The sequence below is a fragment of the Symphalangus syndactylus genome, chromosome 4, assembly GCF_028878055.3.
Source record: "Symphalangus syndactylus isolate Jambi chromosome 4, NHGRI_mSymSyn1-v2.1_pri, whole genome shotgun sequence".
Lineage (NCBI taxonomy): Eukaryota > Metazoa > Chordata > Mammalia > Primates > Hylobatidae > Symphalangus > Symphalangus syndactylus.
This window is the reverse complement of record NC_072426.2, coordinates 160,430,382-160,502,470: the sequence shown is the minus strand read 5'-3', so window position 1 is coordinate 160,502,470 and position 72,089 is coordinate 160,430,382.

Here is a 72,089-nt window from a genome sequence, read left to right as displayed (position 1 = left end):
ATAATCATAGAGAACTTTTTAAAATATAAAACTGGTGCCAATCTGCATAACAAATAAACTTTCTCATAAACAAACATAGCTTGTATATTTATGATAAACCCAGAGAATGATGTGAAAGTCATCAAATCAGGCCATCCTCTCTTGAAATATATGACTCCTACAATACTTATCACCAACCTATGCACCATTTTGCCATATGTTGCTTTCCTACAGGTGCTTAATACCATGATACCTCTGTTCCTTAAGTTATTTGAACTCCATTTCAAGGCCAAGTTTACTCTAGCCATGAGGCCAACTCTCAGGAGGGGATAAAAAGAACAGAGTGCTCTAATTTCTTTTAATTCCCAGAGCATGATAGTAACTCCACAGCCACTGTCACAGAGTGAAATGAAATGTTCCTTTTTGTTCAGGTGGGCACTTGAACACAATTATGGAAAATCTCTGCTGTGTGGGAAAAGTTGGAAGACTGTGACCTGGTTTGTCCTAAAAATTTCCCATTTCTAACATTTACATTGTGCTTTACAAATGAAAGCTGATTTTATGAAAAACAGTGCAACTGTACTTGGGCTTGTTAAAGGGCTGCACAGTTCACAGTGGCCAAAGAAATGTTGATGCAGAAATCAGAGCCCTGGGGTTATTTGCCTGAAAGGATCTGGAGAAACACAAAACTGCTTTTATAGAAGTCTTTCTAGAGATCAGACTGCTGTGATTAGGATGTGAAAATTGAGGGGTTTCCTTTCTAATACTTCCCTTTGCACACTCCCTTCTGGGTTTTGACAATTAATTGGCCTGCTTGGGGCTAAGTGCAGCTAGCTCCACGATAATTGCTAGAAACCCATCTTGGAGTCAAAATAGCTCCTAGGGAATTTCACTTTTCCATCAATGAAAGACTCCAGGACAAACACTTAATCTCTGTCTGCCACATTCTTCCTCGTGACCTTTACGAAATGACTAAAGGATCCACAAGTTGGAAACTGCTTTTTCAAAGCTCATGCATGAAAAATTGTTGGCAGTCTGAAAGGTATATTATTAAATATTGGGTTGGCAACATCTTTTTAGAGCTACAGTATTGAGTATTACTGACTTCCATCTAGTTTATCCAGGGCTAAAGTGATCAGCGTGGATTAAGGCAATAATTCAATCTGAATGTTTGCTTTGTATTTAAAAAACAAATCAAATGTTGAACAGTTGTCAGGTGTTAGCTTGATCTTTATTGTAACTCTTTGCTAAGATTACAAAGATTATATTGAGCACTTGAGTAAGATTTGGGTAGGGACAAATACCAGGTTGCCATTATCTGGTTTCAGCATCAATCAAGGAGGTATTAAATAATCCGATAATGTCTCCAGGTTCTCAAAAAATAAATCTCTTTATGCTAATCCACACATGCTACCAATCATAAGGCAATCACAGGAACTGCACAAAAAACAGTGCATGCAGTTCCATTCACAGATTCTGTACCCAATATAAATTCAGAATTAAGGTACTCTGTTCTGACTTATCTACATGTCACATATCTTTAGGCAACAAACAATGCCTGTGGGTTGCAGTTCCTCTTCTGGCTTAGGAGATTCAATGTGGATCTCCATGCTTGCTTCTGCTGCCTCCTTCAGATTTTTTCCCTATCTTTGGACCCACTCTCCAAATTGAAATGCAATTATTTTAGAATCATGGCATTTTAGATCTCAATTAGACCTTCAAAGTGGTTTAATCTGAACCATTCTTATATCCGATCTATAGATAAGAAACTCAAGCCTACAGGAAATCATTCCTTTGTAGTAGAACTCAAAACTCCTGATTCACAGCTAAATTCTATTTTCATTATGCCCAATTTATCTTTATCTTGTCTTCTTGCTTTCTAAATTATTATGATTTATGATGAGAAAAGCTGCTAGGATGTTTTCACCTACTCCTAGAACCGGCTTTCTAACTCCATGTGATGTAAAAAGTGCCTTTATGAACACGTGCCTTGAACAGCGAGATTCTCAGTATACCAGCAAGTTTACCTGTGTACTCCAGTGTGTGCCTGTCCGGTGACAATGATTGATTGACTTTGCTTCCCCTGCCTTCTGCCATGCCATCTCTCTCCTACATATGGTGACAACATTTCTTTGAACAGATGGTTTCTTCCTACTCACTATCCACTTTCTTCTGCAATTTGGTTTCCATCTTCCCCAAATTTACTGAAACCTGTGATCTTTTCTAGATCAAACTCAACAGCATTTCTCCTGCCATCTGTACACTGCCCTAGACAGAATTTAATGACCCTCTCCCCTCCTTAAAGCTAGTCTTACTCTTTGCGATTCCTCCTTTAACTCCCTCTGTGTCTGTAGGTGTTTCCTAAGATTAGATCCTTGATCTCAAGTTTGTTGGTAAAAATTGAGGAGCTTGACAACAATTTGAAACACGGAGAGGTCTCACTATAATGGATTCAAAGGCAATGACTTTACACTTGTGAGGGCAAAATTCGGTCAAATGCCCATGAGGCTTTCACTGCCTTTCTTCACACATTTTCAGGCTGGTGGGGCCACTCTTTCTGCAGCCATCAAAATTGCATGACTGAAGTATGTTTTCTCCTCTTGATTATTCTCCTATTCTATTAAATAAGCCCTTTAATACTGGACTGGGTGTAAATCTCCCACCTTAAAAATTGTATTCACACCAAATCCTGGTCTAGCCTCTGCCTCATTTCTCTGTTTCCTTTCAGAAGCAAATGTGTCAAAATTCTTGTCCGTATCTGCTATCTACTGTCTCTCCTCTCCGTGTCCCTTCTTAGCCCATTCAAGTCAGCTTCTGCCCTCTCTATCCCATTGAAAGGACTCATATCATCATCACCTGATTTCCATGTTGCCAAATCCAATGATCTTTTCTCTGTCCTGATTTCAACTGCCCTCCAGTATTGGATGGAACGAGTTCTGCTTTTCTTTTTTTTTATTACTATTATTATTATACTTTAAGTTTTAGGGTACATGTGCACAATGTGCAGGTTTGTTACATATGTATCCATGTGCCATGTTGTTTTGCTGCACCCATTAACTCGTCATTTAGCATCAGGTATATCTCCTAATGCTGTCCCTCCCCCCTCCCCCCACCGCACAACAGTCCCCGGAGTGTGATGTTCCCCTTCCTGCGTCCATGTGTTCTCATTGTTCAATTCCCACCTATGAGTGAGAACATGCGGTGTTTGGTTTTTTGTCCTTGCGATAGTTTACTGAGAATGATGGTTTCCAGTTTCATCCATGTCCCTACAAAGGACATGAACTCATCATTTTTTATGGCTGCATAGTATTCCATGGTGTATATGTGCCACATTTTCTTAATCCAGTCTATCGTTGTTGGACATTTGGGTTGGTTCTAAGTCTTTGCTATTGTGAATAGTGCCACAATAAACATACATGCTTTTCTTTTAAAATACCTTCTCCGCTTACATTTTCTAACATAATCCTCTCCCAGGGCAAGCTCAGTCTCAGGCCCTCTTTTTTGTCTTCTGTTCTTAAGCATAACTAAGCCTAACTGTCTCCCCCGTAACTATGACTTTTAATGCCCAGATGTTTCCTTAGCCTATGATTCCTTAGCCTTACCTTCTCTCCTGATATTCCGGTGACACCTCTATTTGGTCTAAATTCAAACTTGACTTGACCACTCATCTGCCATGGCCACCTTCTTCCCGACTTTTCACCATCTCAGTAAATGGCACCACTGTCCACCCAGAAGCCCAAACCCAAATTCTAGGAGCATCACTGGCACCTCCTTTTTCTCTCCACCCACTTCCAATCCATCAGCAAGTCCTTTGCAATCTGCATCTGAAATATATCCAGAATCGGAACACTTCTTTCTTCTTTTATTTTTATTTATTTTTATTTTTTGAGGCAGAGTTTCGCTTTTGTTGCCCAGGCTGTGCAGTGGTGCAATCTGGGCTCACCGCAACCTCCGCCTCCCAGGTTCAAGCAATTCTCCTGCCTCAACCTCCCAAGTAGCTGGGATTACAGGCATGCACCACCATGCCTGGCTAATTTTTGTATTTTTAGTAGACACGTGGTTTCACTATGTTGGCCAGGCTGGTCTCGAACTCCCGACCTCAGATGATCCACCTGCCTCGGCCTCCCACAGTGCTGGGATTACAGGCGTGAGCCACCGCGCCCGGCCACTTCTCCCTTCTTTACTGCTACTTGTTAGTCCAGGTCACTGTTCTCTTCTTTGTATTAATGCATCAACCTCATGTTGGTCTCCAGGCTTTCATTTCCGCTTCCCCTCCTTCAGTGCATTCTCTCTACACAACAACTAAACACCAAGCAGATTGTCAGGGACAGATTAATAGTTTCCAATACTATTACCGTACAGGTAAATAAGAATCCATATTCTTTACCAGGGTGACATGCCCCGTGTAATCCAGGCATTGCTACTTTTCTAACCACATCTTCCATTGTCTGGCTTATTTCCTACTTTTCAGGCACAATGGGCTCCTTTCTGCCCTTCATATATGACTAAGCACTGCTATCCCAAGTGTCAATCTTATATACAGCAGGCCCTCGAATAACATTTCATTCAACGCTGTGTTCTAAAACTGCGGAGAAAAAAATGAATTCCCATTGGGGACCCTGTCTGTGTGGAGTGTGTGTTCTCCCCATGTCTGCGTGGGTTTTCTCCATGCGTTCTGGGTTCCTCCCACATCCCAAAGCTGTACCTGTGAGTTGATCCTCCATGGCCCAGTGTGAGTGTGAGTGTGAGGTGGCTGTAGGCAAGTGTGGGTGAGTGTGGGGGTGAGTGAGGGTGAGAGTGTGAGGGTGGATAAGTGTGAGCGAGTGTGGTTGAGTGGGTGAGTGTGAGCAGGTGTGGGTATGTGGATGTGAGTGTGGGTGTGAGTTTGAGTGTGGGTGTGTGGGTGAATGTGGGTGTGAGTGTGTGAGTGTGCGTGTGAATCACCAGTGATGGGAGGGTGTTCTGGCCAGGCTGGTGCCTGCTGGGAGCCCAAAGCTACAGGGATAGGCTCTGGCCACTCTAGACCCTGAACTGGAATTTAAAAATGCTTTGCAAACACACTTATTCTTTGATTTTACCCACCACCACTACGACTGCCATCACTTACTGATTCACCAAAAATTGGGTAAATAATTCTCTGTTTTTTAACTCTATCGTAATAGTACATCTAGCTCACACGTATTTCAATGTTTAATACTGGAAGTGTTTTAGTCTTTATGCAGAAGTTGGTGATGTTTTGTGACTAAACATATGCCCTAGGAACGCAGGGAAGGGAACACACACGATCTATCGGGAGGACTGGGGTAGGGAGAGCATCGGGATAAATAGCGAATGCATGCGGGGCTTAATACCTAGGTGACGGGTTGAGAGGAGCAGCAAACCACCGTGGCACATGTTTACCTACGTAACAAAGCTGCACGTTCTGCACATGTATACCGGAACTTAAAATTAAATTAAATTTAAGAAAAAAGAAAAAGAAATACGCCCTAGGAATTTAAGTCTTCTTCATATAAGCGTATGGGAAAATTGGTTTAGTTACATTTCGTTTCGCTTCAGGTCGCGGTTTCCACGAACCAGTGGCTGAGATAAAGTGAGGACTTAGTATATAGAGGATTTGAATGTGTGGTTACTGAGAGCTGCTGAGCATGAGGAACTGGACCAGATGCCATGGGGAAGGCAAAAATGGAACAAGAAAGAATTCTGTCCTCCAGCTATTTATAATGCAATATAGAGAAAATAAGACATACACGAATTAAGTATAAAGTCGTTTTTGTTTATTGTAGTGGAAGTAGTATAAATCAAGTATTAACAGAAGGAATTTGAGAAAGCTTTTAACAGAGTGCAAGACAAAAAAAAAATCGGTGTCACAAAATAACATGGAAGAAAGTGGGGTGGTGGAAATGAGAGTGGAACGTTTTAAAAACTGTAAATAATACAATTTTAGAAGCATACAGTAGGAACAGGGAGAAAAAAACTGAAAAACAAGTTGGATGTAGATTTGAGAAGATAATAAGTTAGTTTAAAGAATTTAGATTTTATTTAAGAGAAATTAAAGTTTGTGGAAGTGATCTGAGCAGGGCAATTATGCAATTGTCGAAATGCTATGGGAAGTTTTTCATGTGCTCATACAGGTTTCTAGACAAGAATCAGATTGCTGTATTTCAGCAGTGCTTAGTGGAGCCTTTTACCCTTTGATTTTTAAGTGATTTAATAATTATCTGTCAATTTGGAATCTTGGCTTTATATCTCCTGTTCAATAAATCATTCTAAATAGCTAAAACACATCATGCAATTTTTTACTATTTTCCAGTAATACATACACAATAAACAAAAATGACTTTTTACTTAATTTGTTATGCCTTATTTTCTCTATTACATTAAGAACGGCCAGAGGACAGAATTCTTTCCCTATTTATTTTTGCCTTTCCTGTCAAATCTCGTCCAGCTCTTTGTTTAGAGTAACTCTTGATAACCACACATTCAAATCCTCTACATAGTAAGTGCTCACTTAAAGTAGTAGATAGGTTCTGACTCACATGTCAAAAAACTTACTAGAACAAAAGGGTATACAGTTAAAAAAAATTATCCTATGATCTCAGTTCCCCAGTTCCTTCTTCAGAGGTACTCTGTGATACCAGTTCCTCAGGCATATGTGTGTGTGTTTTAGTACGTTTTTATTCAATGAGATACTACTATACTCATTGCTCTGCACTGTGTGTGTGTGTATGTGTTGTTTTTGTTTGTTTCATTTTTATTTTATTTTCATTTATATATATATATGAGACCTCTATATATCATCATTTATAAATTTATTACCTTTTTAGCAGTTGCATGTTTTTATCTGTGTGAATAGACTCTATTATTTAAATAACAATGCAATAAATATTCTTATATATATGTCTATTACAGAATCAATTTCTACAGTGGAATTGCTAAGTCAAAGAGTGTGAATATTTCAGATTTTGATAATTCTTACCAAAATTGTCTTGACAGATTCTAGGGCAATATTGTCTGTCACCAATAGAGTATGAATGCCTGGTTAACCACATGTTTACTTACCTAGTAGCTTATATAACTTTTTTGACAATCTGGTCAATAAAAAAGGTATCTTTATTTTGTTTTATGAAAGTAGATAAAATTTGAAAACATTTTCGATTGTCATTTATCTCAGAACTGCCTGCCCATATTCTTTACCATTTATATAATTGGTTTACATTGATTTGTAACAGGTTTAATATATTTAAAATGTGCTCACATGTCAATAAATTTGTAGCCTCAGATGAAATCTATAATTTCCTTATAAATTACTGAAAATGACTTATAAGGAAATAGAAATCTTATAAGGAAATAGAAATCATGATTCCAATAATCATGAAATATATAATGATTTAATCAAATAAATAATCAAAATCTACCTAAAAATTACTGAATCTATGTAATTTTACAGAAAGATTTATATTATTCCTAAAATAATAAACAATTTTTACATTTTAAAAATTATTCCAGAAAATGGAAATGGAGAAAGTACACTCCAACTCTGTTCAGGCTGGTATAAACTGGTTATCCAAACAGGGAATTTCAAATTCTGGTCATGACTCGGTAACTAGTACTGTATTTGTCCCTCCACTGTAAACAATTTGTAAAGCTGGGGGAAAAAAATGAAGCAACTCTTTCAAGCATTGGACAGCAGGCAGTGTAAGCTTTTTTGTTGAGTAAAGGGAAACATAAAAGTTAGTCCACTGCTTACCCAAGCTTTTAGTGAGTAGACACCTTCTAAACCAGAGTGCAAGGAGAACAAACAGAGCACAGTGGATTTGCTGAGCAGAGTAAGCACAAACTGGAGTTCAGAGATACAGGAATGACTGGAGCTTATCAGGACGCAGAGAGGAGGCAGCTGGACACAGAGGAGTCAGACTTCCGAATGAGGCTTTACATAGGTTCTTGTCTGAGAACTAGGTGATTAATCACAGGTAAATCTCTGTGAGGCCAGCAAAGAGTGCTCTATGGGACCAAGATTTGAATGAGTACAGCACAGTGCTGGGAGATAAGAAGTCCTATCCAGTCAGAGGGGAGAAACCTCACTGAGACCCTTGGCCATTCAGTTAAGACCTCAGAAATGCCACAGTTTCAGAGAAAGGGCTACATACAGGCCCAGAGTAAGGCTGTGTGCTTAGGCTATGATTTAGGACAAAAGAGGACAAGCTTTAAGAAATAATTAAGCTAAGCCCAACAGTATTAAGAGGATCTACCAGTAATTAACTGCCTAAGAGAGAAATTTTAATACTCTTTAAAGAAGACAACAGTAGCCAGACTCTTTACAATGTCATCAAAAATGTGTAATGTACAAAATCAACAATAATTAGATAATTTAAAAAGCCTAAAATTATGCCCATGGTCTTAGTCTACTTTGCATCACTATAAAGGAATACCTGGGGCTGGCTAATTTATACAGAAAAGAGGTTTGTTCAGCTCACAGTTCTGCAAGACATACAAAAAGCATGGCACCAGCATGTGCTTTCAGTGAGGATCTCAGGAAGCTTCCAACCATGGAGGAAGGTGAATGGGGAGCAGACACGCCACAAGGCGAGAGAGGGAGCAAGAGAGAGGTAGGAGGGGGCACCAGGCTCCTTTAAACAACCAGCGCTAGTGTGAAGTAATAGAGCAATAACTCACTCATTACTGCAGGGAAGGCACAGAGCCGTTCATGATCCACCTCCATCACCCAACGGCTCCCACTAGGTCCCACCTCCAACATTGGGAATCATATTTCAACATGAGACTTGGAGGGGACAAACATCCAAACCATATCACCCATGATCAGAAGACACAAATAAGTAGTAGAAACAGATTTTAATATAACCTAGATATTGGAATTAGCAGACAGTGATTTTAAAACAGCTATAAGAACGTTCAAGAAAGTAAAAGTCAACAAGTAAACAGATGAGAAATCTTAGCATAGTAATTAAATATATTATAAAATATCAAATGAATGTCTAGAACTTGGTAAGACCATTTTTTTCCATTGTGCATTCTTATGTCTTATTCATTCCACTGTACCTTCTTAGTCTACTGCTGAGATTGTTTCATTTATTGCATGTCATAAGTTGGAGCAGTTTCTGACTTTTGTTTTTTCTTGCTGTTCTACAAAACAACTCCTACCCTTAGAAATGGACTATTGCTTATTTATAGAACAACATACACTTACAATTAATACTGCTCCCTATTTACCACCTTATTTACAACTTTAGTTTGCATGAGTATCAACTGTCTTTTGATGATTTTCTAACAATTTATACTTAGGCTAGATTCTAAAATGACAAAAATATGTAGAAATTGATACAGAATGAATATGAACATAAATCTGAATATGTATATAAATATCATTAGTTACAATGTGCTGCTGCTACACCATGCATCAGAATAACCTAAATGAAAAGACTGACAATAACAAGTGTTAGCAAGGACATGAGGCATATGTAACTGTCACACATTTTTGGTGAGAGTGCAAACTGATAAAGGAGAGTGTAAATTGATATAAACCCTTTAGGGAGGCATTTGGTAGTACCTATTAAAGCCATACATGCATACATGAACACAGTTTTTTAAGGACACTGTCCAAAATAAAAATCCATCAGAACTTTATAGCAGAATGGAGATTATATAAGGACAATGAAAATTAAAGATAAAATATTAAAAATTTCCCAGTCTGGAGAATCTGATACCCCAAAACAAACAAACAAACAAACGAACAAACAACCAAACTGCAGTCACCTGAAGGACATCAAGCACTCTAACATACATAACGTTTGTTGTGCCAGCACCAATGATCCAAAAACTAATTGAAAAGATGATCCAATTATCAACCCATATCCAAAAATTGCAGCAAACCCAGAGCCAGATAAATGTAAAGGTAGCCATATTTAGGCACAGCATAAGCAAATTACTGAAATTCAAAGATAAGCAAAATATCTTAATAGCAGCCAGAAATCAAGATATAGACAGGGGAACAATGGTTTGAATGAGTGATGACTTCTAATAAAAAACAACGATGTCCAGAAGACAGTGGAATGGCATTTCTAAAGTGCTTAAGAACTACCGCTCAGAATTTCTATTTTCCATAAAAATAGTATTATTTTTTAAGCAAAAATATTGTTTGAAATGTGAATAAAATAATGAGTTTCAGATAAACAAAATCTGAGAGTATCCATTGCCAGTCTACCAGCACTAAGAGAAATATAAAAAGAATTTTTTAGAATGAAGGGAAATGATATCAAAGAAAAAATTAGAAGTAATGACAAACACCTGCAATGATAAATGATATGGTTGGGCTTTGTGTCCCCACACAAATCTCATCTTGAATTGTAATCCCCATAATTCCCACATGTCAAGGAGAGAGCAGATGGAGGTAATTGAATCATGGGGCAGTTTCCCCAAGATGTTCTTTTGATAGTGAGTTCACATGAGATCCGATGGTTTTATAGCAAGCTCTTCCTCCTTCTCTAGGCACCTCTTTCTCCTGCTGCCCTGTGAAGAGGCTCATTCCATGACGATTGTAAGTTTCCTGAGGCCTCCCCAGCCATGTGGAACTGTGAGTCAATTAAACCTCTTTTATTAGAAATTGCCCATTGGGTATTTCTTTATAGCAGTGTGAGAATGGACTAATATAATAAATAAGTGGGAAAATACGAAAGATATAAAGAATATTTGTATGCATGTTTGGAGGCTCACTTCTGAGTTTTCCTCTGTTTTTGCCCCTCGGATTTCAATAATTTTGGCTACCTACCTTTGCTTCCACAGCTTGGAATAACTCTTAATGTCTCCTGGGGCTATTTCCCCATACACGGAATTGAGAAACGCTTTGAGGAAATAAACCAAGGTTATTCTGTGATTTTTTTTCTTTAGTACTCTCTGTGTTGGTTGCTGTGCATTACATTCAAGGAGTTATTTTCTTACTATTTTGTCAAGATTTTCCTACTATTGTCAGCAGGAGGGTTAATGTTTTATAAGCGACTCCTTGGTGCCTGAAACAGTAAGTCAGCCAAGCATTCTTTAAGGAGAAAATTCAAAGCTGAGGAACTCAACTCTGGATTTCAAGACTTATTATAAAGTTATAGCAATAAAGACCATCTGGCTTGGTGTAAGGAAGAAAAACGCACAAATAGAATAGAAGAGAGTCAAGAATAGACACACGTAGATGGCTATATTTAAGGAAAAGATGGTACTGCAAATCAGAGGAAAAAGGACACTCCTTTCAAAAACTGGCACAGGGCTATTGGAAATACATATTTTGAAAAAAAAATCTCTACACCTACCTCATATTATGCAAAAAGTCAATTTCAGATGAATCATAGATCTAAATGTAACTTATAGAATGATAAAGCTTCTAGAAGTTAACATAAGAAAATATCTTAATTATCTTGGTCTAGGCAAAGACTTCTTAAACAACTTGAAAAGCACTAAAGATAAGAAAAAATATTTTAAAATTAAACTTCATTAAAATTACAAACCTCTGTTTAGCAAGCTAAGACCAGTAAGGGAGTGAAAAGGCAAGCTACAGTGTGAAAATTGTGGGTGAGGGGTGTTCCTTTTTGTTTCTTTGGAGGGAGTTGCCCACATTAAGGATAGAATACCACTAAATATCTATCAGAATGGCAAAAGTTAAAAAGAACCACAATACCAAATGTTGGCAAGGTTATGTAGTAATTGGAACTCTCACACATTTTTTGGTAGGAGGGTAAGTTGGTAACAACACCTTGAGGAACAGTGTAGTAGAATTTATTAAAATTGACATTAGCAAAACATCAAGAACTCATCAATTCCATTTCTAATATATTCCTAACAAAAGTTTATACCTGTGTTTATTAAAGGACATATACAAGAATGTTTACATGAGCATTGTTTGCCATAGCCAACAATGTAAACAATATAAATGTACTTAAATAGCATAATAGATACGTAAATTGACAGTCATAAAAAGGAGTACCATACAATAGTGAAAATGAATAAAATAATGCCATGCACTATAACATTGATGAGTCTCATAAACATAATATTGAACAGAATGTGACAGATACAATAAAGCAGATAAAGACTTTATTCATATTAAATGTATGTAAGAATTTGAAAAGGCAAAAGTAATCAATGATGTTAGAAGTCAGGATAGCAATTACTTTGGGAGAAGAGCAGAGACTGGGAAGGAGCATGAAGGAAACTTCTAAGGTTACACTATTCTTTACTCAAATGAAGATTACATGGGAGTGTTTAGCTTGTGAAAATCCTTCTAGCCCTGCCTCATGGTATGTATATTTTCTACATGCATACTGTACTTTGATAGAAGAAAAAGCTCATTAAACCATGTAGTTTGGAGGAACACAGGACATTGGTAGAATGATGACAGACAAGAGAGAGCAGTAACAGCCAAGTCAGAAGAGATTTCCTAAAACATTCAAATAAATGAGTGTGTGGAAGTCAAATATATAAAGTGTTCAGTAGCATTACTTGTCCTGGCGTAGGAGCGGAATCGTACACGCACACGTACATGTATGCCCCTTAGGATGCCTCTTCTTTGTGTCTCATAATCTGCAGACATAAAGAACATCTGAGGTTTTTCAAGGACTCCTTAGGCCCCCAGGAAATATCCACACAAATCAACTAGATGACCTTCGTCCGGTCCTTCCATTCTAATGTCATCTGAGTTTAGAGAGAGAAGCCTTGGTTTCTATTCTCAGATTAGGAAACTGAGGCCCAGAGAGTAAATTGCCTAAAGTCACAGGACTACAAAGTGACAGAGCCAATTTTCTAATGGAGGCAGCTCATCGCTAGGGTTATGCACTGAATCCCTACACTACACTGCTTCTTCCTGAATCACAATTTGGGAGGGCTCCACTTTAGGTGATACTGAGCCATCCCACAGACGTGCAATTCAGTGGGGGCATGGTATTTGTAAACATGAAATACATATTACATGTGGAGACTAAAGGCAATGAAATGGATACGTGTCTCAGAAAAATACATACTGTATTATTTGTGTGTTTAAAAGTTTACTTAAAGTGTTTTATAGTTATTTTATATCAACAGAATTCTCTTGTAGTCATTCTTTTGAAATTTGTCAGTGTTGAAACATGGCTCTCAGTCACTTTAACTGCTGCACAGAATTTCTCTGTGATTGAATATTCCACCGTCCAGTTGTCTACTCCCTTATTAATGAGAATTTAAAGCTGTTCTTGCTTTTTTTTTTTTTTTTTTTTTTTTTTTTACTGTGAAACAGTGCTCTAATAAACAGCCTTATGCCTCTCACCTTGGACACGTGATAAATCAAGAGTCGGCCAACTGTTTTTCTAAAGGTCCGGACTGTAAATATTTTTGCCTTGATGGACTATAGGGTCTCTATAAGCAACTACTCAACCTGCCATAATAACTCAAAAGCAGCCATAGATGATACATACATGAATGAGTATGGCCGTGCTCCACTGAAACGTTACTTACAGGCTACAGGCTGGGTGTGGTGGCTCATGCCTGTAATCCCAGCACTTTAGGAAGCCGAGACAAGAGGGTCTCTTGAGCCCGCGAGTTTGAGACCAGCCTGGGCATTGACAAAAACAAACTCTGGATAACATCATATTTATTGTAGAAAATCTGAATGCTTTCTCCATGAGTTTGGAAATAAGAGTAAGATGTCCGCTAACACCACAGCCATTCAGCATTGTAGCAGAGGTTAAGTCATGCAGTTCACCTAAGCAACAAAAATGAATGGAAGTTACGAAGTTTGAAAAGGAGGTAAGTTTCAGTTATGACAGGATTGTGAATGGAGAGAAGCCAGAAGAATTACAAAGAATCTGTTACAATGATTAAGTGACTATAACAATAAGTTCCTGGATACAAAGTCAATATTAAAAAATCAATTATATTTCTAGACACTAGCAATTGACGAAAAGAAAATAAATTAATATACTATCATTTGCAATAATTTAAAAACAATAAAATATTGAGAATAATCTAATGAAAAGTATATGATATCTCTAGAAATCGGTAGCATGAAGATGACCTAAATAAAAGGAGAGACTAGAAGAGTCAATATTGATAAAATGTCGGTGTTCTATATATTCGGTGCAATTCTGATTAAAATCTCAGCAGGCTTTTTTTAAAAGAAATGTATAATATGATTCTGATATGTATGTAGAAATACAATGCCCAATTAAATACTGAAATAAAATTGAATAGCACACACATTAGTAAATGTTAAGATTTACTATAAAAGGGCTGTAAGTTTAAAATGGTGTGGTATTGGTACAAGGATAGACAAATACACTATTGGAAAGTATTTAGAAACAGATCCTCACATAAATCACCACCTGATTTGCAATAAACATATGAGTGAAATACAGTTGGGGAAGCAAAGATGATTCTTTTTAATAGATACTGTTGCATTAATATCTTGCTGGAAAAAAGAACTCTACCTCTCACCATACACAAAAATTAATTTGACATGAATCATAGACCTTAATATGCAAGATAATACGGTAAAGTTTCTGGAAGAAAATATAGGAGAATATTTTTATAAGCTTAGGACTGTGCAGGACATAAAAAGTACTAACCACAAAAATGAAAGACTGATGAAATAAACCTTATTAAAATTTAGAACTCCTGGCCTGGGTGCAGTGGCTCATGCCTATAATTCCATCACTTTGTGAGGCCGAGGCGGGTAGATCACTTGAGGACAGTTCAAGTCCAGCCTGGTCAACATGGTGAAACTGTGTTTCTACTAAAAAATATAAAAATTAGCCAAGCATGGTAGCAGGTGCCTGTAATTCCAGCTACTTGGGAGGCTGAGGGGAGAGAATTGCTTCAACTCGGGAGGCAGAGGCTGCAGTGAGCCGAGATTGTGCAACTGCACTCCAGCCTAGGTGACAGAGGCAGACCCTGTCTAAAAATAAATAAATAAAATAAAATAAAATTTAGAACTTCTGTTTATCAAAGCAGGACTGTTAAGAAAGTGACAAAGATAAGCCATATACTGGGAGAAGATATTTGCAACATATAAATTTGACAAAGTACTTTTCCCCAGAATAGAAAAGAACTTCTTCAAATCAATGAGAATTTTTTTTAATGAGCAAAAGACTTGAACAGGAACTTTACAAAAGAGTATATTCCAATGGTCAATAAGCATATGCAAAAGCGCTCAACATCATTAGTTATCAGAGAAAAGCAAATTCACATCATAACGATATGCCGTTTTACACCCATGATATGGCTACAGTTATAAAGACCAATTAACAAGTACTGGCAAGCATTTGGGGTGAATCTTACATATTTCTAGTGGGAGAGTAGATTGGTACAACCTCTTCAAAAACTGACAAATTCTGAAAAATGTTAACATATGCTTACTCTATCACCTAGCAATTCTGCTCCTAGGTATGTATTGGAGATAATTACAATGTTTATTAACAGTGCAGCACATATATTAAATGTAATAAACTCTACAACGGAATACCACACAACAATATAAATCAATGTAACTGCTCTATACAACAACATATACTGCTATACACAATGCAACAATACAACTGCTATATACAACAACATGAATAAATCTCAAACACCATGTTGAGTAAATATATCCAGACCCAAAAGAGTAAATTCTACTTGATTCCATTCATATGAAGTCCAACAGCAAATGAAAGTATGCTATGGTGATAGGCATTGGAAGAGCAGGCATTGGAAAGGGGATTTTGACTGGGACACGGCAGCATGAGGGAGCCATCCTGACCTCTGAAAAGACTCTACATCTTGAACTTCATAGTGCTTATATATGAGTAAAAATTCATGAAGGTTTGGAAAATTTACACAATTTTAACTTAAAATTTTTAATTGCATGTTTAATCAATTTTTATAATATTTGCAATTAAAATTTTTAATGAACAATTTTTTAATTTTTAAATAATCATTTTAAGTAGTTTTTAAAACTAACATTATCTTGGTTATGTGTAGTCTTTTGTACTTCCATGTAAATTTTGGAATCATTTTTTCAATTTCTACAAATTCTCCCATGATTTTGACTGAGATTACATTCAGTGAATACAATCAATTTCATCAGAATTGCCATCTTTATCATCTTCAATCTAGGAACGATGTTCAGAATCATTTTTAAATTTTTCAATGTTACATAATATTTAGCATACAAACTCTTCATATCTCTCATTTAATTTATTCTTAGGTATTTGGTGGGTTTGACAGCATTCCTTTTAAATGCTGTCATTTAAGTATTTATGTCATTAAAAATGTGTTTTTTAATTTTTGAATTTTTTTTGTAGAGATAGAGTCCTCCTATGTTGCCCAGGCTAGACTCAAAACTCCTGGCCTCAAGGTGTCCTCCTGCCTCAGCCTCCCAGAATGCTGAGATTACGGGTGTGAGCCACCATATCTGGCTATACATACATACGTTCATGAGACACCCAAAACTCCTTATTTTATGGTAGGTGAGGTTGTTTTTACTATTAATACTGAAGAAAGATCTGCTAAATCTCATTTAAGTTCACCCATTAGCTTAAGAAAAATGTCAAGTATAGATTCCAATAAGGTGGTACCCAATTATGTGTGGAAATTATCAGTGATCACAAAGAATGTGATGGAATAAATGGGAGACAGAGGAAATAACGTAAGTCATTATCAATAAGGCGAGGTTAAAATGCAAGCTTTTACCTCTGTATAGATTATAGTCACAGGAAATATCTACATTGCCTAGCTTCATCTTCCTACGTATTCATATTTGGGATAAATCAAATCTGTTTCAGAATTCTTAACTATGACTCAGTACAAAATTATCCATATGCAGACGGAATAGGTTAGCTCTACAAACAACCATTGACATTGTTGACATTAATATTTATTGATGTTTGTTATGTGCAAGGCACTATTTTAGGTGCTTTTACATATTCATTTTCACTATCATCTATGTTTTATTATTCTCATTTTTTACAAGAAGAAATTAGAACTTAGAAGAATTAACTAAATTTCTCAATATAACAAAGCTATAAGGGATGAAGAGATGCTTCAAAAGCAGGGTTGTCAAATTCCCCAGCCTATCATTCCCCAACCTATCATGTCTCTATTTTTAATCAAAGAATATAGTATTGGTTCATTGCATACATTTTTTGAGAGAGATACACACACACTGATTTAGAGCAAGATGCGAAGATGTAAATGTAGGTAAGTTCTGAAGCAGAATTGGAAATATTTACAACATGTCTGAAATCATTACAATTTCAAATCTCTTTGTCAGATTTTCGTACAGACTGTCTCTTTGAATGAATAAATTTCTCAGCATAGAAACAATAATACCACTACAGAACTACTACCCAGTGAGTATCTAACAAAATTAGCTTGCCTGTGGTACAAATGAGTATTTAAGTTATCAAATGCTAAGTACAGACTCAAGTCCTTGGAATTTACTTAGGTGGTTACTTTCTAAAGCTTGACTTTTCCTTTTTAGTTATACTCTGGCTCTTATTCTCACATTATCAAGTAATAGAAATTAGGTGTGCATGTGTGTTTGTAAGTGCAGTGATTGTGAAGGTGTCTGTGCATGCGGTGAACGTGTCCATGCCTCCTGCATGAGGCTGACAATGCCCCCAGGCTCCACCAGCCACGACATTTCTAGGGCAGGGGAGTTGGAACTTTAGCACCTGGTGGCCACTGGAAGAACTACCTTGGATACAGGAATGGATCCAATGTGCTTTTTGGCTAAAGTCCAACTCCTTGGGAGGTCACATGTTTCAAATGTGAGTGTTTAGTTTTACATGTTTACTGATTTTTAGAGGGAACATCACTGGGGCTTTTGGGGGCTTAAACTCTTACTTTTTCTTAAACATATTTCTTAAACTAAGGATATTTAGGTATTGTCTTCCATGTACAACTTCAAATTCGGTTCAGAAACCCCAGGCAAGGGTATTCTGTGTGTCCTAACCCTTGAAGTTAATGACTCCTAATTAACTCAGCAAGAAACTAATGACTTGTAAGCACTTGCCAATTGATTCGGAGTATTTTCTTTGTAAGATGAGTCTGGGCGGGCAAACTGGGAAGCCTCTGGCAGAGAGAAGGCACAGGAGGGTTGGGGATGGGGAAGTCATTCAAGATGAGTTCTGGGAGATATTTAGGGCAATGGAAAGTATAGTTGCAGCCTTTTTACCAAGTATTTTTAAACTTATGAATGGTATTGTAGATAAAGCTGCATGTTTTGGAGATTGTATAACCAAAACACCGTGAAAATCATTACCTAATGTCCGTTCAGCGACCTTAGTGTTTGTCATTTGCATCAATTCAGCTACTGAAAGAGGAATGAGCACACAAAATTCTATACGAGATGATTGATCTGACTAGATACTTCACTTACACAGCTATATTTCCTTTGCTTGATTAAAGGTGTTCCTTTAGAAGAGAGATAGAACATACATGATTATGAATCAAACACACATTCATTGAGAATCTGCACTGGGGCCAGCCTCCAGGCTGTGCCTTGGGTATAGAAAGACCAGTGATCTCCAGCCCCTCTCCAGGAGTTGATAGTTTATGGCTGAGTTTACACTGTCCCAGATTAACAAAGGGTCACTAGAGGAAGGAGCTCTATGACAAAGAAATCCTCCACAAGGACAGTACATTTAAAAATACTTGGCCGGGCACGGTGGCTCACGCCTGTAATCCAGCACTTTGGGAGGCTGAGGCGGGCAGATCACCTGAGGTCAGGAGTTCGAGACCAGCCTGGCTAACATGATGAAGCCCTGTTTCTGCTAAAAATACAAAAAACTAGTCAGGCGTGGAGGCACGCGCCTGTCATCCCAGCTACTCGGGAAGCTGAGGCAGGAGAATTGCTTGAACCCAGGAGGTGGAAGTTGCAGTGAGCCAAGATTGTACCACTGCACTCCAGCTTGGGCAACAAGAGCAAAACTCTGTCCCCCAAAAAAAAAAACAACAAACAAACAAACAAACAAAAAACTTACACAGACCTCTGGTGCCTTCCTACAAAGCACACATACACTTATTTACCCCTTACAATTTGCCATTTACACTGAAGTCCGGAAGGCTGATAAGGTACTCTCACTCTAAGGAAGACTTGGTGAAACTATAGTGGTGGCTGAACTCATTTGAACCACAGGAAATGGTTCAAAGAATGTTCAAAAACAGCCTACAGTCTTCAACTATGGAATAAGATACCTAGTTTAAGACTAACATTATTCAATAGCCTTATGCATTAAAAAGAGTAACTTATGATTATTATTGGTTACAGCAGAGTGATAAGCAACTGGAAAAATTGTCATTGTTAGTTACTGCACTTGAAGATAAGAAGACATAAAACAATTTACACATCCATGTTTCAATGTGCCGTTAAAGAAGAATTTTGAAAAATAAATTAAATAAAGCAAAAAAAATCAATGCAATAAACACAATCCCTTTTTTCTCCTTAGAAAATAGTTAAGGAGCAATTCAACCCTATAATTTTTTTCCAACAGAGGAATAAGAAGATGAGAGTTATCAGCAACACCGGGTACTCAGTAAGCCATGGGCCTCTCTCTCTGCCTTTAAACATCATCGATAACTTATTTCTCCCTGGTCTTGCAGCAGAATCGCCCATGGATTCTTTCATTGTGCCTGGCACTCCTCTTTTTAGGTGCCTGCCAAAATGTCTTACTTCACTCCTACGTCAAGAAAAAAATAATCAAATTAGAAGAGTAAAGAAAGAATAAGGCCACTGTCTGTGCAGGTACCATCTGAGCTGGTCTGTAATTTTCCCCAGGAGGAAGCACTGGACTGAATTGGCAGCCCAGAGTCGTGGCTGTTATCAGACTACCCACCGCCCTTCTGTGTGACCTTAGGCAAGCCTCTTTATCTCACTGGTTTTCTCACTTCGGCTGGTTGTGCACTAGTGCTTGTGCTTGAGTGCATGTGCAAGCTTCTGGCCATGGCTTATCAGACACGTCATAGCCTCAAGTTTTATGGGGGCACTATCTCCTTAGTTTGGTTTGGTGGTCTTAGTTGATTTCAGTAATTCTGATGAAAAGTATGTATGTATATAACTATGTATATATGAGTGTGTTCCTATAAAGATATATATAATAGATTTATACAGTTATAAGATATATCCTAATAAGCCTTATAAGGCGATGAACAATTACTTACAGGAAGCACCTTTTTGTACACACAAGTCAGTTTGAGAACCGCTGGAACAATAGTCAGGATTATTGTTTTTTTTTTTTTTTTGAGACGGAGTCTCACTCTGTCGCCCAAGCTGGAATGCAGTAGTGGGATCTCGGCTCACTGCAAGCTCCGCCTCCCAGGTTCACGCCATTCTCCTGCCTCAGCCTCCCAAGTAGCTGGGACTACAGGTGCCCACCACCACGCCCAGCTAATTTTTTGTATTTTTAGTAGAGATGAGGTTTCACCGTGTTAGCCAGGATGGTCTCGATCTCATGACCTCATGATACGTCCGCTTCAGCCTCCCAAAGTGCTGGGATTACAGGCGTGAGCCACCGCGCCCGGCCCAGGATTATTCTTTTTTAAGGATCCATGCATCTGATTGCCTCTAAGAACAGAAATTAAGATGACAACTCAGCATGATAACACCAACATGTCAGAAAATAAGATAAACTCATTGATTTTTCTTACAAAACAAACCTAAGATATAACAGGTTTTTGTTCTTGCTTTAGACCAGAGGCCAGCATTTCTCCTGTTTTCTCTTACCCACAACAGCCACTTTTTTTTCTCTATTGCTTTCCATATGATGACTCTCAGTGCCACTATCCCAAGAGGGGAACCAGTTTTGAAAACACAAGAAAGTCCAACCTAAACTTTTTACACCAGTAAAACAAAGTATGTTATCCTTACAGTAGAGAGATGGGTCACCAATTGATTCTTCCTCTAAACCACACAGTCCTCTGAGTAAAATTAACAAGAACAGATGCTATTATGCCCTATTGGTGTGGATAAATGTTTATGTAAAGAACCCCTAACAAAGCAGAAAATGCAAATGGTAGGGAATCACAGGCACAGAATCTTTGCCTTGCTACTTCCTCTGTCTGGAGGTAATTTTCCAAGATCGTTGCACAGTTTCTTGTTTCTCATTATTGAGGGTTCAGCTCCAATGTCACCTACGGAGATGGCCACTGTTAACTAGCCCGTCTGATGAAGTGCCCCAGACTCCCCATTTCCACATTCCCTTGTGTAGTTTTTATAGCACTTTGATCTTTATTTATTGTTGTCTTGTTAATTGGCTGTCTCTCCCGTTAGCCCGTAAGCTTCCCAAGAGCTGAGAACTTGCCTGCCTGATTCACCACAGTTATTTTCGGTGCTGGAATCATGCTTGGCCTACAGTAAGCTCTCATGAATATCTGATCAGTGAATGAATGAATAAATGATATGCTCATTTTCTCATTGTAAAGAAAAGGATTGCATGGAAGTAAAAGGGTGACCAATTACGAACCAAGCCCAAGACTAATTTCACATGGAAGGGCTTATAGTTTACCAGACAATGCTTATTGCACACTTGAATTTTCAGACCTCAGTATATTAATCTCCGGAAATTCTGAGTATAATAGCCATCTTAGATAAGCGTGGAGAATATGCAAAAATAATAAATAAATACCAATGGCAAATGGAAGCTATTACTGTGAAGTAAAATCAACAAATCCAGGCCACTTTAAGTACCAACTGGCTCAATGTTGAATTCCTAAGTAATTGAATTAGAATCAAGTTACCTTCCTTTATGAATCTGAGATATACTAACTCTATCCGCATTATAAAATCATGAAACATAGCAATTATGAATTAATCAAAGTAGATCGTAGCAATAAAAATAATCCAGTTCTCACATAGGTCTCTTATGGACAACCAACCAAGCAATACAGTACGAAACAATAGGAATTGTTTATTCCAATATATGTTCTAATTGTGTTAAACACTTTTACATTATTTGATTTTGAATTTTCACTAAAGGAAAAACCTTAAGTAACAAATGGCATTTTCTTGGCCAGAAAGTAAAAATTTGAGTTATATGACTCTTTTATGTCATATATGTTATATGTTATGACTCATATGTCATATATATTATATGAATTTGAAAATATAATCAAGGGAAATGAGCGAAATGATTTTGATCAAATCATGTTTCAATAATACTCGTCCAAAACATTTTCTTTTTTCCCCTATTTTAATTGTCTAAAGGTAAGGTAAAATTTTAGGTAGTAGCTTCAAGTGAGAAAAATTCAATTGCAGACTCACAGTAGGCATTCTTGCTATATTTCGGATAGAACAAAACCCAATTTATTCTGTACTGTATTAATATAGATATAGAATAAAAGTTATGTTTAAGTTTTATAACTTTTCTTGGTTTTGCCATTTGGGAACATTTTTGTTTTATGCTTAAACCCCAGTGACGAAGATAAGTGTAATTCATTCCATTTTCTGTGCCCTCAAAATGAAAATTAGATAAAAATATCATAAGGAAATTTCAGAACAGGATTTGTTTTACTGTGGAAGGTAGATCTATATGGGGAAATGTAGATTTGCTAAACTTAATCATCTTTGTTCTTTAAGAACAATCCAGGGTCTCTTTCTTTAATGTAATATTTTTTATGACAGACCTCCAAGAAAAAGTCATTCTGAAAATGAGACATACTTGTGCTGGAATTCCATACAAAACACTGAAGATTTACCATCAAAAGCATGTCTCTGCATAGCTGAAGGTTTGGGGAAATATTAAACTTGCTCAGAGAATAAATGTCAATTTTTTAAAATCAATGACACAAATTGTGATCTCATAAAAAGACTCGTTATACGGCATGGAGACTTGATGTGTACCCAGCACAGGTGGACTGAAGGCTCCTCATGAGTATTCAGTAATCACCATGCACAAGTCATTCTAAAACATTTCTACATCATCAGAATAATCTCTGAGCCTCTTCCTCACTGCCTCAAAAAATGTTTACTCATTAACCCACAGATACTTGCAAAGCACTCATATCCTGGAAGATGATCAATAAATGCTGACAGTTGATTCACTGACATCTGAGATATGTCAGGTAAATACCTCAGTCCTGGACAGAAGAGCTTCTAAGTCACATGTGCCTTCTTGCAAGGTGAAGATGAAAGCATGGAAATGTATGTACTCTTGCCACCCCCTGAATTTTTGTGTAATTAACACAATCTATGTCCATTCTGAAAAACATACGTGAAACAAAAAAGGTTGTAGCCAAATTCAATATGTAATGTGCAAGAGAATATTATTTAATGGCTTTTTTAACTTATAAAAAGTCTCATTAATTGTGCAGTTTTATTTTTACTTCAAGTGGTGCTTTTTTTTTTTTAACTTTGAAGTTCAGGAGTACAAGTGCAGGTTTGTTACACAGGTAAACTTGTGTCATGGGGATCTGTTGTACCAATTCTTTCATCAGCCAGGTATTAAGCCTACTACCCATTAGTAATTTTTCCTGATTCTCTCCCTTCTCCCACCCATTAACCTCTACTCTCCGAAAGGCCCCGGTGTGTGTTTTTCCCTCTATGTGACCAGTGTTCTCATCATTTAACTTCCACTTATAAGTGAGAACATGCAGTATTTGGTTTTCTGTTCCTGCATTAGTTTGCTAAGGATAATGGTTTCCAGCTGCACCCAGGTCCCTGTAAAGGTTATGATCTTGTTCTTTTGTATGGCTGTATAGTATTCCATAGTGTATATGTACCACATTTTCTTTATCCAATCTGTCATTGATGGGCATTTGTGTTGATTCTGTGTCTTTGCTTTTGTGAATAGTGCTGCAGTGAACATACATGTGCATATGTCTTCATAACAGAATGATTTATATTCCTTTGGGTATATATCCAGTAATGGGATTGCTGGGTCAAATAATATTTCTGTCTTTAGGTCTCTGAGGAATCACCACACTGTTTTCTACAGTGGCTGAACTAACTTAAACTATTCATATTTCCTGAGTTCTCCTGTTTTTCTTTCTCATTGTTGAACATAAATTTGCTATTCTTTTCATGGAACCACTGTTAAGGGCATTGTCATTTGAATATGATTTCCTTCTTTAAAATTAAGTCCAGAGACGATATTGTAATATTACATTCTCATGGCACCCTGGTCATAATCCTGAGGAAATATTGACAAAGTTGTTATTTTTAGATTTGAGTACTCGTAATAATATGTGTGAAAGTCAGCCGAAATAGCACATTAGAGCCTGTCCCATTGAGAAGATCAGGAAAAATTAGGTCAAGAAAAACAATGTTAAAATCTTAGATTAAGTTTTTAAATTTCCTCTCTGTTAAGTTATATACACACTCAGCCTTCCGTCCCTCTTCTATTTTTTACATATTTTAGAGATTCTTGATAATATGAAAATGAATGAAAAATAGCTCAAAATAGAGTTCAATCTTCAGTTTATTGGGGGAGAGAGATATGGAAATAATAACTAAAACACAAGCTAAGATGTGTAGAAATTATAATCTTCATGCCTTGCTGGTAGGAATGTAAAATAGTGCAGCAAGTTTGGAAAACAATGTGGTAATTCCTCAAAATGTTGAGCACAGAATTATTACATCTTCCAACAATTTCACCCCTAGGTATTTACCCAAGAGAAATAAGAACATATGTCTACACAAAAACTCACACAGGAATATTCATAGCAATTTTGTTCATAAAAGCTAAAGCTGGAAACCATCCAACTACATCCACTGATGAGCAGATAAACCAAGTGAGGTCTATCCATATAATGGAATACCACTCAGCGATAAAGAGGAATGAAGTGCTGACACATGCTACAACATTCTAAGTAAATGAAACCAGTGGCAAAAGACTTTGTATTATATTTATCCATTCATATGAAATGTCCAGAGGAGGCATCTATAGAGAAAGAAGATAGATTAGTGGTTCCTGAGAGTTGAGGACAGAGAGGTTGGTAGAGATGGGGAGAAGGTATGGGGAGCCGCTTCTAATAAGTACAATAGTTTTGGAGTGACAAAATGGTCTAAAATTAGATGATATGGTTGTACAACTTTGTGAATATACTTATTTGATACACTGGAGTTGATCAATCATCTGATAACTATGATCTCTGGTTTAGCAGGAACCCAGATATTCAGCTCAGAAGCAAGAATACACTGTAGGTGCTGCCGAAGGGAGAACTAGAAAGACAAGAAATGAAAATGTGCCATTAATTTTTGATATCAGCTCCTGGCTACTAGATGACAGGATATCGGAAATGGACACATTTACTTTTAGTAAGCCATTTGCAGCTAACAATGTGGGAACCAAATATCTAGCACATGTGCAACAACTTTCCCTCGATGCTCCTGGCAACCATGGCTCACTGACAACAGAGCGGTCTCAGTGAAACTGGACATGCCCTAGAATTCTTGAGCAGCCGTCTAGGAAACCACTGACAATCAAGTCGAGTTTGCATGCATGATAAAAATCTGCTTGTCGGCACCAGATATGGGTAATGAGAATTATCTTAATTAACAAAATTATTATGACCCTATTTCTCCCTTTCATATAAAGTCCTACCACCACCAGTTTAAGACCGAAGACCAGCTATTAGGAAATCTATTATTCTTGTACACCAAGGTTCCAGCTTAAGCAAGCATACCTTTCCCTGTGTATGGGCATTGTAATCCTTTACTGTAAACATTGGATGAAAGGATTTCCTTTTGGTGATAAAGAATTCCAGGCATCTGAGAGCAAATGGAAGAGTTTATTTCAGGGAGTCTTTTTCCCAGAATCCCTGTGAAAGCCCACCACGGGTTTGGGGCGAATACACCTTTTGCAGAAGTCACACCACCTGCATTTCACTCACCAGGCCTGCTCTAGACAAAAAGAATTTGAGAGAAAGTCTGATCTGATCCATTAAAGTATAATACATAAAGGCAAAGACTGCACACAGTTCATTTTATAGATCAGGTCAGAAGTCTATCAAATCTTAACTATCCCTCAATATTCTATAGACCTAAAGTTAAAAGTGATATATATATATCATATATATATATATATACATTTTATATGTATACAAAATCACCTAGTATATTCTTTCATTTCTCCTAGCCAAAGTGATGGAGAAAAATCAACCAGCTGTTTCCACAATCTAAGCTCCTGAATCCTTTTAACAACTGTCAGAAGCCTCTTCTCTTAAATGCACTCACACACACTTAGGAGATTATGACAATCTAAGGAAATCATATTAACTTAATTTAATGCATACACACACTTTCATGCCAAGGGCAGAAATTCACAGTGTCTGAAGGGAAAACCTTGTCTCCTTCTCTTTTCTCTCCTCTTAAAGTGCTCCCATTGTTCTTTGTTTCGTGTCACGATACTGCCAAGAACAATGAAGAGTCCGAGATTTTTATCCTACTGGGAAGCTAATAAGTTAGCCTGGCACAGTCTCATGGGTTCTGTCAAAAGTCATGGGACTCACAGGTCAGAGGCAAAGGACTTTATTACTCAAGAACCATCAGTAGCCAGAGTATCAGCATTTTCTTGTCTCACTTCTGCAAGCTTAAATTCCTAAAGGGCAACTTAAAGAGAAGTGGAGGACACCTGTACCTGCAGTGGCAATAAATTGTATTACAGGAGAGGAACCCTGCCTTTAGGTTCCCCAATATTTTATATTGTAGGCAGTAAGCCTACAATAGAGCTTCTAAAGGAAGATATTGTTATTGTTATTTCAGCAAACCTGCTCTTTCCCTGGAGAGAGACACTTATCTTTACCTTCCAAGGCATCTGCTACTAAACAAATCCTTGAAAAAAATAGCACGAAGGAGCAGCAGTTAGCACCTCTGCTCCCAAGACATGCCAAAATGCAAAAGACACAAAGAGGATTGTCTCCCAACAGCGATCTACAATGAATTCTTATTTGCTAGTAAATATACTTTAGTTCCTACTAAGAGCAACATAAGCCCAATTAAACTAATAGTGATCAATAGTTTTCAACATAATGTTTATGAATTGATTGACAGTATTTTTCCCACAGTTACATGATAGTAATTTGATCATTCAATTACTATCATGTAACTGTGGGAAAAAAAACTGTCAATATATAAATTCAGAAAATATAACGTTTCTTTTTTTCTTTTTTCTTTTTTATTATTATACTTTAGGTTTTAGGGTACATGTGCACAATGTGCATGTTTGTTACATATGTATCCATGTGCCATGTTAGTTTGCTGCACCCATTAACTCGTCATTTAGCATTAGGTATATCTCCTAATGCTGTCCCTCCCCACTCCCCGCAACCCACAACAGTCCCCAGAGTGTGATGTTCCCCTTCCTGTGTCCATGAGTTCTCATTGTTCAATTCCCACCTATGAGTGAGAACATGCGGTGTTTGGTTTTTTGTCCTTGCGATAGTTTACTGAGAATGATGGTTTCCAGTTTCATCCGTGTCCCTACAAAGGACATGAACTCATCATTTTTTATGGCTGCATAGTATTCCATGGTGTATATGTGCCACATTTTCTTAATCCAGCCTATTGTCGTTGGACATTTGGGTTGGTTCCAAGTCTTTGCTATTGTGAATAGTGCTGCAATAAACATACATGTGCATGTGTCTTTACAGCAGCATGATTTATAGTCCTTTGGGTATATACCCAGTAATGGGATGGCTGGGTCAAATGGTATTTCTAGTTCTAGATCCCTGAGGAATTGCCACACTGACTTCCACAATGGTTGAACTAGTTTACAGTCCCACCAACAGTGTAAAAAATACAACATTTCAAAAGAAAATTGTTGCCATTTATCCCTTTCTTACTCCAACAGGGTAAACACATTGAAAGCAGTCAGGGGAAAGTTTTATAATTAGAGAAGTAGCTTCACCCATATACAATCAATCATTTAAACATAATGCAGTACATATTAGTCATTGATTTGTCTTTGTGACAAATTTGTAAAAAATATGAAAATTAATTTTGTGTGACCCAGAAAATCAGTTTTTTAAATAAACTATGTAATTGACTAAAATACACATGATATAGTTATGCTACAAAATGACAACTCACTTCAGATTTTATGATCAAAATCTGTAATCAAGTAATAGTATTGCTAACTAGAAATAAAATTTGACATATTTAATAAGGTGACTGAAGTGACACCAATATTTTGGCTGTAAATTTGACAGATCTGTAAAGTGCCATCACCCATTCACATGGCTTACCTAGAAGCTTTGCTCACTGTTCAGCACAAGCTATGATTCCACTTCCAAGCATATTTCTGCTTATGAAGGATGCTCGTCTCTCACTTTGGGCAGGTGAGCCCTGCCTGCACTCGTAGCTGCAGGGTTGGCACCTCATATAGAAGACCCTAAACAGGTAGGGCATGTTTAGGAGTTGCCACAGAATGAATATAAATCTTTTGAGTCGTATATCCGTCATCGTTCCAGCACCAACTTGATCCAAGACTACACCTAGTGAGCTCTAGACAGAGCTGAGTATCTTGAGCCACCTGAGTTTCACACTGTTGTCTGTGGAAGCATCAATGATTTGAAATCTTTAAATATATCACATTCTAATACTTTGGCTCTTGTGCTCTCAAATTGTCTATCTCTCTCTAAACATAAGTTTAAGGGACCACATATCAAGTTATCATAGTTCATTCAAAGACCTTTGAAGAGGCAACGTTGCTCTCCTTTAGAGTAAGCCTACATACGCAGATATTCAAATATTTTCTCTCTGTCATGCTCCTTGTTTGTATATTGCACTGAATTTCAGCTCACGTTAATGGTTCGCTTACCATCGGGCTGACTTGTGTCTTGTGCTAGCACTTTCCTCATTCTTCCATCACAGCACATAAATCTTCACTCTGTCCACATTAGCCCATTTCAAGTCATTCTCTCGAGGTGTGGCTTCCTGATCAGCATGTTGCTGCCTGTGCCCTAGCGTGGAAGAAAACCAGCATCCCTTCCATCCTTTAGTGACAGTTGGCTCCAGGGGATTTTTAACCTTTTAAGCACACTGCCACAACATGCAGAATAATGACCACTTCTGCTTTTTCTCTACTTTATGCCTGTCTGAGCAGCAGAGGTATATGACTAAATGAACCCAGCAAACAAGGCTTATATTTGTCTTCTGTGTAGAGTCATAATTAGTTTGTTCTTTCTTATAAAATGTAAAATGAACAAGATGGATTCGAGTGGTTGCTTCAAGTAATTATGTAAGTAAGATATGTGTGCACACTGCTAAGTGAGTCCAAAATCTTTAGTGAATTCTCTTCAACTATGACTAGTAAGTAGTAAGCAATGTTTTCACTTTTAAAATCTCAATGAGTGTTTCTATTTTTTCTTTATCATGCTTAGATTTTATTAACATATTGGCATACAAATTTTTCTGTTTATATTTAAAGTTTAGTTGGCATAGAAATGCTCTAGAAAGGTTTACGATGAAGTCTAAAATCTGAATTACCTAAAGAGCACTTGTTAAAAATTGCTTCAATGCACTCACTGAAACTAATAATCAACAGCTTGGATTTTATGTACTTCTTCTGCCTAAGAGCTTGCTATGAATTAAGTCTGTATGGCCTGACAATAACATTATCTGAACACTCAAAATTAATTATTTCTGTGAATATTCTTCAGGAAACTACATAAATCAATGTGAAATTCTAAACGGAACAAAAGGCTTATTTACTTCATAATACACCTATTTATTTTCTAAAAATTATACCATTGAGAGTTTTGAAATTAGCCATCATTCCATCCAAATTTGCCTTACGCTGCTACCTAACTATAATCAATCGGGAATGAATAGAGAATGTGTTCAACATTTATAACCACCACTCAATAATTCATATCTAATGAACCAGAAAATATTCTAACTTGTATTATAATTATTTGCATACATGTTTATATTACCTCTGGACTCTACCTTATTGTTGTCAGCCAAAGCACCTAGTGCAGCACGTTGAACATGGATGTATACACATTTGTAGGAGAACAGAGAGAGAGAGCGAGAGAGAGAGAGAGCGAGAGAGCTGTTGGATTGCTTTATTAATTATTTTGACATTTGCAGAAGTTAAATATAAGCTTAATTGTAGTTAGACAAGGCAACCATAAAAAGATTCCAATAAACACAACTCTTAATGATTAACAGCATTTTTAAACTTCGGAGTAAAATTTACTTTTAGAATAAGTTGGAACTATGAAGAAAAATATGTTAATCTCTGGGATAAGTTAAGTTCGCAGATCTGTTTTCTGGTTTTAATTTTCTAATATTTTGCAAGGGCATTTGATGTACTCTAAATTAAAAATATTTAAATATACTTACATTTTATAAACCATATTTTCCCCCAATATGAAATCCTTCCATCTTTATTTTCAAACACTTTTATTTAACTATGACTTTTAAAAAGTGGTATTTTTACTAATGGTAATCAAGTTATTTAATAATTATAAATTTTTACAATACTTTTTTTTTTTAACTTTTGACTCCTAAGATTTTGGATCAACAAAATAAGGAACATTTTCTTTCTTTCTCTTACCTTTGAGGCTTTTCATTTTTCTCTTGTAACTCCAACATCATGCAGTGTCAAATCAGCGTTTTTCTAATAGCCTCAACCCGAATTGCCTTTCCGTTGACCATTTCTAAATATTGATATCAAACACTGTGGTCCATGCTCTAAATATCTTCTATTGCCTAATCACCATTACAATTCATAAGTAGTGTTATTTTTACTTAAAGTTAAACTTAAACCCTGTCATACTTTTTCTTCCTCACTTTCCTGTTTGCATCAGTGGCATCTGTATCCCCAGTGACACATGCCTGAATAATTCTTCACACTCCTTATCCTTCCCAAGGTGATAACCATCTTGTTCTCTCAATTATGCTAGCATTTGACTTTTGTTGGGAAAGGATTGGAATCACAGAATGGCAGGCTTCTGATGCTTGAAGGTGTGGAAGTATTCACCAGAGTCCTATTTTAAGGTTGTTAGACACTGTTTCAGCAAGAAGCAGCACGCTACTTAAAAACACAGCTCAAGAGAGAACAACATCAGCAAGATAGTAGATAGGAGTTTCCAGCCCTCATCCCTTCCCAGAAACATTTATTTGAAAAATTATCCACAAATAAAAATACCTTCACAAGAGCCAAGGCACCCAGATGCGAGGTTACAGCACCTGGGTAGAGCACAGGAATAAGAAAACACACATTGAAGAGGGTAGGAGAGTGTCATATTACTTTTGACACTCCTCCCCTAAGCCCAGGAAGCACTGTGCCGAGAGATACCTTCCACAAAGGTAAAAGAGAGGAAAATGAGAAGCTGACTTTGCCACAGACCCTACTACCAAGCCCACCCCATTAAACCCTGGTGTCGGGTCAGCCCCTGCAGACATGGGCTCCAGGTCAAAGGCAGCAAACTTGAACAACAATAAAGATCATATGGACCTAACAGACATATATTCGACATTCCATCCAACAGCAGCAGAATACACATTCTTTTCAAGTACACAGGGAACATTCTCCAGGATAGATTATATGTTAGGTCACAAAACAAGCCTTAACAAATTTAAGAAGATTAAAATCATATCAGGTATCTTTTCTAACCACAATACTATAAAAGTAGAAATCAATGACAGGAGGAATTTTGGAAAATTCCCAAATATGTAGAAATTAAACATGCTCCTGAACAATCAATGTGTCAAAGAAAAAAATTAAAAGAAAATTTAAAAATATTTCGAGACATAAAAATGAACATGCAATATACCAAAACATATGGGATACAACAAAAACATTTCTAATAGATTTACAGCAATAAACACCCACATCAAAAAAGGGAGAAATCTCAAACAACTTAATGTTACACCTCCAAGAATTAGAATATGAACAAAGTAAGCCCAAATTTTGTAGAAGCAAGAAAATAATAAAGATCAGAGCAAAAATAAATAGACATCAGAAAAAACAATAAAAATATTAACCAAATTGAGTTGATTTTTTGAAAAGATAAACAAAATTCAGAAACCTTTAGCTAGACTAAGAAAAATATAAGATATAAAAATAAAATCATAAATGAAAGAGATGACATTACAACTGACACCACAGAAGTGCAAAATGTATACCAAAAATATGGATAACCTAGAAGAAACAGATACATTCCTGGAGACATACAACCTACCAAGATTAACTGATGAAGGAGTAGAAAACATGAATAGACCAATAAAGATTAAGGACATTGAATTAGAAATGATAAAAAAAACCCTCAAAAACATCAAAGAAAACCTCATGACTTGATAGCTTCACTGCTGAATTCTACCAAACATTTAAAGAAATTATACAAGTTCTTCTCTAACTCTTCCAAAAAATTGAAGAAAAGGGAACACTTTCAAGCTCATTTTACAAGGCCAGCCTTATCTTGATGCTAAAATCAGACAAGAAGGCTACAAGAAAAGAAAACTACAGGAAAATGTCACTGATGAATACAGATGTAAAAATCCTCAACAAAATACTGGCAAACTGAATTCAACACCACATTCAAAGGATCACTCACCGTGATTGAGTGGGACTTATGCCTGGAATACAAGGATGGTTCATCATACACAAATCAACAAATGTGATACATCAAATTAACATAATGAAGGACAAAAAGCATATAATCATTTCAGTAGATGCAAAAAAAAAGGATTTGACAAAATTCAACATTCTTTCATGATGAAAACTCAACAAATTAGGTATTGAAAAAATGTACCAGACCACAGTAAAGACCACACATGGACAAGCCCATGGAAAACATCACACTCAATGGAGAAAAGCTAAAACCTTTTCCTCTAAGGCCAGAAACAAGAGAAAGATGCCCACTGTCACCACTTGTCAATGTAGTACTGGAAGTTCTAGCCAATTATGTAAGAGAAAGAAACAAAAAACCTCCAAATTGAAAAGGAAGAAGTTAAATTGTCTCTGTTAGTAAATGACATGAATTTTTTATATAAAAAAACTAAAAGCTCCACAAAACCTGTCAGAACTAACAAATAAATTCAGTAAAGTTGCAGGATACAAAATCAACATACAAAAATTAGTAGAATTCCTATACACTAACAATGAACTATTCCAAAAAAGAAATGAAGAAAACAATCCCATTTACAGTAGCATCAAAAAAAAAAAAATAAAAATACTTAGAAATAAATTTAAGGAGATAAAAGATTTGTACACTCAAAAGTATAAAACATTGATGACAAAAATTGAAAAATATAAATAAATGGAAAGATATCATGTGTTCATGAATTGGAAGAATTAATATTGTTAAAATGTACATACGACCCAGGGACATCTTCAGATTTAATGGAATCTCTATCAAAATTTTAATGGCATTTTTCACAGACATAGAAAAAGAAATTCTAATATTTGTTTGGCATCACAAAAGACCCCAAGTAAACAAAATAACCTGGAGCAAGAACAAAGCCAGAAACATCCCACTGCCTGGTTTCAAAATATACTGCAAAGCTATAATAAACAAAACAGCATGGTGCTGTTATATAAACAGACATATTAACCAAAGGAACAGAATACACAAACGAGCAACTCATACACTGTTGGTGGGAATGTAAATTAGTACAGCCATTATGGAAAAGAGTATGGTGGTTCCTCAAAAAACTACAAATAGAATTACTATATAGTCCAGCAATCTCACTACTGGTTATGTATTCAAAGGAAAAAAAATCAGTATGCTGAAGAGATATCTACACTTTTATGTTTATTGCAGTACAATTCATGATATCCAAGATATGAAACCAACCTAAGTGTCCAACAACAGATGAGCGGATAAAGAAAATGTGGTGTATGTGCATGATGGAACACTAATCAGCCATAAAAATGAATGAAATTTTGTCATTCACATAAACATAGATAAGTGTGGAAGACATTATGTGCAATAAAATAGTCCAGGCACAGAAAGATGAATATTCCATGTTCTCACTCATATGTGAAAGCTAAAAAAGTCGATCTTACAGAAGTAGAGAGCAGAATAAAGAGATTAGGAAGTGTAGTCAGGAGAGGAGGCTGGGGAGAGGTCAATTAACAGATACAAAATCATAGCTATCTAGGAGGAATTAGTTCCACTGTTCTATAGCATTGTAGCATGACTATAGTCAACAATTTTTGTATATTTTAAAATAGCTAGAAGAGAAGATTTTGAATGTTCCCAGCACAAAGAAATAAGTGTTCAAGGTAATGAATTTACTAATTATCCTGATTTGATTATTACACATTGTACACATATATCAAAATGCCACACCATACTCCATAAATATGTACAATTATTATGTGTCAATTAAAAATAGTAATAATAAAGAATTGTCAGTTCAGAAATAAATGCAACCATTTACAGTCAATTGCTCTCTCACAAAGGCACCAATAACATGCACGAATAAAAGACAGTCTCTTCAGTAAATGGCATTAGGAAAACTGAATGTCTACATGCAGAAGAATGAAATTGTACCCTTATCTCACACCATATATAAAAATCAACTCAAAATGGGTTAGTCTTAAATGTAAGACCTGAAACTCAAAACAACCAGAAGAATACGTGGAGCTATTTGACGTAGATTTGGAGAATGATTTTTTTGATATAATAGCAAAAGCACATGCAAGAAAAGCAAAAATAGACTGCATCAAACTAAAAAGCTTCTACAAAGCTAAGAAAATCAATAAAATAAAGAGACAACCCATGGAATGCGAGAAAATATTTGCAAGTAAATATATAAGAGATTAATATTCAAAATATATCAAGGACTCTAATAACTCGAGAGCAAGCAAATATCAGGATTAACAAATAGGCAATGGACCTGAATAGACATTTCTCAAAAGAAGACATGCAAATGACCAACAGGTATATGGAGAAATGCTCAACATTGCTAATTCTCAGGGAAATGCAAATTAAAACCACAAGGATATATCACCTCATAACTTTTAGAATGGCTATTGTCACCATGTGAGTTGGTGGATATGTTAGCTTGATTGTGGTAATCATTTCACATTGTGTATGTATAAGACACCACATTGTATGCATTAGATATATAAAATTATATGTCAATTATATTTCAATAAATCTGGGAAAAAACAATCCTATTGATATTTTCATCAAAAATAATAAAGCAAATGTGCATAGGAGTACACAACAAAAAAGCACAAAGTTTATATTTTGAAAATTACTTTTGAAAACACTTGTACAAAATGTTAAGAACATCTCTGTTAATGGTAGTTAAAAACTGGAAACAACCAATGTAGAACAGGAGAAAGGATAAGCAAGTTGTTGTAGATTCATACAACAGAAATGAATTAACTACTGATACTCTCAACAACATGGTTGAGTCTCAGGCATTATACCAAGTGAAGGAACCTGGAAAGAGAAGAGTATATATTATATAATTTCATTTACATGAAGTTCTAGACTAGGTGAACTAATTTATCATTATAGAAATCAGAATAGTGGTTTCCTGTGGCTATGCAGATTAACTGAAAGGGGCTAAAAGAAAATTTTCAGGCATGATAAAAAAATCCTATATCTTTATTTTATTATACTTTAAGTTTTAGGGTACATGTGCACAATGTGCAGGTTTGTTACATATGTATACCTGTACCATGTTGGTGCGCTACACCCATCAACTCATCATTTAGCATTAGGTATATCTCCTCATGCCATCCCTCCCCCCTACCCCCACCCCACAACAGTCCCCAGAGTGTGATGTTCCCCTTCCTGTGTCCATGTGTTCTCATTGTTCAATTCCCACCTATGAGTGAGAACATGCAGTGTTTGGTTTTTTGGCCCTGCGATAGTTTACTGAGAATGATGATTTCCAGTTTCATCCATGTCCCTACAAAGGGCATGAACTCCTCATTTTTTATGGCTGCATAGTATTCCATGGTGTATATGTGCCACAATTTCTTACTCCAGTCTATCATTGTTGGACATTTGGGTTGGTTCCAAGTCTTTGCTATTGTGAATAGTGCCGCAATAAACATACGTGTGCATGTGTCTTTATAGCAGCATGATTTATAGTCCTTTGGGTATATACCCAGTAATGGGATGGCTGGGTCAAATGGTATTTCTAGTTCTAGATCCCTGAGGAATCGCCACACTGACTTCCACAATGGTTGAACTAGTTTACAGTCCCACCAACAGTGTAAAAGTGTTCCTATTTCTCCACATCCTCTCCAGCACCTGTTGTTTCCTGACTTTTTTTTTTTTTTTTGAGACGGAGTCTCGCTCTGTCGACCAGGCTGGAGTGCAGTGGCACAATGTCGGCTCACTGCAAGCTCCGCCTCCCGGGTTCACGCCATTCTCTTGCCTCAGCCTCTCTGAGTAGCTGGGACTACAGGCACCCGCCACCATGCCTGGATAATTTTTTTTGTATTTTTAGTAGAGATGGGGTTTCACCGTGGTCTCGATCTCCTGACCTTGTGATCCGCCTGCCTCGGCCTCCCAAAGTGCTGGGATTACAGGCGTGAGCCACCGCGCCCGGCCTGTTTCCTGACTTTTTAATGATGGCCATTCTAACTGGTGTGAGATGGTATGTCATTGTGGTTTTGATTTGCATTTCTCTGATGGCCAGTGATGATGAGCATTTTTTCATGTGTTTTTTGGCTGCATAAATGTCTTCTTTTGAGAAGTGTCTGTTCATGTCCTTTGCCCACTTTTTGATGGGTTTGTTTGTTTTTTCTTGTAAATTTGTTTGAGTTCCTTGTAGATTCTGGATATTAGCCCTTTGTCAGATGAATAGGTTGCGAAAACTCTCCCATTTTGTAGGTTGCCTGTTCACTCTAATGGCAGATTCTTTTGCTGTGCAGAAGCTCTTTACTTTAATTAGATCCTATTTGTCAATTTTGGCTTTTGTTGCCATTGTTTTTGGTGTTTCAGACATGAAGTCCTTGCTCACGCCTATGTCCTGAATGGTAATGCCTAGGTTTTCTTCTAGGGTTTTTATGGTTTTAGGTATAACACGTAAGTCTTTAATCCATCCTGAATTAATTTTTGTATAAGGTGTAAGGAAGGGATCCAGTTTCAGCTTTCTACATATGGCTAGCCAGTTTTCCCAGCACCATTTATTAAATAGGGAATCCTTTCCACATTGCTTGTTTTTGTCAGGTTTGTCAAAAATCAGATAGTTGTAGATATGCGGCATTATTTCTGAGGGCTCTGTTCTGTTTCATTGATCTATATCTCTGTTTTGGTACCAGTACTATGCTGTTTTGGTTACTGTAGCCTTGTAGTATAGTTTGAAGTCAGGTAGCTGAGGCCTCCAGCTTTGTTGTTTTGGCTTAGGATTGACTTGGCGATGCGGGTTCTTTTTTGGTTCCATATGAACTTGAAAGTAGTTTTTTCCAATTCTGTGAAGAAAGTCATTGGTAGCTTGATGGGGTTGGCATTGAATCTATAAATTACCTTGGGCAGTATGGCTATTTTCACGATATTGATTCTTCCAACCCATGAGCATGGAAGGTTCTTCCATTTGTTTGTATCCTCTTTTATTTCATTGAGCAGTGGTTTGTAGTTCTCCTTGAAGAGGTCCTTCACATCCCTTGTAAGTTGGATTCCTAGGTATTTTATTCTCTTTGAAGCAATTGTGAATGGGAGTTCACTCATGATTTGGCTCTGTTTGTCTGTTATTGGTGTATAAGAATGCTTATGATTTTTGTACATTGATCTTGTATCCTGAGACTTTGCTGAAGTTGCTTATCAGCTTAAGGACATTTTGGGCTGAGACAATGGGGTTTTCTAGATATACAATCATATCATCTGCAAACAATGACAATATGACTTCCTCTTTTCCTAATTGAATACCCTTTATTTCCTTCTCCTGCCTGATTGCCCTGGCCAGAACTTCCAGCACTATGTTGAATAGGAGTGGTGAGAGAGGGCATCCCTGTCTTGTGCCAGTTTTCAAAGGGAATGCTTCCAGTTTTTGCCCATTCAGCATGATATTGGCTGTGGGTTTGTCATAGATAGCTCTTATTATTTTGAGATACGTCCCATCAGTACCTAATTTATTGAGAGTTTTTAGCATGAAGGGTTGTTGAATTTTGTCAAAGGCCTTTTCTGCATCTATTGAGATAATCATGTGGTTTTTGTCTTTGGTTCTGTTTATATGCTGGATTCCATTTATTGATTTGCATATGTTGAACCAGCCTTGCATCCCAGAGATGAAGCCCACTTGATCATGTTGGGTAAGCTTTTTGATGTGCTGCTGGATTCGGTTTGCCAGTATTTTATTGAGGATTTTTGCATCAATGTTCATCAAGGATATTGGTCTGAAATTCTCTTTTTTGGTTGTGTCTCTGCCAGGCTTTGGTATCAGGACGATGCTGGCCTCATAAAATGTATTAGGGAGGATTCCCTCTTTTTCTATCGATTTTAATAGTTTCAGAAGGAATGGTACCAGTTCCTCCTTGTACCTCTGGTAGAATTCGGCTGTGCATCCATCAGGTCCTGGACTCTTTTTGATTGGTAGCTACTGATTATTGCCACAATTTCAGATCCTGTCATTGGTCTATTCAGAGATTCAACTTCTTCCTGGTTTTGTCTTGGGAGGGTGTATGTGTCAAGGAATTTATCCATTTCTTCTAGATTTTCTAGTTTATTTGCGTAGAGGTGGTTGTAGTATTCTCTGATGGTAATTTATATTTCTGTAGGATCAGTGGTGATATCCCGTTTATCATTTTTTATTGCATCTATTTGATTCTTCTCTCTTTTCTTCTTTATTAGTCTTGCTAGCGATCTATCAGTTTTGTTGATCTTTTCAAAAAACCAGCTCCTGGATTCATTAATTTTTTGAAGGGTTATTCGTGTCTCTATTTCCTTCAGTTCTGTTTTGATTTTAGTTATTTCTTGCCTTCTGCTAGCTTTTGAATGTGTTTGCTCTTGCTTTTCTAGGTCTTTTAATTGTGATGTTAGGGTGTCAATTTTGGATCTTTCCTGCTTTCTCTTGTGGGCCTTTAGTGCCATAAATTTCCCTCTACACACTGCTTTGAATGTGTCCCAGAGATTCTGGTATGTTGTGTCTTTGTTCTTGTTGGTTTCAAAGAACATCTTTATTTCTGCCTTCATTTCGTTATGTACCCAGTAGTCATTCAGGAGCAGGTTGTTCAGTTTCCATGTAGTTGAGCAGTTTTAAGTGAGTTTCTTAATCCTGAGTTCTAGTTTGATTGCACTGCGGTCTGAGAGACAGTTTGTTATAATTTCTTTTCTTTTACATTTGCTGAGGAGAGCTTTACTTCCAACTATGTGGTCAATTTTGGAATAGTTGTGGTGTGGTGCTGAAAAAAACGTATATTCTGTTGATTTGGAGTGGAGAGTTGTGTAGATGTCTATTTGATAGATCCACTTGGTGCAGAGCTGAGTTCAATTCCTGGGTATCCTTGTTAACTTCTTGTCTCACTGATCTGTCTAATGTTGACAGTGGGGTGTTATAGTCTCCTATTATTATTGTGTGTGTGTCTAAGTCTGTTTGTAGGTCACTCAGGACTTGCTTTATGAATCTGGGTGCTCCTGTATTGGGTGCATATATATTTAGGATAGTTAGCTCTTCCTGTTGAATTGATCCCTATACCATTATGTAATGGCCTTCTTTGTCTCTTTTGATCTTTGTTGGTTTAAAGTCTGTTTTATCAGAGACTAGGATTGCAACCCCTGCCTTTTTTTGTTTTCCATTTGCTTAGTAGATCTTCCTCCATCCTTTTATTTTGAGCCTATGTGTGTCTCTGCACATGAGATGGGTTTCCTGAATACAGCACACTGATGGGTCTTGACTCTTTATCCAATTTGCCAGTCTGTGTCTTTTAATTGGAGCATTTAGTCCATTTACATTTAATGTTAATATTGTTATGTGTGAATTTGATCCTGTCATTATGATGTTAGCTGGTTATTTTGCTCATTAGTTGATGCAGTTTCTTCCTAGCCTGGATGGTCTTTACAATTTGGCATGTTTTTGCAGTGGCTGGTACCAGTTGTTCCTTTCCATGTTTAGTGCTTCCTTCAGGAGCTCTTTTAGGGCAGGCCTGGTGGTGACAAATTCTCTCAGCATTTGCCTGTCTGTGATGTATTTTATTTCTCCTTGACTTATAAAGCTTAGTTTGGCTGGATATGAAATTCTGGGTTGAAAATTCTTTTCATTAAGAATGTTGAATATCGGCCCCCACTCTCTTCTGGCTTGTAGAGTTTCTGCCAAGAGATCAGCTGTTAGTCTGATGGGCTTCCCTTTGTGGGTAACCCAACCTTTCTCTCTGGCTGCTCTTAACATTTTTTCCTTCATTTCAACTTTGGTGAATCTGACAATTATGTGTCTTGGAGTTGCTCTTCTCGAGGAGTATCTTTATGGCGTTCTCTGTATTTCCTGAATCTGAATGTTGGCCTGCCTTGCTAGATTGGGGAAGTTCTCCTGGATGATATCTTGCAGAGTGTTTTCCAACTTGGTTCCATTCTTTCCGTCACTTTCAGGTACAGCAATCAGATGTAGCTTTGGTCTTTTCACATAGTCCCATATCTCCTGGAGGCTTCGTTCATTTCTTTTTATTCTTTTTTCTCTAAACTTCTCTTCTTGCTTCATTTCATTCATTTCGTCTTCCATCGCTGATACCCTTTCTTCCAGTTGATCTCATCGGCTACTGAGGCTTCTGCATTCATCATGTAGCTCTCATGCCTTGGTTTTCAGCTCCATCAGGTCCTTTAAGGACTTCTCTGCATTGGTTATTCTAGTTATCCATTCATCTATTTTTTTTCTGAAGCTTTTAACTTCTTTGCCATTGGTTCGAATTTCCTCCTGTAGCTCGGAGTAATTTGATTGTTTGAAGCCTTCTTCTCTCAACTCGTCAAAGTCATTCTCTGTCCAGCTTTGTTCCATTGCTGGTAAGGAGCTGAGTTCCTTTGGAGGGGGAGACGTGCTATGATTTTTAGAGTTTCCATTTTTTCTGCTCTGTTTTTTTCCCATCTTTGTGGTTTTATCTACTTTTGGTCTTTGATGATGGTGACGTACAGATGGGTTTTTGGTGTGGATGTCCTTTCTGTTTGTTAGTTTTCTTTCTAACAGACAGGACCCTCAGCTGCAGGTCTGTTGAAGTTTGCTAGAGGTCCACTCCAGACCCTGTTTCCCTGGGTATCAGCAGCGGTGGCTGCAGAACAGCGGATTTTCATGAACCACGAATGCTGCTGCCTGATCGTTCCTCTGGAAGTTTTGTCTCAGAGGAGTACCTGGCCGTGTGAGGTGTCAGTCTGCCCCTACTGGGGGATGCCTCCCAGTTAGGCTGCTCGGGAGTCAGGGACCCACTTGAGGAGGCAGTCTGCCCGTTCTCCGATCTCCAGCTGCGTGCTGGGAGAACCACTACTCTCTTCAAAGCTGTCAGACACGGACATTTAAGTCTGCAGAGGTTACTGATGTCTTTTTGTTTGCCTGTGCCCTGCCCCCAGAAGTGGAGCCTACAGAGGCAGGCAGGCCTCCTTGAGCTGTGGTGGGCTCCACCCAGTTCGAGCTTCCCGGCTGCTTTGTTTACCTAAGCAAGCCTGAGCAATGGCGGGCGCCCCTCCCCCAGCCTCGCTGCCACCTTGCAGTTTGATCTCAGACTGCTGTGCTAGCAATCAGCGAGACTCTGTGGGTGTAGGACCCTCCGAGCCAGGTGTGGGATATAATCTCCTGGTGTGCCATTTTTTAAGCCCATCAGAAAAGGGCAGTATTAGTGTGGGAGTGACCTGATTTTCCAGGTGCCGTCTGTCACCCCTGTCTTTGACTAGGAAAGGGAACTCCCTGACCCCTTGCGCTTCCTGAGTGAGGCAATGCCTCACCCTGCTTCGGCTTGTGCACGGTGCGCTGCACCCACTGTCCTGTGCCCACTGTCTGGCACTCCCTAGTGAGATGAACCCAGTACCTCAGATGGAAATGCAGAAATCACCCGTCTTCTGCGTAGCTCACACTGGGAGCTATAGACCAGAGCTCTTCATATTGGGCTATCTTGGCTGTGCCCTCAAAAATAACCTATATCTTGATGTGGACAGTGGTTTCATGAGTGGTTGCATTTATCACAACTCAGCAAGTGGCACAAATAAGATCAGTGCATTTTTTCTTTGTAAGTTTCTAAAGTTTACGTTTATAATGCTTTTTAAAAACCCAAGAACTGTAGTATGCCCTATGCCCTCGTGTATCAAATCATCTTGACTGTTCAGGTAAATACAACATGGAGAAGTTGGATTACATTCAAGATGCAACAGCAAGATCCCTCAAAGTCCTTGTATATCTCTATCAGGATTTAGGAATGTTCATGACCAAAGATGGAATCTGATATCATTCGAGGTAGACCAAAAATTAGTAAAGATGTCATTCATAATATTACACTTTTTTCAAGCTCTTTTGCAAGCCTAGCTGCTGCTGTTGACGAAGGTATTATAGATTATCAAATATTTATCCATGAACATGAACTATTCCAAATAGTGTGGATTTTCTATGCTTTTTCTGGTATGTCATAGAGAGATTAGATTTTTTTTTTTTTGAGACAGAGTCTTGCTCTGTCGCCCAGGCTGGAGTGCAGTGGCGTGATCTCGGCTCACTGCAAGCCCCGCCTCCCAGGTTCATGCCATTCTCCTGCCTCAGCCTCCCGAGTAGCTGGGACTACAGGTGCCTGCCACCACGCCCGGCTAATTTTTTGTATTTTTAGTAGAGACAGGGTTTCACCGTGTTAGCCAGGATGGTCTTGATCTCCTGACCTCGTGGTCCACCCGCCTTGGCCTCCCAAAGTGCTGGGATTACAGGTGTGAGCCACTGCGCCTAGCCAGATTTTTATTTTTTAATCCAAAAGTAGGGCAAATTATCCTGGAAAACTTAAATTGAGAATTCAGATAAGGTTGCTTTGTGATAAGTATCTCACAAGTCAGGTTTTTTTCACTGTACTAGTTATAGAGGACCTCATGGAATTTGGTCCTATCGTGACATTCAGGACACAAAATACACACGAATTTAAAAAAATATAAAATGTTTAGTTCTGTGAAACAACACCTTGATCTTCACCTGAAGATTCTCTTTCATGTAGCTAAGGAAAGGAGTGACCAGCATCTCTCTCCTTTTCTATCTTTTTCAATAGCTATTACTTCTATTCTTCCAGGCTGGGGCATGAGCAAATGAGGGTGGAAAAGGGGATCAGGAAAATCCTCCTTGAACAGGTACAGTGGTAAACAGGTTTCATTCTCCAAGTCTGGAGGTTGTTTGACGGGAACTCTCTAGTACATGGGTGTTACTAGGTTTTCCACAACCTTCCTCCTGCCTTTCTGCACCCACCCTGCGCTCATCAGAGGAATATCTATCTGACTTCTCTATTCTGGCCACTTACTTTTTCTGTACCTTTTCAGAATTCAGCAGTCAAGGTCCAGCACTTCTCTTTATGCTTAGCCACATTGGGCTGTGGATGTGAGGACAGGCAGGAGGAAAGTGGTTAAATTATCTACACTAGGATTCCTTTTCCCACCTTGATCTGGCCATTAGCCACCTGTGTTCTATCCATCTCTCTTTGGGTAAAATTGTAAAAAAGATACGCTGAGAAAAGATATTGACGGACTGAGCTATATGAAGGAAGGGTAGATTCACCCATCAGAAGAGCTCCTTCCATTCAGCATATACAAAAGGAAATAATGTGGTTTAAGCTTTAAGTTCATAAATTAATTAAACACCCATTGTATTTTTATAAAAATTCAGAGGTTTATAAATCTATTAAAAAAACCATAGAACAATTTTTCCCTCTAGCAATAAAAAGATAGATTCTATTTGGTGGGGCAGAGGGAGAGCTTGACTTAGTAATAAAGTGAAAACCTGAATGTTTTGGTTTTATACATATTCAGCCATGGCTGTGTAGAGCTGACCTAACTTGATTACCGGTAAAATTCAGTCTCAACCTCCATTCTATCTGTCACATGGCATTTGTAAGCAGAAATTGCCTAAGATCTTAAGTTTGACTTTCAAGTAACAGTGTAGAAAATCCCACAATGGCTAAACATGTTGGCACAGGGAACGGAAAAGTGAGCTTTATCAAAACAAAAGGACATACTTCTGAAAACAATTAGACATTCTTCAAAGAACTTCTCTCAAAATTAAAGCGTGTGCTGGCTGGATAGAAACCCCACACCAGCCATTTCTATTAGAAGGTTAAAATTACACCAATTCAATGCCAGAGCTTTTAGTGCAGTATTGATATTGAAGTGCAATTTTTAATTCAATGGGATAGAATTCTCCAGTATAGTTGAACCCAAAGCTATGGTTAATAAAAAGGACACTTGGTGATTTAAGTATTGTGACTACGAGCATATGTTTGTGCATTTCAAGTTTTGAGATATTCAGAAATAAATTGATGATAACTAATTTGTCCACTATAAACAAAAAAAAAGGAAAGGAAGGCAGGGACAAAGGAAGGAGGAAGAAGGAATGGAAGGAAGAAAGAAAGGAGAAAGGAGACTGCCAACAGGCAAGAAGATTAGAAGAAACCTCTAATGTCTTTCTATAACTTGTATTTTGCTTTGTTATTTACAATAAAAAGCTTGAAAACATGCTCATTCAGAGACTTACCAGAAACGATTACATGAAAAGAAAAATCAACCAAATGTATCTTGCCTAGACCAGAAATCCAGTGAATTTCTAATTGTCTAATACCAAATTATCCATTCAGAAACAACTTCTAGGAGAAAAACAAAATTAGTTGGACTCTAATGCCGCCAGGTCCAACTTCTGAGACTGGCCCTCGCCAGGTGAGTGCATGGTAACCATGGCCAGCATCTAGCCCACCAAGGCTATTGGGAAGCGTGAAGAAGGGCTAGAGAACCACAGGTCTGCACGGGGACTTCTTATGCTTCTGGTGATGGGAGGTATTATTTGACTACTGCTGTGAAATTCAAAGTGAAATTCAAATGCATATGTCCTTTCCTCTATCTTCACAGTATCCACTTGTGTGTATCTATGCTGTACACATAGTTAGTCTGTTAGAGCTCATACTTGCCTACAGTCAGTCTGGTTATGAACAGTTTCACTACTTGTTCAATAATTATTATTAATATCTATTTCATAATACAACAGAAACTAAAATCCCTGTTTTTTTAGATAAAAAATATGAGGCTTAGCTTGTTGCATTAACTTGCCCAAGGCCATTTACACAGCTAGTAAGTGTCAACATTAGAAACTGAACATATGTCTTACTTAATTCAGGGCCCATGCTCAAAAACACCATTGCTCTTCATCTTTCCCCCGTGGAATTGGTCTCCCGTTCTCCATGCTTCCCTAGCACCCCCTGTCAGAAGAAAAGTGCTCTCATAAATCAGTACTTACTATGATAGGTTCCTGAATATTTTGGTCAACTTTCACTGCCCATCTAATGAATTGTATTTTTAAAGAAGCTACCTAAATGTCTACAAGGGCAATGCATAATTCTATCAAACGGCTTTCTATCTGGATGAATGGAGGGTGTAGGGGCAGGTGAAATAATGAGAACTAAATTCCCTCTCTTATCACCTTATGTAAACAACTTCTAACTCCATCAAAGTGGAAGCAAAGGCCTTGTGGGTTCTTTCCTGCCTTTGGACTGCAACTTGCACAAAAATATATACCCTTGGAAGAGTATGATGACAATGACAGACAACAAGACTGAATACAAAACCGTTTCTGCATAATTGTCAAACAGTTATTTTTTATTTAAAATTCCTATTAGGATGTAAAACACAACTCAGTTCTTTAAAAATTAATATAAAATAGCATATATGCCTTAGGCCTGGTAATCTCTTCTATTAATAAATTTGATTTCCAGGAATCAAGCCATCTTCCTTAGAATATCATCAAAAATCCAGTGGTTTTGCCCCAGCCAGTTCATTAGCTTATGTCCACACATGAACTGGCATCCTTAAAATTTTTTTTTTTTTTTTTTTTTGAGACGGAGTCTTGCTCTGTCACCCAGGCTGGAGTGCAGTGGCGCGATCTCGGCTCACTGCAAGCTCCGCCTCCCGGGTTCACGCCATTCTCCTGCCTCAGCCTCTCCGAGTAGCTGGGACTACAGGCGCCCGCCACCACGCCTGGCTAATTTTTTGTATTTTTAGTAGAGATGGGGTTTCACCGTGTTAGCCAGGATGGTCTCGATCTCCTGACCTCGTGATCCACCCGCCTCGGCCTCCCAAAGTGCTGGGATTACAAGCGTGAGCCACCGCGCCCAGCTCCTTAAAATTTTTATAAATTTTCTCTACAATGTGTATTTTAATCAAGTCATCTTTTTTCTTGTGACCTGAAATAACCTAAGGGCTCGACTGTCTTTCTTTACATAACATTGACTGCTCTTCTGTCAAAATCAGAAGTCCTTTTACCCTGTCATTTTTTTTTGTGTGTAGCTTTTCCTTGATGACCAAGATCCCCAGGCTCCAGGAACATCAGTGAGACTTCTACCTGAAGTTGCCCTTTGTGATAATGCACACTCTGGAGTTCTCTGTTATTCAATGTCCCCCACTTTGCTAGTTTCAGTAAAATATCACCTGCCATTCATCTGGTATCCCCAAGGTTGCGACATTACAGATACCATCTTAAGAGGTTCCATATTCTGAACCTCCCCTGTGGATTACCTCTCCTCTCTGGGAAACCCTATGGGCCCCTGGTGTGGCTCTGCATGTCACTTGCTGCTGACACCCCAGTCGAAGGAGTTGGGGCTGACAAAGAAAGTGATTTTATTCAGGGTGGAACACAGTCACGGTAGTGATGTATGGTGTTGATGACTACACATAACACTTATTGAACACCTATTGCATGCTAGTGTGCTGAGCTCTGTTCTCCCTCACAGTAACTGAATGGGAATGTATTATTACTCTTCGGTAAATTTCAGAAGCGAGGAAATAAAGCACAGAGAACCTAAGTTATTTGCCCAACATTCCACACAGCAAGCTGGGAGTAGATATGTTAACCTAGGCAGCGTGGTTCAAGAGCCTGCTCTGCTAGCGATCTTACAAATTGCCCATGGCAGTGTGTGGTGAACATACTGAGATGGCAAAGTGGTGGGCAGCCAGGTAAATGAGGATGGATGAGGCATTTGGAATGAACAGAGTTCCAGGCATCCCAGATCCTACAGGTGTTTGAAAAGAATAAAAATCAGCATGAAAGGGCCATCAGGGATGAACACTTTCAAAATTATAAATTCATTTTACTCAGTCTTGGTGCAGAAAAATACAAACGGCTGCATAGTTTATGCTGGTCTACGTACATAACCAGCAAAATAACTAAAGCCCTTGGCCTTTGGGAAGATTGCCAGTGTGATTCCAGATGCTTAGATGTGCTCTGTGGACTAAGCCAGGCAGAGGCCCTTAGGTGAATTAGTACCATTCTGTGAATCATGTCTCAAACATGTAGACTATGTCCTGTATTTTTATTTATTAAGCCATCATGAAAGATAAAGCTGCAGAGAATTCCCAAAGCACCAATAAACAATGGAAAAAAGCCCAACTGTTGTTTTGTTCACATTTCAGTTTTCCCACATACCCCTCTTCTTCTCAAACTGCAAAATTGCTATTCATTCCCATGTTGACTTCAACAGAATGGGGCAATCTGCAGAGATCATTGTTCTAGGAGCAAATAGTAATGAAGCTTGCTATTTAAATCTTTTTTTCCATGGATACACTTGAGTATTTAAATTGCACAGTTAAAAGTAATGAGCACTTAGTGCCGTTTCCGTCTGCATCTAACTGCTCTCTCTCATTATCTAAGCGAAAGCATTGAATTCCGAGCTCCTCAGATGAAATGGAAGAGAGTTTTTACCTGTTTTTCTTTTTTATTCTCATAATTCCTCGGTTCTTCCAAGCCTTGGCCCAACTGCTTTTTGTTGCTTTTAAAATGACAAACAGCTCCTCAAAGCTGCCTCAGCAATAATGCCTTCTGCCTGCTTTTAAAAGAGCTGTCACAATTAGTACACTCACTACATATGGGTTTCCCCTACATGCTTCCTCCAAATCAATGACATTAACTTTTTCTGCTGTGAAATTCTTTACAAAACAGTCAAGCTACGATTAGCGTATTTCACTTGTCGCTTAATGTGTGACTTGCTATTCTGCCAAGTCTATGATTTCCAGTTGGCAGTGTCATCGTAAAAAAAAAAAAAAAAAAAAAAAAAGATGATTTAAAAATAAACTTGCTGATGCTCAGGGACCCAGGCTTTGCAGCGCAGCCTGCACCTAACCATGAGTTCTCCTTTTTAACAAGGATTCACCCTTGGAAATCTCAATTTAGATACAATGCCTGTTTCTCAGTTAGATGGTCCTTTTTCCTCCCTCCTTGGGCTGGAGTAATTGAAACACAAGGCTGTCAAACGGCCTGTCCAGACTGTGCCCTGAGTCAACAAGTTTGTACCGAACAGTGTCCATCTGGCTGGCAGTGTGCTTGCCATTCTGCTGTGCTCCCCGGGCCTCCCTGAGCTGGTTTTCCTCACTGCTGCCAGGAGCAATGGGTGGCAGCGCACGTCACAGACTTCCTCTGTGCAGAACGATGATCTCCGCAAGGACACGGATCTGCGCTCCCAAGGAAGTCCAGCCACCCCCTCACCGCCCACCCCCACCTGTCCTAATGACTCTATATTAAACTACGATTTTTTTCTTAATTAGAAGGTATTTTTAAAAGGCAAATCAAGTGTAAATGCCAGAGTAACTCACTGTTTTTTAAACTAAACTGGTTTATAAAAATAAGACATCCGAGAAAATTGGTTATTTTTTTAACAACAAGCAATTAAGGGAGCATGAAACCCTGTTGAAAGCCATTTTTAAAGAGTTAAACCAAAACTGCATGAGTCTATATTTGACGTCTTAAATATAGATGAGATGGTACTTTTAGATACAGAGAGGAGAAACTCTCCCAGATCTTTTTACAACTTGCTCAAAAAGGGATTCACGTTGTAGCTTTATTAATTTTTCATCACATTATTTCATATTGTTATTTTAAAATATATGCCAACTATATATAACAGATAATATGTAAGAATGATAAAAAAACTACTACCCATTTAGCCACCATTGTACATTATCAATAGCTTTGGTATTTTATTATGTTGACTTTATCAATACTTATATGAAAATATTAATATTCCTGAAAAATATTTAGTTTTGCCTAATTTTAGCTTTTATAATAATAAATCTTACCAAATATAAATGTGTATCTGTGCACATGTGATTTTCTTTTACTGCTCAGTATTATGTTTTTGAGATGCATACATGTTTAAATATGTGACTTTCATTTGTTTATTCTGGTTTCAGAAGACACCAAATGGTTTCCAAGTTTTGCTTTTGTGAAAATGCAGCTACAAACGTTATATATATATATATATCTTGGTGCATATAGGCAGGAGTTTCTTTAGCTTATATACCAAGGAGTGGAATTTCTGTGTTTATAGGTAACGTACATGTTTACCATAACTAGGTAAAGCCCCAAAGACCACTGATTAATGGGAGTCCCAATCTTCTGAACATTTGTACTGTCAGATTTAAATTTATTTTCCCAGTCTGTTGGTGTCAAATGGCAGCTAACTGTGATTTTTACCTTCATCCCCATGATTTCTAGTGAGATTTAACAACATTTTTTTTCACAGATATATTAGTAATTCATGATTTCACTTTTGTAAGCTGCCTATTCATATTTTTGCACATTTTTATGTCGAGCTGTTTGTTTCTATATATATTCAACTTTATATATTCTGGACACTGACTTTTATCACTGGTGTGTGTTGCTGGTCTTGTGTCTTAGTTTGTTTCTCACTCTCTTTTTGTGTTTTATGATGAACATAAAGTCCTAATTTTAATGTGATAAAATTTAACCATATTTCCTTTACGGCTAGTGCATTTTGTTCTTATTTGACAATCATGTTGCCACCACCAAGTCATAAATATATTATCGTATGTGGTCTTTAACATTTGTTAGTGTTTCTTATCATATAATTTTTTGATCAATCTGGAATGGATTTTTGGCTAACGGCTCCAAAACCAATCCACTAATTTGCAATTTCATTTCTGTCATGCATCTATATTTTTATACACATATGTCTTTGTTTCTAGATTGTTTATTCATTGCATTCAACTATTTGGCTTTTCTTGAATTAATACCCACTATATCATAACTACAGCTTTTTAATAAGCATTGTCTTTCGTAGGGGACGTCTTCCTGACCTAATCTCCTTCTTCAGGTGTGACTGGACATTCATGCCCTTTGCTTTTCTATATCTATATTTTAATCTGCTCATTTAGTTTGATGAGAATCTGTTTTAGAATTTTTCTTGGAAATGTCAATAATCTCTGGATCAATTTTGGGAAAACTGACAAATGTATGATACTGAGTTCTCCCTGCCAATGAAATGGTATAACTTTCTATTTATTTAAGTCTTCTTTGATATTTTTCAGCTAATATTTTATAATATTCCAAAATAGAAATTACATACAAAATATACTATTAACAGTGGCAGCAAAAATATGTGACATCACTTTTAGATTTATTCCTGTGCCACATATTTTTGCTGCCACTGTAAATAGTATATTTTGTATGGAATTTCTAAGCATTATACAGCAGACTTGTTAAACCACATTGCTAATCCCTGTGTTAGTCTGTTTTCACGCAGCTGATAAAGACATACCCAAGACTGGGAAGGAAAAGAGGTTTAATTGGACTTACAGTACCACATGGCTGGGGAGGCCTCAGAATCATGGCAGGGGGTGAAAGGCACTCCTTACATGGCAGCAGCAAGAGAAAATGAGTAAAAGTGGAAACGCCTGATAAACCCATCAAATCTTGCGAGACTTATTCACTATCAGGAGAATAGCACGGGAAAGATCGGCCCCCATGATTCAAATACCTCCCTCTGGGTCCCTGTCACAACATGGGGAATTTCTGGGAGATACAATTCAAGTTGAGATTTGGGTGGGGATACAGCCAAACCATATCAATCCCAATGCTGTGTAGATTGTTTTGGGTTTTCTCATTGCTTTAAGGTAAAGAGAGTGTAGAAACGCTTTGGAAAAGGCTAGAGGAAGTGCCCAAGCACTTTAGAGCTGAGAAGCACATGATAACCTGTTTAACACTGATAAAGAGAAGAATGAGAGCAGTGAGAAAGCCACCAGGGTACCTTCATGTGTGGAAGATGTCTGGGTGAATTTCTTCTAAATTGTCTATTTATCACTCAAGTTTGAACTAAACTATTCAAGAGCTTTTACCATCAGTTTCTTAATTTCTGCTTTCTTCTGATTCAAAAATTAACATGTTGAATAATTTATTAATAACTTATTTTTTAGCTTTTAAAAGAGTAAATATTATACAGCATTAAACGAAAACCAAAATATTATAAAGTAGGCAAAACAACAGAGTTTTAAATGAATACGTAGTGTTTTGAAAGCATTCTTACATTTAAATTCAATTTCTTATGACAAATATTCATTGAGAACCTTGTATATGCAAGATACTGACCCAGTAGGAAAAGTGTTTGATTGGTCACTAGTATTCTAGCAAAATAAAGAACACAGTAAGTTTAGCTAATTTAAGCAATCAATCTTAGACACAGAAACAGCCCTCACCCCTATCTTTGCTTTGTAATAGGTTTTTCACCCTGATTTATTGTGTATCCATCTTGCATATGTAGACAAGCCTTTGTCAACCTGAGATACTTAAATACCTTTGAAATGAAACTCCAACTAGCTAACCATTATGTCGTAATTTATTACCTTCGGTCATCACTTAACACTTTCTAGGGAAAAGTTATATGAAGAAAATACTTATGAGACTTATTTTCCTTATTAAAAATTCTATTTTTTAAACTTGTATTGAAAGCACTATAATATTTATCCAGACCTGACCCAAATAGTTTTAGAGATACAATTCCTGGCTCTACCCTTACGAAAAGCAAATCTTTACAACTATATAACTAACTCCTGAACATGTAGATCTTCAATAATTTTTATCTTCTCACTTGCCCTCTTCTTTCCTCCATGTGGAGGAAAAATATCTTTCTGAGGAGGAAACACACTTGAAGACTCATTTAAATGTTAGCTACTTTAAAAATTTAAATTTCAGATGCTCTTCCATTTAGTTCTTTATTTACTTCTTTTGAGTTACTCAAGCGTTTCATATTTGCCACACCTGCTAGTAACATGGGAACATATTTTTATGTAACAAATGCACACGATACTAATGTATTTTGGGTAAAAGTACAGCTTGTCCACTGTCGTCGCCTATTCTCATCTCATTCTCAGGAATAAGAACAATGTGCTTTGTTACTTTTGAACGTTTTTCTATGCATTTACATACAGATATACATAAATGAATAAAAAGTTAGGCCATATACAATGTTTTAGTATAAATGAGGTCATGTGATATAAAAATTCTTGCAAAATTATTTTCTAGTAATAATATCATAAAAATATTTCCATGTTAATATATTCAGATCTTTTCATTCAACTGCCACACAGTAGTTCTTTATGTGGTTTGGGATATCATCTAACTATTCGATTATCAATGAAAATGTATAATATTTATACCAATCTATGTTTCTATTTTGACCCTCCTGGAGTGAATACTCTTATACATGACACTTTTTACATGAGTGAACAAGTATCAGTGAAGGTACTTGGAGATTCTATTTTCCCAAAGGAAAATTAAAATCCACCAAGACTTCCTCACCTACACATTCTTGCATTAGCAGAAGTGGGGACTCATGGTCCCAGAAGTCACGCACCTTCTCCCTCAACCCACAGCACACATCCAGAAGACTCCTTTAAATTCATTTATGTGTTTTGCAATATGTCTCCCACCAAATTCTCATGCCCAAGTATTCCATATTTTCCATATTCAATCACCTCTATCAGATCCTGCAAGATTCTTTCTTCAGGTTAGCCATAATTTCTAGTAGCCCTGGGTTGCCTAATATATGATACAATTCAAGATACATGGTAGAAAAAAAAATTGCTTAAATTTGACTGAACATAGTTCAGCCGAAACCTGCTATTCAACCCAACAATTTGCTCAAAATTAGTATGTATAAGAATTGTGTCAAAAATGAATGTCAATAGGAACTGATTATTCAAGTATTCTTTTGTTGTATATTGTGCAACCTCACATTAACCTTTTTAATATTCATACAGACTCATTTCTAAAATGCAAAATGTGCATATTATGCATTATATAAATAATTGTGTCTTATTTAGGAAGAGAAATGAGATCATGACACAATTTTGTAATCTGTCATTATTTATTTAGACTATTTTGATGCATATTGTAGAAAGTTTGCATTTTCCACCCATTAGAATTTTTTAGATAGATTGTCTAATTTTTTTTTTTTTTTTGGAGACAGTCTTGTTCTGTCACCCAGGCTGGAGTGCAGTGGCACGACCTTAGCTCACTGCAACCTCTGCCTCCCAGGTTCAAACGATTCTCCTGCCTCAGCCTCCCAAGTAGCTGGGATTACAGGTGCATGCCACCACGCCTGACTAATTTTCGCATTTTTTTTAGTAGAGATGGGGTTTCGCCATGTTGGTCAGGCTAGTCTTGAACTCCTGACCTCAGGTTATCTGCCCACCTTGGCTTCCCAAAGTGCTGAGATTATAGGCATGAGCCACTGTACCCAGCCAGATTGTCTAATTTTTAATGCCAATTATCTGCCAATTATTCCCACATTACCTGTTTATTTCTCCATATTTTACCAGTATTTCTAATTCACTCTTATCTAATTATGCCTACTCTTTCACATTTTCAATAGGGAAACATTAGAATGACCTAAAACTCTAACAAAGGTGGATAAGTTTTTATAAAAAGCTGTTTATGTTATCTCCTTGTACAAAGTTGGAAACACAGACAAATAAATAGAATAGGCATGATTCTTTCAAAATTAATATTATTAAAGTACAAAAACCTCATTCTTCAAAATTTTACATCTCTTAAATTAATAATCCAATTTATGATTTGTTTCTCTTTCTATTTTTCCATATTAAAAGTCAAATGTATTTTTTAATAGAAAAATAAAATTAGAAAAAATGAGAGCATAAAAAATAATGGGATTTGCCAGGCATGGTGGCTCATGCTTGTAATCCTGACACTTTAGGAGGCCAAAGTGGGAGGCGTGCCTAAAGCTAGGAGTACAAGATCTGCCTGGGAAAAAAAGTGAGACCCTCATCTCTACAAAAATAAAAATAAAAATTAGCCAGGCTTAGTGTGTGCACCTGCAGTCCCAGCTACTCAGGAGGCTGAGCTGGGAGGATCACTTCAGCCCACGAGTTTGAGGCTGCATTGAGCTGTGATTGTGCCACTGCACTTCAGCCTTGGTCACAGAGTGAGACCCCCATCTCTGGAATAAATAAATAAATAATGAAATTTTACTCATCCAAGTCATCCATTAACCTTTTTATTATCCATACAAATCTATTTCTAAAATACAAAGTTAGTTTATTATTTATTATACAAATATTTATGTTAGCCAAAATAGGATCATATTTTGTAACCTACCATAATTTATTTAGGCAATTTCCCAAATGTTTTATTCCAACATCCTCTTATGGTAAGCAGAGTAGTGTGGAAATCATTTTAATTTGAATTATTAATGTAAAAACAAAAAGGTAGCAAAATAATGAGGAATTATTGGTTAAACACAACTAAGTCTGAAACCATATTAGATATCAAAATGAAGAAAGTAGAAAAATACCCCAAAATTGGGGGAAAAACAGCTAATCATGTATGAAGTTCTATCAAGTGTCCCCATGGTGCACCAAAGATGACTAGGATTAAAAAAAAAAACTAGTGTGTAGGTATTTTCATTGAGAACGCATCATATTTCTGCCAAAGTAACCTGCTGACCAACTTGCTTTTAACTAAATTGCTTTCAACAAGATTATGCTCTGTAAAGTTTCACCTGTCCAAATGGTTTTTCCTACTTTTTTCTCCCTTAATAATCACATTATATGCCACTATTAAGGGCTGAATTAGGGATCTAGAATCCATTTGAACTTTGTCTTTAGTTCTTGTCTCTTTCTCCCTCTCTGTCTGATCATCTTTATTTTTACATTTCATCATGGATCAATCCCTATCCCAGTTCTGTGACATTCTTTCTGTGAATGCCGATACCCTTTCAAAGATGGCCTCCTTCAGACCATAACTTCAGAAATAATCTAGAGTGATCGTTTTTTGGGTTACGTAATATCTAACTTCAACACTTAGTTTATCTCCTAGTTTCAGGATGTTACCTTCAGTAGTTTTCAAACTAAAGTTCATGTATCATCATTTTACCTCTTCTTATCAGATGAATACTAAACATTTAAAGTGAACTTTTAAATAAAACTTCTGGCACTATATAACTAATGAACAAACAAACTAAGCTATTCCATTGCTCATGGCAAAATTTTATAAGAGTACAGTCTACATCTACCAAGAAAACTCTCCTCTTTATGGCTTCGTCCTCTAATTCTCAAAACTATCTGCCCAATGTTATCTTCACAATAGCAATGTAATAGGAAAAACAAGTTATACAAACATTCACAGCTTTCCTCCCCTGAATCCCAAAGATTCTTGTTTGAAAAGTCATCTATAGGCCTCTCAGTTGCGCAGCCCTAAATCCAAGTAAGCAGGCTGCCTGTGAGGCTATGCTTGTCTAACAGCTGCACCAGGGCACAGAAATGGTGCAGTAAGCTAAGCTAGAGGGCTCGGGTGAGTAGCATGGGGTGGACATTGTGCCTGAGAGTGTGTTTAGTGAGGGTGGAGACAGAGGTAGGAGGCAGTAGAATAAAGGAGCAGAATGACATCAACAAACAGAAATATTTTTATTTATTTTGCATATGTGTGGCTTTCACGAATGTATAATTACAGAAAGCGGAAACTGTACCTAAACAGCACGTATGGTAAATTTCCTGTTTGAGGAGCAGAGTAAAATGCCTAGGCTGGACTTGTTAAAAGCAATGGGAATACCTCAAAGCTTCTGCAGTCGTAGTTATATTTCTTTTCAATGTGACTTGCAAAGCCTGAGTCACGTGGAGATACAGCTTATGTATATATAATCTCCCAGCCAAGAACTGAATAATTTGTGCTGACCACCTTCTCACAGGTAAAATTAGAATAGAAACCATCTTCCACCTGATGAGCGAATCCCAGGTAATGCTCCAATACCAAAGGGCAAGCCTGGCTTCCATGCCAAAATTACTGTTTCATCTACCTAACAGCAATTGGCACAGCAATCATCAGCAACCCAACTACATTCCATCTCAAATTTCTCTCGGCTTTACAATTAACTCATCTCTTATTTTGCATTAATCTCTCAGCCTAACCACATCACACCCAGCATCTCACTTGAGACAAATCTGTCATCTGAGCATATTGAAGCCTTATTATGACACCACTGGTTGAAGGACTTGCGAAATTGCACGGTTCTGAAGAGACAACCCGAGGAACCAGGATCCAGCAAGAAATCCCCCCAAACTTGATGGAATTCTTTCTCCACCACTGCTGCAAGAAGACCAGATCTCCCTCTGCCAACAGATGGGCTGGGGTAACACTGGAAATACATCACAGGCCAGGTTCAGATGCCACAACAGTGGCCTCAAGATTTTGCACATAACTTCGGAAGAAACTCCAGCATAATAGAAGGCTCTTCTCAAGAACTTTTCTGGATTTACTGTGCAACTTCCCTGGTCCCCCACTTCTCTTGCCACTTTTGTTATTACCCCTCACAAGTGTAGCCTCGTGTTTGCTTTTATTTGATTTGCAATTCTCTGTCTTATAAAGATTGTCCTGGTTCTTAATTTTGTGTTTCCCAACAATCTACCTATTGGGTCCATTGTGGCATTCCTGGCACCTAGAACAATATTTGCCTCATAGGACATGCATCTATTTGAACCTGCCTTACTTACATCCTGTTCTCTTCTTCACTTTTGTCTCAGGTCCAACAGTTGAAACTATGCATTCCAAGTAGAATCTGGTTGGAATAAAAGGTTCTGAACCAGCTTTAATCATCAAAGGAAAAATATGCTGTTTATAATAGTGAAATACAAATAGGGAAGATTTCAATTCTTTGGGATCATTACCCAGAAGTGGGATTGCTGGATCATATGGTAGTTGTATTTTTAATTGAGAAACCTCCATTCTGTTTTCCGCAGCATTATACTATATTGCACTCCCATCGACTGTGTGCAAAGATTCTAATTTCTCCATATCTGCATTAACACTTGTCTTTTTTTTAAATCACTGTTGTTTTGATTTGTAGTTCTTTGATGACTAGGGGCATTGGGCATTTTTTCATATACCTGACGGTCATGTGTATGTCTTCATTGGAAAAATGTCTGTTCAAGTCCTTAATCCAGTTTTTAATCAGGTCATTCGTTTTTTTTCTTTTTCTGTTGCCTTGTAGGAGAGCCTTATAAATATTGCAGATGACCCCTTATCAGATATATGTGTTTCAAATATTTTTCCCATTTCTTGGTTGTCTTTTCACTCTGTCAATTGTTTCCTTTGCTATGCATAAGCTTTTCAGTTTGATATAGTACCATTTGTTTATTTTGTTTTTGTTCCCAGAATTAAAATCAGGATCTAAAGAGATATTGATATTCTCATGTCTGTTGCAGCACTATTATTAACCAAGATGTAGAAACACCTAGAGGTCCATCCACAAATGAACAGATAGAGAAAATGTGGTGTACACATACAATGGAATGCTAGTCAGCCTTTACAAAGGAGTAAATTCTGCAATATGTCACAACATGAGTGAACTTTGAGCACATCATGTTAAATGGAATAAGCCAGTCACAGAAAGATGAATACTGCAGGGTTCCAATTACATGAGGTAGCTCGAACAGCCACATTTATAGGATCAAACAGTGGAATGGTGGTTGTCAGGGAGGGGGAAAGGGAAAATGGAGTGTTAAGCAAGATGAATAAGCTTCAGAGATCAGCTACACAACACTGTCTTTATAATCAACAATCGTATGTTATACACTTAAAATTTGTTAACAGGGTAGAAATTATTTATGTTTAGTGTTCTTACCACAAGAAAATAAAACTTCTTTTTTTCTTTTGAGACGGAGTCTCACTCAGTCGCCCAGGCTGGAGTGCAGTGGTGCAATCTTGGCTCACTGCAACCTCTACCTCCCAGGTTCAAGTGATTCTCGTGCCTCAGCCTCCTGAGTAGCTGGGACTACAGGCATGTGCCACCACACCTGGCTAATTTTTTGCATTTTTAGTAGAAGTGGGGTTTCACCGTGTCAGCCAGGATGGTCTCAATCTTCTGACTTTGTGACCCACCCGCCTCAGCCTCCCAAAGTGCTGGGATTACAGGCGTAAGCCATCGTGCCTGGCCAAAACTTTTTAGAAAGTAAGAAAAATCACAGTTTTGTAAAGTGTGGGAAAATCTTTTGTTAAGAAAATATGGCCAAGGGGATAAATGATGTTTTCAATTGTGTACAATGCTCTAGGAGCTGAAGTTTGCGAAGAAACCAATTTTTTCGAATAAGCATTTAATTTATTCATTCAGTAATTCTAATTATGTACCTTGCCATGTTTTAAGTTTAAATCTAATAGATGTTTAAATCTAATAGATGCAGGAATGAAATGACAGATTAAGTATCTTTATTGCATCATATATTTAAAAGGTGGGAGACAGAAAATAAAGATGTAAACAAATACATATGGCCATTTCTCATGTTAGTAATTGCTAGGATGTGATTAAAGCTCGGTAGTTGGATAGAGCGTTTCTAAGGGAGGGTGGTCAGGAAAGGCTTCTCTGAGGACCGAATGAAGAGAAGCAGAGAGTCACGTGCAAACCGAGGGGAGATTATTCCAGGCGCAGAAATGAGTAAGTGCAAAGGCACAGTGAGCTCGGCAGGTCCTCAGGACAGGAGCCGGGATGAAGTGATGGGGGCAGACAGAGGCAGAAAGCAGGCCAAGGCCTGGCAGATGGCACAGGGAATGTTTTTATTCTAACTTCACAAAGAAGTCGTTAGAAGGTCAAAACCTTTCTCCACTCTAAGTGGAGGGTGAAGCTGTAACCTGTGCTTTGAAAGATCAGGGAAGTTGCTGTTGAAAAGATTTAGTGGGCTCTATCGGTAACACAAAGTCTAGGCTTGATACTCTGAGATTCCGAAACAGATACCAGTTGTGTAAGAGTTATGATGAAGAAGAGAGAAACTTATTTATGTTGCATTTTAAAAATTCACACCAAAATAAAAGACAACTTAGAAAACATGGACAGTAGACCTAACAGGCACGCCACATAATGAATATTTAAATAGCCAATGAATATATTAAAAAATGCTGCTAATATAAATATGCTGACTAATGTCATTGGTCAACAAGGGAATGCCAATTAAAAATCACAGTCAATTCCACTTCATCCCTTGCGAAAATCCCAGAATTGCTAAAAGCAAACTAATCCACAGCAGTAAAAATCCTGTTTAAGTATGTGGAGCAACTGGAATTGCCACACACTGCTAGGGGGGCTGACGCCTCTCGAGGAATCTGCTTGGTACTATCTGCCAAAGGGGTGCTGGGCCTGCTGACCAGCTTGTGAGATGCACTACTGGTTGTCTGACATTGGCAAAGGTGAAAAGATTTGCACCTCAGAAATTGGCAAGTGCTATAAATCAGAGCGCTTTTTCTTCTTTTTTCTCAGACTCTGGTTGTTAAACGCCATCAGCATCCAGCATCTTCATACTCCTAGCTGGGTCATCTATGATCCAGGCATTTCTATCTTTGGTAAAGTATGGAATATTCATAAAATGGAATATCATACAGCAATGAGAATAAAGTAAGAACAGGCAGCAGCATGGCTGGGTCTCAGGAATGTAATGCTGGGGGACAATAAGCCAGAAATGAAGGGCTTATAATTGTATGAAGTTCAAAGTTAGCCTAAACAAACCTGTAGTCTAGGCTAACCACGGAAGTGTGGTATTATAAATCAGAATAGGTGAAATGCTCCCTGGGGAGATGGTAGTGACTGGTAGGAGGGATGGGTTCTGACAGCGTTCTCTTCCTGGATATGTGTGCTGGTTGCATGGGTGTGCTCAATTCGTAAAAATTTACAAAACTGTACTCTTAGGCTTTGGACAGTCTTTCTATGTATGTATGTTACACTTTAATAAAATAGTAAATATTCACCAATCAACAGATAGTAAATTTTATTCATTCAGAAGAGAATAATTTAAAGAAATTCAAGTAACGCATGTCTAGAAAATGGTCACTTGTATATTTTTACAGGTAAAGGTACTAATTTTCTTTATTTAAAATCTCTTGGAGAGATATTTAACAATTTCATATGATTGATGTGGAAAAAATAATTTATATTTCATCCTTAAATATTGTTTATTTTTAAATGTTCTTTAACTTGGGTAATAAAACTTACATTATATTTGCTTGTACTTAGATGAGTCTAGAAAAGGAAAACTCCTAGAGCTCTAGTTTTTGCATTTAGTGTGTGTAAGAATCAACTGGAGAATTTCCTACAAATTCAGACACCTGCAGCTCCACCACAGAAACAAATCCAATAGATTGGTCGTAACCTAGGAATCAACTCTGAAATAATCACCTCATATGACCTAAAGCAAGAGAATGCATGGGGAATAACTGTGAAAAACTGATCTAGGTGCTAAAAATTTACCCCAGGGCTAGGATAGATAGATGATTAGATAGATAAATAGATAGATCAGTAGATCGATAGATCAGTAGATAGATCTAGTGGATAATTTCCAGTGGATAATGGTCCCAGTTAAGACAGTATAGAGTCACCGTATAGATTTAGTTCATACTTAGAATCTTAAATATTTAGATAATAATGAAAAATGATCAATTCTCAGACTTTAAAAACTGTGCGTTTAAATGTCTACACAATTGAAATGATCCCAGTATAAAAAGAATTATTAAAATAATATATTGCTGTGTAAATTTGGAAAGATATGATGGAAGCAAAAATAAAACAATTACCAGAATATTAGTAGATACACATGGAGATGTGTACATTGTTAGGGATATACATTTTGGGTTAAATAACTCATTTTCAGCTGGCAAAATACTCCCTTAAAAATGGTAAATTACAGCTAGAGACACGTGGAGTTTTTGCAACTATGGTGGGGCAATCTGTTCCCTCAGTTTACTTTTGCTATATGACTGCTTTCTTAAGGCACCATGGAGCTGTAGGCAATTCTGTTTAAATAAAGCCTGGGTTGGTAGGGGAACAAGTGCAATACTAAGAACACGCATCATCAAAGGAAAAACAGCCAATGAATATTTATATATATTAAAATTAAAATAATTTCTATAAATGATAGTGATGACACACATAAATGACAAGATATATAACAATATAACTGATAAAAGCTTGATCTCACACGTGCATACAAGTATACAAAGTTACAGGCCTTCTCCTGCTGAGCAAATCATCATTATAAATTAAAAGCTCACCTATAAGGAAATAGAAATCACAAGCCATATGCTGAAAAAAATCTACAGAAACACAAATAAAAACAATTTTGTTTTTGTTACATTTTGCAATTAAAACTTCAAAAATAAATTTCAGTACCACACAATGCTGCCTAAGCCCATAGCAGTATGAACTGGCTCATTTCAACTTCAGAGCAACCTGGTCAAGTGCAACATCGTTGGTCAGAATCAGACTACATGGATAATATTATAATAATATAATATTTATAATAAAATCCTATATATAATTGTCAATTCTGTTAGTAGATGGAAGCATAAATATTACCGTGAATTGCAAAAGTCAAAATAAAAATGTATGTTTCAACACATTAAAAGTATGCAATATACAAACATGAATACTAGCAAAAATTAAAATAGAAATTTATAGGATGCAAATACCTTTTCTTTTCATGTGCACAAGTATTTTGTTTTTCTACAAAGTTTCATAAGTATCTAATGCAATAGATAATTAAAATTCCCTGACACACTCTTTATCAATAGAAGAGACTTACGTTATGCGGGGAAGGGTTATCTTTACTTGCTGGTGTTGAGGAGCCCAGAATCAGCTCCCCATCACCTTCGTGTCTCCACTTCCCTGTGGATGACAGTTGCTCAGAGTAATATTGACCTCTTGTCTTCCTGAGATCCCAATCTAAAATCTAGGGGAATAAGATCATAAGACACATTTCAGCATTTCCCCAAGGAGGGATTTTTCATTAATCATGACAATTGTTATTAAAACAACTAATGACACTGAATATGGAAAACTGTCCACTATGGGCCAGATTTGGGGTCACACCCTGCTAACTTCTCCGGATGCCGTTCCCTTGCCTCGGCCCTTCCCAACTCACCTCCACACTTAGCTGTTGGTTATTCTTAAGTTCTAAAGGATGGGATGCAGGCTATACTCTAACAAATAAAACTATTTGTTACTGGTTGGGCTTCTGCCCCCAAATCCTATCTGGTCACCAAATGTTGGTTGAACTGGTTGACTGTGAAAGCCTCAAGCATTGCACTTGTTCTTTCTGTTAAGGCCTAAACCAGAACTGAAGAGACCAGGCCCTTACATCACAGGACCTGATCCCAATCTGACTGTTCTAAATTCTCTGTTAAGAAAAAGGGGTCTCAAAGGCAAAGGAAAGGGGAAAAGAATGAATCATTTCAGACATCCTTTTTGAATAATTTCATTGCCGAAGACCCGGCACCTCCTGGAGGCGGAGCTAAAATGGAGCACCGTGCAGTAAACTTGCAAGCTATGTTGTCAGCATAGGATTCTCCCTGCAGCTGGATCTGTTGGGGGCAAAATATAGTCAACATTTGTCAGTCTGAAAATTATTTTCCAATAATTGTATAATAATATCTCGTGAGTAGTCTAGCAGCATCTCTAAGTTTTTTTCCTAAGTATCTTACCTTCACTCTTTTTTTTTTTTTTCTTTTTTGAGACAGGGTCTCACCCTGTCACCCAGGCTGCAGTCCGGTGGCATCATCTCGGCTCACTGCAGCCTCCACCTCCTGGGTTCAAGCAATTCTCCTGCCTCAGCCTCCTGAGTAGCTGGGATTACAGATGCCCACCACCATGCCCAGCTAATTTTTTGTATTTTTAGTAGAGATGGGTTTCACCATGTTGGCCAGGCTGGTCTTGAACTCCTGACCTCAAGTGATCCACCTGCCTTGGCCTCCCAAACTGCTGGGATACCAGGCGTGAGCCACCACATCTGGCCCACCCTTTTCTTGAACACAACAATTTTAAAGAGACTCTCACAGTGTCTTAACATACTTCAATTTATTAAGACATTTCTATACTTAAATAGGAGAGGAAGGTAAAAATCAATTTGTGGAATATCTGATTGGGGACTACACTAAGAGGAAAACTTTAAAATTCTTGTGCAAATAACATTTGCATAAAAATTTTAAAAATATTGTCACTTTTTTCAGACCATTATATTGTTCGCTGCATAATTTTTGTTACAACATAAGAATTAGTAAAAGCGGAGAGAAAGCTTAGAACTTGGAATATAAGTTAGGACTTTGTACCGAGAGTTTCTAAGAGAAATTAATTATGTCTCTCTTAATAGAGGGATAATAAGTCTACAGAAGATAGAGAGAAAGGGCTGTAAAATTTTTGATACTTGAATAAGGTACCTTAATTCCCAAATGAGGAGCCAGTGACAAGTGCCATAAAATCATGGATAACCCAGTAATGATTTGGTGTGAGCTGGCTTTACTCAAGAAGGAGCAAATCAGCACAAATAATAATTGAAGATTAGGGGGAAATGTATTTAATCACACTTAACTTTAAGAAAAATTCTGATCTAAATTATATATTATTCATTTAAATGTGCATTATTTAAATGTACTAGATAGTAATTCTAGTAGACACTAAATACAGTTCTTTCAAGTATTCTTTGTGTCTTAAAAGAGTAGAAAAAGGACATTGGTTTAAATCTCTCAGTTAGTCATGCTTTTAGGAGGTCTGGATGTTAATATGAGAACAGCCCAGCTATATCCTTACACTTGGTAGAAAAATATGGAAATTTGAACTATAATTCCCAAAAGATTTAAAAAAGTCCTTGAGATGTAGCCCGCAAAGCACATAAAGATATTTTTTACTGGTCACTAATTTTCTAATTCAATAAAGCACACATTATATCCTCATAACATAAAGGTACTTTACTGATGACTTAAGCGATCTTTTTCAAGAAGTTATCTTAAGATTCTTAATATCCTTTCTTTACAATATATATTTCATCTTCAGATTTTTTTTCTAAACAAAGTGCAGTGTATCTTAGGGTCTACAGAAAACACATTGGTGTACAATTTTCAAATCTACACAAGAAACTGCAGGCAAACTAAAGTTCTAAGCATAATGAAATGCCTAGATACAGTCATTTGTTAAACTTTCCAAACAAAAATGCAAAAACAAATCATAGCTATGCTTCAAAGCAATTAAATTACAAATGTTGTCGTGTTAATTTATAGGAGTTTTTTGGGGATGTGGAGGTAGTTGGGTAGAAAAATCATTATTAGAACATTCACTTTTGTTAACAGTATTTCTCTTTTATTCTGTTATATAGTGGATGATATACACAGTGGCAAAACAAAAGTAAATTGCTTAAAATATATAGTGAAAAATGTCACTCTATCTTCCCATTTAACATTGTTTTTGTATATTGGGTGTAGATTTCTGACATTAAAACTTGGATCCTTAGAAAACAAAAGTTTTAATTAAAAAAATCCTTATGACTTACAATTTGCACAATATTTCTTTTGTTGTACTGTATATCTTGTTTACAATAAAGAACTTTGGTTAAAAAAAAAAAGATATTTTTTAAATGTCAGTGTTAATATATCCAAACTGTCTTTTCAGATTTCCAGCAAGATCCGTTTACATTTTCAGTTTAAATAATAGTGTCCTTTCCAAAAATCTGTTATAACTTCTGAAGTTTGTAAATACGTTTCAAAGTTGTACTGAACCACTCACAAAGGACTAATTAATTACCGAGAACATGGTCTTTACGGCCAAGCTACTCCGCGTTCATCTCCAGGCAGTCACTTGCCAGTTGGTAACTCTAGACAACTACGGGAAGCCCACAGATATCAGCCGTTCTGGCGATCATCCTTCATCTTGAAAGCAGAGCTTAGTTAGGAATATTTGACACTCTGTGTCAGGGTGGATTGAGAAAGCTGACTGCATTCTTGAGCTTTTCCATCTTCGTTGTTTTCTTCACTGTGGCCAGAGATAAGTCGGAAATATGTTCCCTATGATTTTGAATTTACATTTTTAAGACTCTGTTTATTGGCCGGGAGTGGAGGCTCATGCCTGTAATCCCAGCACTTTGGGAGGCCGAGGTGGGCGGATCACTTGAGATCAGGAGTTCAAGACCAGCCTGGCCAACATGGTGAAATCCCACCTTTACTAAAAATACAAAAATCTTAGCTGGGCATCCTGGTGCGCGCCTGTAATCCCAGCTACGTGGGAGGCTGAGGCTCAGGAATCGCTTGAACCTGGGAGGCGGAGGTTGCAGTGAGCCGAGATCGCGCCACCGCACTCCAGCCTGGGTGGCAGCGTGAGACTGCGTCTCGAACAAACAAGACTGTTTATTATTGCCAAAGAGGAATTGGTCTCATCGTTTGCTCCCACGCGTGGCCATTCCCTACGTCCCCCAGCAACTCTCACCCGTCATGTGCTCTACGTTTAGTTCAACACATGTTGATTCCATGAGCTGCATCTGGAGTTCTAGCGTTAGAATACGGGCCTTTTTTTTTTTTTTTTTTTTTTTTTCAGAGAGCGGATAACCAGCAACAACTTAATTGGCCTGATGATGTTCCAGGTTCTTAAAGAAGAATCTGTTTTCCCTCAGCAAGCATATCACATGTGTCCAACACTAAAAGTGAGCGAATTTTAGAGGACAGAATCTCCTACTTAGGTAATCAATCCATCTATTCCCACGTCTTATTTCTGTTCCTATATTTTTCTTAAGTATTTTCGTGTCAACTGCTAACTGTTTGACTTATAAAATTGCAATTTCTGCCAAGAAAATACCAAAGTCATTCCTTGTGAACTTTTAGAGGTTGGGTCTCTTTGTAGATGAATTATGAAAATATTATTTTCAGGCTCATATTGAAATTTAGATTTTGTGGAATCTTAGTAATAAAAATTATTTACCTTCATAACCTGCACAGAGAACTTAGTACCTATTATTTTTTTGAGAAAATTTAGATCTACTTTATTTGACAAAAATTATGCATTTATTAGTTTCATCAATAATGGTAATTGAGTATATTTGGAATCTTTCATCTAAATTTTTTTGCAACATTTTATTCTATCTGTAAACTCAGACACTTTCAATCTAATTTCATTCATTCTACTTAATAACAATCAAGTCTTAAGCATATTTCTTAAATTCTCTCCCTTTATTTTCTTAATCTGTGTACTGAATAAAATAATATGAAATGTCATAGAGCTGTTATGATGATTCAAGGAAAAGCTATGCTCATTAAATGCTAGTTCCCTTAAATCTAACATTTTAAAACTATTTTGTACAATTAAAATCTTTTGAACTAATTGTAGATTCACATGCAATTGTATGAAATGATACACAAGTTTTGTTATACCCTTTAACCAATTTTCCTCAATAGTAACATTTTGCAAAACGATAGTACACTATTATAGCTAGGATGTGAAATTCATACAACCCACAGATCTTGTTCAAACTTCCCATTTTGTTTGCACTTCTTTGTGTATGTATTCACATTTTTATTTTAAAATAATTTTAAACTTACAAAATTTAAAATAATAGTACAAGAGCTTGTTCTTTCTTTTTAAAATCATTTTAAATTAAGTTGCAACCTTATGCCCCATCACCTCCCAAATATGTTAGTATAAATTTCTAATAAATTAGGACATTGTTCTACATAACCATAATATAACTATCAAAATCAGGAAGTTAAATGGGTATATTATTACCATCTAATCCATATAGTTGATTCAAGCTTCACCATTTTTCCAATAGAAAGAATCCAGTTACATTAATATTCAGTTCTTGATACGGTTTGGCTGTGTCCCCATCCAAATCTCATCTCAAATTGTAATCCCTTTGTATCAAGACCTGGCGGGAGATGTTTGGATCATGGGGCAGTTTCCCTCATGCTGTTCTCGTGATAGGAGGGAGTTCTCATGAGATCTGAGGCTTTAAAAGTGTGGCAGTTCCTCCCTCACTCTCTCTCTCCTGCTGTCATGTGACGAAGGCACCTGCTTCCCCTTCCTCCTCCGCCATGATTGTAAGTTTCCTGAGGCCTCCCCAGCCATGCAGAACTGTGAGTCAATTCAACCTCTTTTCTTTGTAAATCACCCAGTCTCAGGGAGTTTCTTACAGCCATGTACAATTGGACTAATACAGTTGTCATGTCTGTTTAGTTACCTTCAGGCTGGATGCATGCCTTCTCCCTCTTTACCTGACTGGTGTCTAAACTTGACACTTTTGAAAATTAGAGGCTAGGTATTTTGTATTGTCTCCTCCAATTTAGGTTTATGTGATTGTTCTTCATGTCTAGATGCAAGTTGAGCATTTTGAGAAGAAATATCAGAGCAGTGATTCCATGTTTTCCTCATTGTGTCCCATCAGGTTGCAAACAAACTCACTTTGTCCCATTACTGGTGATATTAACCATAAGCACTTGATTAAGGTCATATCTTCCAGGTTTCCTCATAGTAAATATATTCTCTTCTACCTTTGGAATTGGAAGCATTTTGTGCAGAGGTACCTTGAAACTATCCAAGTAGTTTGTACGTCATCTAAATTTCACCCACATGTTTTACATGCCTTGATGTTTTTGCTGAATTGCTTAAATCAGAGATAAAAGGAAAATATTTTACCTCTCTCATTCATTCATTCATATCTGCACAGACTCATGGATTCCCATTTTATTCAATTGGTTATAATCTGTTACTGTCATTACTTACTTGACAATCAAATGATCCCAGATTTGACCAGTGGGAGTCCCTTAAAACTGGATTGCATGTCTTCTCAACATAGTTTTATAATTTTGGGACCATTTTCTTATCATCCCATACAAAAAGGTGTTTCTGGCCCATCTGTACCCTCCGCTCCCCAGCTCAGGGTTCAGCCAGCTCTCCAAGGAGCCGTAAGTCTTCTCAGCAGAGAATGGCATTTACAGACCACGTAAGAGATGTTCCCACTGCTCTTGAGGTGTCACTTCTCTCTGACTCTCCGAGGACAGAACCAGGAAACGGATGAGTTATATTGCATGTAATTATGGTATCTTTTTATCTGTCTATTGAAATCCACACTGACATTTCCATTTCCAATCCAACACCAATGGTTCACCTCAGTTTTCTCCTTTTCGATATTGGTGATTCTCTTCACCAGAGTACCAATAAAGGTACTCAACACCCGTCAAAGCCATCGTCTCCCTCAGCCCCTTCCAGGGGCATCACCCCTGTCACACCCTTTGTGGATGCCGTCTTTCCTCTCCCAATCGCCAACAGCCCACGCCGCACCCCTGCCACCCTTACCCTGCCAGGCATCGCTCCCATGGTCCACAGCTGCCGGCAGTGTGCCTCCACCACACACCTCACTCACACTCTGCCTCCCGCTGCGCAGATGACACCCTCACCTGAAGGCTGCTCCGCTAAAATAGTAATAAGAAAGGGATGGAGGCCGGGCATGGTGGCTCATGCCTGCAATCCCACCACTGTAGGAGGACGAGGTGGGTGGATCACAAGGTCAGGAGTTCTAGACCAGCCTGGCCAAAATGCTGAAACCCTATGTCTACTAAAAATACAAAAATTAGACAGGCACGGTGGCAGGTGCCTGTAATCCCACCTACTCGGGAGGCTGAGGCAGGAGAATGGCTCACACTTGGGAGGCGGAGGTTGCAGTGAGCCAATATCGTGCCACTGCACCCTAGCCTGGGCGACAGAGCAAGACTCTGTCTCAGAAAAAAAAAACGAAAGAAAGAAAGAGATGGAGAGGAGGAGAAGGAGGGAGAGGGGAGAGAAAGGAAATGAGGGAAATAAGGAAGAAAGAAGGGATTTTGTTTTAAACCAAAGAATATATTTGTCTCCATAGAGATATGATACGATTCTTCTCTTTTTAAGGGAATGTGCTTGTGTCAGGGAGAAAGTGTAGGAAATGAGAAAGTTAATTCAGAGTATTTAAAATAGGCCAAGAATCATCCTCTGAAAGAGTACAGAGCTGTGGGAATTTGATTTTAATTCCCCGTAGCTGCCGGCTTTGTGTTTTCTGTATTCTCACATGCGATGGCACCCAGCACCCCCACAGCCTCTCGCACATGTGATGGCACCCAGGACCCCCACAGCCTCACATGTGATGGCACCCAGCACCCCCACAGCCTCTCTCACATGTGGCATCCGGCACCCCCACAGCCTCTCTCACCTGTGGTGACAATGGCACCCCCATAGCCTCTCCCACCTTGCATCCAGCTGTCAGACAAAGCTTTGAAATGCACTTACTTATCATAAATAGGTGAAAGCCAGGTCCCTTTTAGATAAATCAATACCTGGAAACTAGGTGCATGGTTATTTTTATTTACTTTTGAACTTTTTCTAAACAAATGCTTCCCCAGGGACCCAGATCATTCAAACTTGCCTTATTTCTTATCAAGGTTAAAGCCTCAATTATGAACTCAGTTCTTGACCTGTTTATCCCCTACCTACTTGCTGCCTGTCCCCACCACACTATCGTGCTGTAGACAGAGTGCACTACTAGTTCTTGTTTTATTAGAAACAAAAATATTGGTGGGGCGCCGTGGCTCACACCTATTATCCTAGCACTTTGGGAGGCTGAGCTGGGTGGATCATTTGAGGTCAGGAGTTCAAAACCAGTCTGGTTAACATGGTGAAACCCCGTTTCTACTAAAAATACAAAAAAATTAGCTGGACATGGTGGTGGGCACCTGTAATCCCAGCCACTTGGGAGGCTGAGGCAGGAGAATTGCTTGAACCCGGGAGGCAGAAGTTGCAGTGAGCCGAGATTGCGCCACTGCACTCCAGACTGGGTGACAGAGTGAGATTCTGTCTCAAAAAAAAAAGAAAAGAAAAAAATATAGGAAGCAATGACTTTTCATTTGCCCAGTAAAAAATGTGCTTGATGGTAGACTGATGGCTGAAGTAGGAAAACCGAATCAAAGCTAGGATCCTTTGTGTTCTTCCTCCTACCATGTGGAAGTGGGCAGGCTCTCAGAGGCAAACACAAGTGAGACAGTTTGTCCGACAATGAATTAGAGGTGCAAAAAGGCAGGAGAGCTTATACACAAAGACCAAGAGGAAACTGCAGAGAAGTGGGATTAGGGGCCTGAACCTATGCTCCTGGCAGTTTTTCCTGGTCATTCTGGTGATGAGACACTCAGAAATTCAGTCAGACTTTCTTTAGACTTCCTTCCTTTACAATTTGTTCGTGGCAAGGTGTTTTATGGAATGTCTGGAGTAGCAGCATAGGAAAGTGTCATAAAAATGGAGGAAATGAAACGAAGCAGGCCCAGTAGGAGCCTAGCACGAATGCACAAGTTCCTATTCATTGCTGTTCTTTCCAGATGTGCAGAATTTTCTAGAAATGGAAGAAAAAACAAAGAACAGTTAGTGGTGTCTAAAAATATATAACTGAATTCAATGACTATTGTGCTAGAAAGGTGTTTTTCAGGGGTACTTCCTGGAAAGAAAATTCGTAGAAAAAATTGTATTTTGGCTTGCCTGGCAACATTATTTTCCACCATGAGGAGCGTGACTGTTTGCTCTGGCTGTCATCCTCCCTGCTTGACAGAGTATTAGCCCTCTGAACACATATTAAGAACAAGTGCCAAGAGCTGCACAATGTCCCTGCTTCAGCTATGAGTTGGCTGACGGTTGCTGCATATTAAAAAAATAAGATATATTGCTGTGAGGTGTAGCGGAATATTTTCCTTATGAATAGAGCCTAAAGGGAAATGTGGAAAAGAATCACTAACGTTTTAAAAAAGCGTTTTCTTTGTATTTAAGTTGTTTGAAATCTTCCCTTTCTCACACTCTGTGCTGTGGACTGAGGTTTACCAGCTGCTGTTGAGGGGGTTACCCTTGTGGAGGAAAGTCACTTTCTCCATAACTCTGTATTTGAATGCCTCTCAGGATGAGTGATTCAACTTGGCTTGCTGTTTTTCCTCTTTCTAACCCCACTCACACTGTATTCCTTATCTAAAAAGGGTAAAACTTATAACTTAGTCCTTGCAACAGTGATATTTCATGAAGTTACATATGGCCCCAACAAACTTGCCAGTTTTCTACTTCTCACATTGTTTTGAGCCTCTCACTTTCCAGCCCAGTGTCTGAAATAAAAGACCACATAGGTTAGATCTAAGGAAAAAGGGAGCAGAATCCTGCAGCAGCAAGGTAGCTTTGCCGTTTCTCCCCATTTAGAATGTTCTGCTCATTCACCCGGCCACCTAATATCTATCTACTGAGATGTACTAGCCATAAGGTAGGGTATTTGACATCTTAGGGATATAAAAGTCTAAAAATGACACAATGTCTGTCCTCAAAAATTTAGATTCTAGTATGTAAGAAAAGGTATTTTTAGAGTAAAGAATAAGCTAAGAGCTATAAGAGTGCTAAACAGAATAGATCAAAAGACATGTGGAAAACAGGAATCAGATAATTATTATAGTCTTTGTATTTTATGAATCAGGGAATTATTTTATGGGGAAAGTCCTATCTGATTTGGGACAGGAAAACTGGTTGAATTTCTGTGGGTAGAGAGAGCCTGGGAAGAAAGGAACTCAAACCAGGGGGAAAGGTGTCAACATTATCACTGAAAAGAACTGATAAGTATTCTGCTTTGCTTGCGACACTTGATTTTACATGGAGGGAGCTTGGGAGACTGCAAAAGCATCGCATCTTTGTCATGTTTCCCATAATGTTCACGCACGATTGTGCATACTTCATTTCTGATACTGTTCATTCCAGTCCTGCCCCTGACTCCTTGACAGTGTTCGATGGAGCCAAGGAAAACTTCCCCTTGTCCTTCTCCAAAGTTTACGTTGAAGTTTAAGTCTAAACTATTGCCTCCTGAGGACTGAGAATTGTGCATAAGTGATGAGGGTGTATGCAACTGTGGCCCCCAAGTAGATTTTCAAACACATAGCTTCAGCATTGAAAGGGGAACTGGGGACCTGGGTGCTCGGACTGCCATAT